The 72,089-nt window shown below is 36.0% G+C and overlaps 1 protein-coding gene and 1 long non-coding RNA gene across 2 annotated transcripts; both read left to right on the top strand.

Moving 5' to 3' along the window:
• The first annotated feature begins 14,517 nt into the window (after positions 1-14,517).
• Positions 14,518-23,916, top strand: BET1 (Bet1 golgi vesicular membrane trafficking protein). Its single transcript, XM_037837492.1, has 4 exons — positions 14,518-14,688; positions 18,803-18,927; positions 21,334-21,390; positions 22,756-23,916. Exons 1-4 carry the CDS (start codon positions 14,670-14,672, stop codon positions 22,909-22,911), a joined length of 357 nt encoding a protein of 118 aa, XP_037693420.1. The 5' UTR covers positions 14,518-14,669; the 3' UTR covers positions 22,912-23,916.
• An 18,753-nt stretch (positions 23,917-42,669) lies between these two features.
• Positions 42,670-69,564, top strand: LOC119535100. The gene is made up of 3 exons (XR_005217166.1): positions 42,670-42,722; positions 66,136-66,472; positions 69,198-69,564. It is a non-coding gene; the product is annotated as an uncharacterized LOC119535100 (long non-coding RNA).
• Positions 69,565-72,089: the final 2,525 nt, after the last annotated feature.

Below are 72,089 nucleotides of genomic sequence, written 5' to 3'. Positions count from 1 at the left end.
GATCCTATTTCCAAGTAAGTTTACATACTGAGGCACTGGAGATTAAGACTTCAATTGAGATACAGTTCAACCCATAACACTTAATTACTTCTCTTTATAGAGAAATAATGGAGCAGGGGAAGTCTTCTCTGACCCTGTGATTAAACCCCAGTTTGTTAGTGGGTCTGTGTCTCTAGACTGTGATATCCACAAGAATTTCTCCAATGGCATAGAATTTTCCCCCCCTTAAATGATAGAAAAAAGGCCGGGGTGGGGGCGGGAGGCACTGGAGTGGGAGAAATGCCTTCCCCCCAGTTGGGATAAGGCTCTGATAGGGGCTTTTCTTCCCGTTAGAGATAAGCCTTTCTTATGGAGAATGCTCTGGGTATATTTCACAATGATTACTGGGGCTCTTTCTCAGATCTTCAACATGAGAACCTGATGGATTTCATGGGGGTAAAACCCATGAAAGTGGAAGGACCCCCTAATACTCCAGCCATCAGCAGTTTCTCAGTTTCAAGGTAGCCCATGCTCAGCCTCAAGCAATTCATGAAAATAACCATTTAAGTTTTCCCACCAGTTATGGCTCTAGCAGCTTCTGTTCCAGGTAAACAGAGCTCCCCTGTGATTCTTTGGAATATGTGGCATTTTGTGCCTGGACTCTTTCATTAGCATAGTGTTTTCAAGGTTCATCTATGTTGTAAAGTATAACCTTTTATGCTAAATAATATTCCCTGTATGGATAATACCACATTTTATTTATCTACTTATCAGTTGATGGATGTTTGTGTTGTTAACTTAATGTTTTGATGTTACCAAATAAAGTAGAAGGATGACTTGCAAATTGGTAGAAGAGTAAAAGCTTTTGGATAATAATTGCAGAACAATAGCATCTTAGAGCAGGACCCTTCCAGGACCTTTTAGAATGGAGCAGTTTGCATCAATATGCGTTGGTAGGAATGACTGACGGGAATGGTACAGTCAGGTTGATCAGATAAGGCTTGAGGACAAGAGGAGATGCTGGGTAGGCAAGACCAGAGGGAACCAACTCAAGGTCTACAGTATCTCTGCTTCCTCAGTCTTGCTTCTCCCACAGTCTTGGCCTCAAGGAAACTTCTCAAGTGCTGTCCAAAACGAACACTAAGCTCCCATCTCTGCCCCACACGCCAGTGCAATAGCCAAATTCAGGGTTCTGTGACTGCAGATGAAACCTTTCAGTCTGTTTCACACCACTAAGCATTATTTACTTCTGTGCTTCCATTTGCCTTTTCCTTTTGAAAGTATTCAATCTTCTGTTCTCTCTCTTTTTATTTCTTTTAATCTTACCCTTGCATTCAGTCTCTTTTCTTAATCCTCAGGCTACTTCTTCAGCCTCTTTTTATTCCCCTAATCACCTTTTTCTTACAAACTTCTATCTCACTGGTCCTGGGCTGTCCTCCATGAGTAAATTATAGGAATCCACCTAACTAAAAGTATTTTAAATGACAACCATGTGTTTAGAGTGTCCTTTATTTAAGGAAGAGTAACAATGCCCACAGTTCACAATGAGAAGACATGGTTTATGAAGAGTCTGTCTGTCTACCTATCATCTATCTATCTATCTTGCATTATATATATATATAATATACATTATATATGTATATATAATGAAAGGGTAAAAAAAGGGTAGGGGGGAGAAGCCAAAGATTCTTCCTTAGAAGAGTATAATTGGAAGAACAAAACAGATTTCTTATTTAACAGAAAGTTAATAAAGATACATGGATTAAGTAATATTTAAGGGAAAGAAAGGATATATCATTCAGAGATTTTTAATAGCATTCAGGTTATTGCTATGGACAATATCTATAGTGAAATTTAAGGAAGTTAAGATCCCTGTGGGCTGGTTTGGTCCCTTTGAGTTGGAATGATTTCATGGTAAAGATTTAGGCTTTGGGTAGCTAATGGCAGATGGAGAGAAAGGAGAAGGAGAGAGAAAGAAAACAGGATGAGATGAGGTGAGTAATTATGAGAGGGGAAGTAGTGGTGAGATTTTAGATTGAATGAATGGAAGAAAGAAACGTTTGTGCCCTTGAAACTGCTGATCTACAATTCTCTCTGAAATGTTTGAGAAATGATAAGTAGATTAATTTGGGTAGAGTAAATAATCCAGGGTACAAATAAGACAGAAGCTGGGGAAAGCTTGTGAAAGAAGAGAGTGCTTTGAATGCACCCTGTGGAAGAGTGGTCTGGCCAAGAGGATCCTGATCTAATGAAAAGTATAGATTTGGGCTTCCAAGCCAACAGCTGCTGCCTTGAGTGCCTCCTTTAGCCTCTCATGGATTCCTAACAAGGAAAAGAGAGGGTCCGGCTCTTCATGCACTTCCGGGCCAACTTCCGGTCAATGATCTGTACTCTGACATAGGCACCATCTTGGGATATCTCCAGATGACTTCACGTGAACTCAAAACTATTTATTTACCCCTGCCTACTAACAGGTCATTGAATATTGATGAAATACCTTTAAACAATGATGAGACATGATTAGAATTCAGAAAATTTTAATCTGGTGTGTTTGGAAGAGTGTATCTGAAAAGCAAAGAAGAAGTCCCAGTAAAGATATGAAATGTTTGGAACTTGTATTAATATTGTTAATTTAGGTGTAGAAATAAAGGGGCAAATGGGAAAGACATTTCAGAGGGATACTCAAGAAAGCTTCACAGTTGTGTTGATATGGTGGGCAAAGATGGAAAAAGTCAAAATGACCCAGACACCTTGAGCCTTAAGGAAATCATTAATAGATAGTAAATTGGGAGGGCCAGCTGGTTTGGGGAGAAGATTACAGAGTTTGAGATGATAGTGGCCTACTCAAACAGAAATGTGCAAAAGAATAGTAGTAATAAGTTCTTAAAACTAGAGAAAGAGGCCAGGCCTAGAGTAGTGGAATAGAAGGTCAGAAGTGTCTGTGGATAAATGACATATGGCTACTCACTTTCTCTTCCATTTCTCTCACATTCCATTACTTGTGTGATTTTTATGGTATTATCTGCAAGAGCAGATTACTAGACTGGTTTTGGAATGGAAGGGAAAGGGCAAGGGCTGACACAAATAAAAATAGACAAATTCTTCTAAAAACTATCTGTGAATAACCCTTAAGTCACACAGAATATTGAGCAAAATTGAAATAACTTTGTCTTAAGGCCTTCTAGATAAAGATGTTTCCATATACCCTGGCAAAAAAAACCTCTATTATTTCACTAGCATTGCTATCTGTTAGGCACTTTCTCTCATAAAGTTAACCCCTATCCAGTAGAATTTGGAGTAGGATGCTCTCTAGTTGACTTCTTCGGTTGGGCTGAGGGAGGACAGTCATCATCTGATATGGAAGAAAATTCTCTTCACAAGTTTTTTTGTTTTTGTTTTTGTTTTTTTGTTTTTTTGTTGTTTTTTCCTGTTCTCTCTAGTTCAGGGATATCAGGCACTGGATAAATATTCATGGCCATACATGGTGGGTGTCATTAGCTGGCACTCCCATTCTAATGGATGGCACCTGGAAGAAAAAAAAAGTCATTCTTTAATAGAATAAAGCTCTAAAATGACCCAAATTTCAGAGGAGTGTATATGCGTGAATATTTATGTAATACATTATCATTTAAACCCCCTTTTTTTTTTCACTTTGCAAAGCTTTCTAAATAAGCTATAATACTTTGTGTTAGCCTGGAATTAGACATCCAAGCTAACTGCCCAGAAGTGCCATATGAACACTTTAATAAAATCTGGAGATGGAGGGGGGATAAGGTGGCAAATTCTCTTCCTCAGTCCTATCAGTTTTCTGATTCTCTTTGTAAGAATTCTTATTTCACATAATTCCCTGTGTACCAGTTTGTATACATTATGTCCTCCAGAAAAAGCCATATTAATCTTGTGAGGGCAGATTGTTTACTGTTTTTGATTAGGGTGTGGCCTCTTGATTGAGTGTTTCCATGGAGATTTGGCCCCACCCATTCAGTGTGGGTCTTAATTTAATCACTGGAGTCCTAAAAGAGCTCACAGACAGAAGGAGTTCAGGGAAGCTGAGCGAGACCTTTGGCGAGATGCTTGGGAGCTGACACTTAGAGATGCTTAGAGAGGCTTGGAGTTGCAGATGGAAGGATGTTTGGAGATGCTAAGCTAAGTACACACAGGAGATAAAAGAGGACAAAAATGCCCCAAAACAGCTGAGAGAGACATTTTGGAGATGGCCAATGAAACTAGTTGATTGGAGACATTTGGAGATGCTAGTCCAGAGTTTGCTCTGGATAAGCAAAGAGACAAGCCCAGAGACATTTGGGAGAATGCTATTTTGAAATGCAACCTGGGAGCAAAAGGAGCAGCAGATGCCAGCCATGTGACTTCCCAGCTGACAGAGTTGTTCTGGATGCCATTGGCCATTCTTCAGTGAATGAATCCTCTTGTTGATGGCTTAGTTTGGACACTTTTACGGCCTGTGGACTGTAAATTTGTGATCAAATAGGTCCCCTTTATAAAAGCCAACCCCTTTCTGGTATTTTGCATAGTGGCAGCATTAGCAAACCTGAAACACCCTGCTAATAGTTAATCATGTAAATTACCCTTTTTTTTTTCACATTGGGGAGCCTATTAACGGAGACTTTTAGAAAAAAAAGTACTTTGGCAAGAGGAGAAATCAAATTCATAGTGTCTACAATCCAGCAATAAACAGCTTTTACAGCAGATTAGAAAATGAAACAAAGATGACATTTATTTTACAGCTGCAAAGGTTATAAATTATGGCTCCATTTTTGTGCCAGGAATGGTCTTCCTATGGAAAAGAAAAAAAAAGTGCTACAGGAGAATTTAAAATAAATGAAATGTTCTTTTTCATTAAAATGTAGAGATTTGATGTGATTTCAGTATCCTTGTTGTTAATGAATGGCTATTGAAAAGATAACAGGGGAATGCAAACTTCCTGTATACAGTTTCTGTAGATTTGTGTGGTAGCCACAACTCGAGACTATTATCTCGCCCCAGGCTGTGTCAGAGCTCAGTGTGCTGCACGCAAGATCGGGTTCTAATCCTTGTCTCCAGAGAGAGCATGGTCTTCTAACCCCAATAAAGCAAATTCAATAAATAAAATAAAGAGGACTGAAGAAGTTACATGTGCCGAAATCATCTGGGTTAGGAATACAAATTGTTGCTCTTACTAATAAACCATAACTTTCTTTAACACATTTTTTATTGTGAAATTTGTCATATATACATAACAGTGATAACTTTCAAAGTACAATTTAACAAGTAGTTAGACAGCAAATTTCAAAGAATGTTATGGGTTACAGTTCCACCATTTCAGTTATTTCCTTCTAGCTATTCTAATACCCTAGCATTCATAATCTTTTGTTAAATCCCATCTTGTCTGTTGTTACCCCTTCCTCACGTTTAATCACTTTCTCAAATTTGGGTGTGTCTAGGCAGTGAGCACCCTAACTTATTTATATTGAAAAGGGTTTTGACATTATGGGGAAGGGGGCTGCATCTGGATGAGGTTCTTAAAGAGGCTGTTGTCTCTGGGTTTAGGACATGTCTGGCATAGGAGCACTTTGGTGGATATAAGTTTCTGAAAAATAAACTTAGTGAAAATTTTATAGCATCTCAGACAGGGCCCTAGGTATTTCAGGACTACTGTCAGTGAGGGCTTGGCGTACTGTGGCCATTTGAGCTATCTAGTTGAGCTTGCATACTCCAGGATAGCCTCTCAACTCTATTTGAAATCTCTTAGCCACTGTAACCTTATTTTGTTACCTTTCTTTTCCTCCTTTTGGTCAAGAAGGCATTTTCAATCCCTTGATGCCAGGGCCAGGCTCATTGCCTCCCTGCGTGGGTTCTCAATTTTCTGTTCCTCTTTGCATCTCTTGAAACTGTATTTGAATTCTGTGCTCATAACCTCAGGAGGAAAAGCACTGTAGACCTCCAAATGTATTTCCAGTTATGGAATTCTCAGTCTTCCTTCTTCATAAGGCAAGTGATTTCTTTCAATGCAGCTTGGGGAAGATATCCTTTCATCTAATTAATTTTAGAGTTATCCTGAGGGATAATTGTTCCATTTTGGTTTGTAAAGTTGAACTGTAGTATTTCCAATACTGTAGTATTTCTCTATGAGAAATGGCCCAGATGCTTTTCTCTTGGGGGGCTGGCATAGCTGAAAGGAAAAAGACTGTGGTGGATGCTCTGCTGCTTCAGGCTGGAAGGTCTCCCTCTCCCAGCTGCTGGGAGTGCTGCCTGCTCACAGCCTCTACTGTCAGCTTTCTCCAGGAATTGCCTTCAGCAGCACACAGCTGCCTAGCCTAAGGTCACACCCCCTTTCCAAGGTGGCCCACATGCAGTCACTGATCCATGAGAGGTATAAATGCCCAGTGCCTTGCCTCAATTTGAGCCAAATTTAAAGGGTCATCTCAGCTTTGCATCTATCTTACTGTATCACCAGAGGTGACTGTTTCACAACTTTCTCTCTGCTTAATTCTGCTTCTTTCCCTCCTCTCATCGTTGCTGATCCCTAGAACATTCCCCAGTGAATATCCTGCATGACAATCTCCATCTCAGAATCTGCTTTCCAGGGAACCAAACAAGGAGTGGGGTACATCATTTGAAATCTGGTTTGGAGCAGGTTGGGGAAAGCTAAAAAAATCAATGTGCCTTTAATTAGAGGAGTGACCATGGGCAGGACGCAAATTTTGAATTTGTAACATTAAGGCTGCTGTTTAGAGAATAGGCACTATACATCATTATCAACCAACATTTCTTCTAGTATAGCCCTGCTAAGACTTTTTCAAGAGAATAGTGGTAATGTTATGTCCCTAGCCTGATTTATTTGGTCTGGAGTGAGACTTAACTCCTGCTAATTTTACTTATTTTTTTCTTAAATTTTTACATCGCTTTTTATGTACTTGATATTGAGGCAAGAAGATTAATTCTGGATTATTTTTTAGTAAACTTTTTATTGTAATATGACAAATAAAGAGAAGTACATAAATATAAATGCACTGCTTAATGATTTTCAAAAGGTATATATTGTTTAACTTGCCCCAGAATAAATATATCATATTTTACCAGTACCTCAGAAGTCCCCTCTGCTCCATTAGTCACATAAAAGTAATCTATTCCCTGACTTCTAGGACCATATATTAGTTTTGCCTATTTTTGAATTCTTATTTTTATTCTAATGTACTTTATTGACATTTCCCTTTGTGGTTAATGCCTTTTGTGTCCTGTCTAACAAATCTTTTTTATTCCAAAGACATCAAAGTTTTCTTCTAAAAGTTTTACTGTTTTAACTTTCACATTTAAATGTATGACCCATCACAAATTAATTTTGTATAATAAAGAGGTAGGGGTCTGTCTGACAAATAGCACACAGTGGGTTGGCTTAAACAAGAATGTATGGCTCATGGTTTTAGAAGGTTGAAGTCCAAAATTAAGGTGTTGGTCAGGCCATGCGTTCTCCTGGAACATTCTGGTGATGGCAGTGCTCTGTCACTTACTCTTTGTCCTTGGCCTCTTCCTGCCTTTTTCTCAGACTTCTGGCTTCTTTTTGTAAGGTCTCCAGTAGTACAGATTAAGAACCACCCTGAATCCATTGGCCACACCTAAATAAGATCTTTGAAAATCCTATTCGCAAATGAGTCCACACCCTGACTCACCTTAATATATTCAGAGATACAGTTTACAAATAGTTCACACCCACAGGATCCATGATTAGGACATAAACATGTCTTTTGTGGAGGACATGATTCACTCACCAACAGAGTCATTTCTCTTTTTTTTTTTATGTGAATATAAAATGGAACCAGTACCATTTACTGAAAGATCATCCTTTCTCTCATGTACTCCCATGCCACATTTGCGGTATTCGAGTGACCAAATATAATGTACAAAGTTGGGAACTGCTTATGTATTTACTGCATATGTAAATCAGGAAGAGGAAGTCAATACAAATCAGTTATAAATAAGTTTTAAAGGAAATACCAGAGTTGATTCTCTTAGAAGGTGGGTGGTTGTTCTAGTTTGCTAATGCTGCCGGGATGCAAAACACCAGAAATGGAGTGGCTTTTATAAAAGGGGGTTTATTTGGTTACACAGTTACAGTCTTAAGGCCATAAAGTGTCCAAGGTAACACATCAGCAATCAGGTAGCTTCACTGGAGGATGGCCAATGGTTCCGGAAAACCTCTGTTAGCTGGGAAGGCACATGGCTGGCGTTTGCTCCAGGATATGGGTTTCAAAATGGCTTTCTCCCAGGATGTTCCTCTCTAGGCTTCAGCTTCTCTCCAAAATGTTCACTCTCAGTTGCTCTTGAGGTGTTTGTACTCTCTTAGCTTCTCCGGAGCAAAAGTCTACTTTCAAAGGCTGTCTCCAAAATGTCTCTGTGAACTGCAGTTCTTCTCATTCTTCATAGTGTCCCTCTTGGCTGTAGCAAGCTTGCTCCTTCTGTCTGAGCTTATATAGTGCTCCAGTAATTTAATGAGGGCCCACGCTGAATGGGCGGGGCCACACCTCCATGGAAACTATCCAATCAGAGTCATCACCCACAGTTGGGTGGGTCGTATCTGCATGGAAACACTCAAAGAATTACAATCTAATTAACACTGATACGTCTGTCCACACAGTTTACATCAAAGATAATACATTCAAACCAGCACAGTGGTCAAATAACAATGGTTCTTGATACAGCAATTGTATCATTTTAATACTATCTAGTGTTCTGAAACATATTTAATCTATAAGAATAAAGAGAACTGAATAACAAAGATATAAAATTTTGACCAGCCCAGCTTACTATGGGATTATGCTTAATGGCAGGCAAGGTGACAAAAGAGAATTTGTTGGGCTCTAACTATAGAGCTATTCCATGTCAATAAACTAAGAAAAACTCAGTATATTCATGAGCCCACTTGAGTACTTCTGCAACACAGTCTTGACCCAATTCTAGTAATCAAGAATTGTGAGACCTGTATCTTCAGTAAAACAGAAAATGTAGGTGAATTTCTGCTACATAAAAACTGACAGCACATAGCAACCCCTGAACAATGCATGGAAGATTTGTCTCTCATATAGCCATAACTACTCTCCACCACTGGGAAAAAAACAAGTAATTAAGTAGAGTAATAAAACAACATGTCTGTCAAAATGTCTAACAAGTGCTGTGTAAATAAAACTAAGTTGTACACTTAATTTTTCCTCTTGTACTTCGAATGTATCAATAAAGCAATTTGATAGCATCTTTAATAATAAATGCTATTAAAATACAATGCCTATCTACATGACTAAATTAGTCTTGAATGACATTAATGCAGAGCCTTTTAAAATACACACCAATATTTTCTCAGCAATGAAAATTAACCTATCTTCTTTAATCTAAAATGTTTTATAAATGTCAATGATGTCTCAAATTGGAACATTAAAAGGGCAGTCTATGCTAAGTGCTCATTTTGAAATTTAACTTTGCAATATTACTCTGCTGTGGGTCCAGATATTCAGCAAGAATCACAACTACTAATAAGCTCTGACTTCAAGAAGGGATCATTTCCCAGAATGAGGTCCTCATTACACATCAAATTGCTGGGAGGGTGAGATATCTTGGAGTGAAATGGAACAAAAAATCTCATCCCTGACCCTCACTGCAATCACACACTGTCACTCAGGTTCGCTGGGTGCCCATCTTGGGGATATATATTCTACTGCCTGTGCATCCCAAGTCCCCAAAACGTCACTCATCTATAGCCCATTAACAATTACTCTTGGTTTTATGCTCTGTGGTCACTGTCTTGAAATTCTTCATAATTTTGTCTTTCAGCTTGTCCTTTGTAAGTGAAGACTGATGGGACGATGGAACATGCACATGAGTGGAGAGGATAAGTGCAAAATACATTTGTTGTTCCTTGCTGCAGGCTCACGGTTTCTTGCTATTCCACTCACATATAGTGTTCATGATGCCCCATGAGCACAAAATTCCAGTGGGCCTATGATACATGGGAGTTGAGTGAGATTCGATGAGACTCAAAACGAGTAAAAAGTAAGTGTGTTCAATCTGCGACTGAGTAAGTGAGGGCACTGAAAGCCCTGAGATGCCATGCCTTCTGCTTAAACTATAAATTGCTTCCACAGAAAGAAAATAACCAAGGAACCCTATCATATTCTTTACTCATCTTCCTTTCATGTGTTAGCCAGTGTTTTAGTTTCCCAGCTGCCATAAAAAAACAAACCATACAATGGGTTGGCTTAAACAATGGGCATTTATTGGCTTATGGTTTTGAGGCTAGGAGAAGTCCAAATCGAGTGCCAGCAAAGCAAGACTTTCTTCCAGAAGACTGTGGTGTTTTGGGGCTGGCTGCCAGTGTTCCTTGGTCCTTGGATTTTCTGTTCCATGGCAATGCACATGGCGGTATCTTCTTTCTCTTCTGGGTTCCATTGTCTTTCAGCTTCTGGCTGCACCCTGTGGCTTCTCTCTCTTTATCTAAATTTCGTTCTGTTTATAAAGGATACCAGTAATCCAGATTGAAGACCTATCTGATAGGCCATGCATTAAGTAAAGTAACATTTTCAAGAGATCCTATTTACAATGGGTCTACACCACAGGACCAGGGCTTGGCACCCACACTTGCCTTTTGTGGGGGACATGATTCAATCCTTAACAGCCAGTTATGCTGAAAATGATGTCATAGAAGGAAAGGGAAAGTTAGGGTAACTCAGAACTCCTTATCATATCAGTCCCTTCTAATTCTTCAGTAAGCAAAAGGTAGAGAGAGGTGGTAGAATATATATGTATCAAGAAGTGAAATTAAAAAAAAGTTGAGTTAGTTTTGCATGGCATTTCCACTGTTACAGTAAAAAAAAATACCTATGTATATATAAACTATGAAATAAGAATGATCTACTTTCATTGATTCCACATACAAATTAAATGCTCTCATCTTTGCATTTAAATTGACATTGTACAATATAAAAATGAAGGGTAAAATTCATGCTATTTATTAAACTTTTTTTTATTTAGAAGGACATTAAGAAACACCATGGCAATTTGAGAAAGGTATACCACAGAAGAATGAAAAAAGCTTTATATTCAGTCTCTTAGTACCTCTTAAATTAAGCACATTTTTTCCTGCTTTTTGAACAAAAGGCATTTTCATTTTGTACTGGGTCCTGCAAATTGTGTAGCTGGTTCTACTAAAGACTTTTGGGCTGGAATTGTGTGCTTAAATTTTCTAATCAAGGTTGAGAAGCATTACATCAGTGCTAGAAATACCCTTGCATTATGGAAAAGATGGAGTTGGTGGCTCTTTGAAATCTCCTTGAAAGTTTTCCTTGCATTCTCAAGAAACTTTAAATAAAACTGTAAGACTGTTTATTTCTGAAACAATAACAACAAAAAAATTAATTCTATTTACTTTGTAATGGTATTGCTTTATTTCATGATGAGAATTACAGAATTACTTTTTTTCTCTGATAATATATTGTATTTTAGCTCTAATATGTTTATATAGACTTTCATTGGCCAACACAGGAACCACAATAGCCATGTTTTTTCTGGGCTGGCTGGGAAACTGACCATCATTTTAGTGTGCAAGAGAAAATGTGTTTTGAGTGCCAGACAACCAACAAATTAAATTTTGTTCCATAGTCTGTTTGTAAGTCATGAGCTATCTGATTTTAGTTTGTATTTTCTTACAGTTCAAATATGATGCTTGAGGTACTGAATTTGTCTCATGGTTGGAAAATTTGTTAATGTTTATGTAGCCAGTCATTAGAGATTGGTGTGTTGTTTTCCTTTGGATTGGTTCTGAAACCACGAACAGGAGAAAGAAAGTTTCAAATCTTGCATTAAGATTCAGACATTTCCCGGTCATGTTCTTGCTTCTTTGATTACTATAAGGAGTACTTAATATTATTCTTTAATCATTCTTAGTTATTTTTTTCCTAGAGACCCCAAAAGATGAGATGTTTTCTACATGATTTTCTTATGAGAATAGAGTAAAAGTTCTAATGCTATTCATCACCGAATTCTTTATTGGCCTTCATTGCAAGAAGAGTTAGGGATTGTAATTAAAAAAAAAAAAAATGGTACAGCCAGTTTGAAAGACAGCGTGGCAGTTTCTTACAAAGCTAAATGTGGTCTTACCATGAAATCCAGCAATTGCGCTCCTAGGTGTTTACCTAAAGGAGTTGAAAATATATGTCCATATAAAAACCTATACACCTATGGCAGCTTTATTCATAATTGCCCAAACTTGGAAGCAACAAAGATGTCCTACAATAGATGAATGGATAAACAAACTGTGGTTCCTCTATACAATGGAATATTATTCAGCAATAAAAAGAAATGAGCTATCAAGCCATAAAAGACATGGAGGAAACTTAAATGCATATTGCTAAGTGAAAGAAGCCAGTCTGAAAAGGATACATATTCCATAATTCAAGCTGTATGATATTCTAGAAAAGGCAAAACACCAGAGAGAGTAAAATGTTCAGTGGTTGCCTGCAGTTTAGGGGGAGTTGCTGACGGATGAACAGGTAGAGGGAGCAGAGGGCATTTTTAGGGCAGTGAAACTATTCTGTATGATTCTGTATACATGGCATTATGCATTTGTCAAAACTCATAGAACTGTGCAACACAGAAGGAGCCATAATCTGTGAGCCTTAGTTACCAAAAATGTATTAATATTTGTTAATCAATTGTAACAAATGCATGACACTAATGCAAGATGTTAATAAAAGGGCAAATGGGGGGGGGTGGAGTATATGGGAACTCTGTATTTTTGCTTCATATTGCATAAACCTAAAACTATTCTAAAAATAAAGTCTATTAATTTTTAGAAGGAAGGAAGAAGTTAAAAAACCAACAAAATGAATTCCTTCTGATTATTATGTCAACTATAGTCAAATGTCATGATTCATCTCTGTATTAAATCCACTTTCTGCCCTATCTTTTGAACATGAAACCTTCTCAGATGAGATCATCCTAATTTGAAACGAGTAATGGTAGCAGTAAACAATTATTTGGAATTTTAGATCACAAATTACAATATGAACTGGCTTGGACTGTCTGGAGTTATATTCTTGATACAATTTACCATTTTCCTTTTTACTATATTTTATTCTTATGTGTGCATATCATGCATTTTCAGAAAGAAAAGTAGTTCAAAAGGTAAGTAAATTTTATACAACTTAACTGGTCTATTTTGGTGAATATGACATAAAATTTTTCAAAATGACAGAAATTTCTACATTTTCTGAGTAAAACTTCCTTAAGTAAGATGATTTTTCTGACATGTTTTGAGTATAGAGTGTGTATAAATTTTTAGCGAATGAAAATACTGCCACAGATTGTAAATCAAAAAAGAAAGCCTTGCCATCATTCCTCTTACTGAACCTCTGGCATTTATTTGCAATAATAATTTTCCCCAATGTAATCTTAATTTAATTCCACTGCTTTTAGAGAATGGTGGTTTATTTCCTTTTTATGAAGACTGTTTTTCTCTCAGAATGCTATTGGATTAAATTTATTTCCCAGGTTGATAACCCTTATTAAAATTGTTCTGGTGGATATTTACAAAAACAGCCTTAAGGCATAGACTTATCTGCTACTATTAAGTCAATGTTCATATTGGTAAATCGACTAGGAGGAAATACTAAATGAACAGAGATTATTTTCAAAAATATTTAGTAAGGAGAATTCCACTGTCATACAGCAGAAACAACAAAACGGCAAACAGTGGGTTTTGAGCATCTACTGTGTATCAGAGTCTTAAAAACGCATAACTTCATAATTCTCACAACAATCATGGGAGAGGAAATGAATTCGCAGACTAACTCCTTGATTTCAGCTATCCCCTTCCCTCTTCACGTTTAACCTCCTAAATTGGCACATTGCCAGGTATATGCAAAATTTCATCAGCCTTCGTTAAGTTAAAAGGTTTAAGTGGGAGGGAGTTTAGGGGTTCTTCGATCTCTTTTCCAGCTAAAAGCTATGGTGCTTTCTACAAATGCAACAAATCCACTGACGAGAACTAACTTTTCGGTGCCGCCGAAGAGACCCCATTCTTTTCCTTGGTTGCTGTAATTCGATCAGGGGTCCTACTCCAAGGGATTTCTTTGTCTCTACTGGGTGACTCGGCGCAAATCAGTTACTCTCTGTCTTCCCTTCTGTGAGTCTCAGATTGCTTATTTGTAAGATGAGAAAGTTGGACAAAGTTTGCTCTGACTCCCTGAACTGAATCTAGAGAGAGGGAATAAGAAGCAGGAACAGAAGAGATAAACCATCCTCTTGAGGTATGGGGGGAGCAGACCTACAGAGTTAAACTTGGAGGACGACAAGCTGAAAACAAAGTCCGGGGGGCCACGAGTGCAGCAGCAGAAACCTGGACTCCAGCCTTCAAATCCCAGTCCGGAAGCCCGCCGGGCTTCTGGAGCCAGGTTCACACCGTGCTCCCGTCAAGCGTCGGCGGCAAACTACATTTCCCAGAATGGCATTCGAGCCGCCGCGGAACACCAATAAACATATGAGTGACGCCATCATTCGGCGCGGTGTTTGGACTCCACGGATGTCGTGGCACTTTAGGGGAAGAAGTTGATGTTCCGCAGGGCCCGGGGTCTGAAGACGCGGCCCGGGTGATTCCTGGCCCCTTCCCACCCAACGCCCGCCTGCCTTTTCCCTCTTCCTCTGGCAGGATGAGGCGTGCAGGCCTGGGTAAGAAGAGGGCTGAGGTTCGAAGTCCTGGGGCCCTAGCTAGGCGCGGGGAGCGGGGAGCGGGGCGGGGGCGGGAGGAGATGGGACTGGTCTCATGTCACTGGCATCTGGGCCAGAAAGCAGGAGGTATTGGGGGGACCTTTGGAGGAGGTGCCAAGTGGAAACACACCATTTGTCCCAGATCGTAAGGGTTTTTCCTTAAGTTTGATTCAGACCCGGTTTAGATGACAGGGAGATTAGTGGAGTACTGGGAGTAGGGTATGTACAGGCATCAACTCAGTAGTCGAACGTGATTATAGAACTGTTGAGTTTCTCAAAGTCCAGTTCGTTTACCCCTTCTCTACTAGCCCTGGGTCTTTCTTAATAAACGAAGTTAGAAAAGTGTTTTGCATGCGAAGCACACTGGTAATGATCGTGGTAGCCTGTTGACAATGAGTTACAAAGGTAAATGTATGTGTCACTCCTGTTAAAGGTCCTAATATGTAACATCAGAGTCAAAGGTGATTTCATCCAGAACATTTCTTATCTGAACCTTGTTTCACTGTTAAGGTAGTAGAATGTGGTAATGCTTGGTATCCTAAAATTTATTCTCATCCTAAGGGAAGGAGTTTCACTAAACAACTGAAATAAGTCGGGCACGTGGACTTTTTGTGGGCCCTATAATGCTCTGCTATTAGAACAGCATTTTCTGGGTTTGAAGCTCTATATTAAACTAACAAAATAAAAAATTAAAATTGCAAAAACACCCTGCAGAATTAATGTACCTGAGAAAATGTATAAGTATTTGAAAATATGTTACTTTTCTCAGCCAGTATAAGAAGATGTAAAAAGAAAAGTTTTCTGAAAGTGTGCCAAATATTCAAAGTTTCCAGTAACTATAGACTCATAAATTGATTACGAAATTGTAGTATGAGAACACTTTTTAAAAAATGTAAGTTTTAAGAATACTTGGATATAGAGAGAAAGCTGGCCAGGTAAATTGAACAGAAAAGAAGAACTAATTATGAACAAGTTTAGTTCCATATGCCTCAGTGTTTTTCCTCTTCATTATCATTACTAACAACAAATATTTATTGTCTATTTGAGTAGGCCCTAGGTATACAGTTGTTTGTGACCTTGCTTGTGCTTTCCCAAAGCTTCCTATCTAGCTCCTGAGAAGAAATATGTACAAAGAGACAGGAATATTTACAAAGATACACTGTAGCACAGGGTGGTAACTATTTGGCCAAACACTAAGTAAGTTCCACACTAGTAAGACTCAGGGACTTCAGAGCAAACCATGGTGTACTTTGGAGATTTAAGAACTTGAACTAGTCCTTGAATAATGAGAGTGGGAGAGGTAAGTTCCAAATGGGACATGACCTGAATGAATGAATAAATGAATGACTAGACTTGTGAATGATGTGTTTAAGGGATTACAATTAAGCCACTTTGGTTGAAATAGGGATGTGGAACTACATTGTGGAGATCTTTGAGTGCCAGGCCAAGAAGGATTTCAATAGGTTCCTTGACCCCTTTAAATGTTTTTGTTCAGCAGTATGCCATGTTGAATTGTGGCAAAGGGACTACAGAAGTGGTTCTCCACCTTGACTGTAAATTACAATCACGTGATAGCCTTTTGAAAGTATTGATACCTGGGCCTAGTCCAGACCAATTAAATTAGAATGTTAGCAATAGAGCATGTTAATTTGCTTCTGATGCTCCACTGCTTGTTTGCTATCAGTCAGTGTTAATATTATCACCCGAGTATAGGGAAAAGTTGATTACTTAGGTAACTATATCTATAATTTACTTTTCCGTGAAGTGAGGAGGGATTTTTTTTTTAATATATCTTTTTAAAGTATCAGTGTGTATCAGTCTGAATTTTTAATTGGGATTATTAGTGAGATAGTGAGTCTGATAGATATTTGTGTGCAGAAGCTGCCACACCTCACGTGAATCTAAATGATTTGAATAAGTTATTGATAGAAACTATCTAAAATAGGTAGTATTTGTGTAAATTGACAAAGACTGAGGATGATCTTTGGCACACACTTACTTTCTTGCAATTTTTCTTAGCAGTAATTCACACAAAAAGAAGGGGCTAAGTTTGCTATAGCAACTCCTAGGGTTCTATTTGATTTTTTCTTTGTATCAGAAGTGGTTGATTATGTGAGGGAAGATCAGCTCTTTAATAAGAGAAATGTGCATTGAAAGATTTTTGAGCTCTAAATAAAAGGAAAATTTCTGCTTCGAATGGAGCAGTGTGGAAGAAATCTAAAATTAGAATTAAGATAGGCAAAGAGCAAAACAAAAGGAATAAAGCAAATAGCTGTTAATTTAGAGTGAATTCCTTGGTGAAGTTGCTTAATGCTTTAATTCATCCAGTCAGTATTTATTGGGCAAATGCAATATACTTAGAACTTTAGTCATATAAAACAAGTAGAAAACGTCCTTTTCTTGAAGGATCTTGATCCTTATTAATGTAGTTTTACAGAGTATCATCGATTAATAGAGTGAAAATACATTATAATTTTAATTGTTGAGTGGGGAAAAATATGCCCAGTCACTTGAGTTCTAAACTTCAACAATAGCATGTCTGGAGGCTTTCATGGCTAATGTGTGAGCAGTAGATAGAAAATGTGGGTAATACAACTCTCTCCTCTGTTTGGAATATACTTGTTTAACATTTTGTTGTAGATTTGAAGTGGGAGTGCAGGGGTTGTGTAGGAGCCAGCTGCATATAAAATGCTCATTAGGCACTGGGTGGGCGTGGGGGGGAAGGTGGTAAACAGGAAGCATGAGACACTATTTCTGCTCTCAGAAGCATATGATTCCATTCTTGAGAAAGGCATGCACATCAAAAGTTGAATAACAGTGACTTCATATTCTGTTCATTAATTAATTCATTCAGCAAGTATTTATTGAGTATGCCTTGCAAAGTGTGTGTATGTGTGTGGAAGGAGGGGGGTATACGGGGATGATTGAAACACATCTAGTTTCTGCCCTCCTAATGCATTCTAGGATGTGACAAGTGGTTATATATAGTCAGTGCTGTAATAATTCAGAAGATGAGTTCAGGGAATAGTCAGTTTGCTTCCTAGAGAAAGTTACATTTGTGCCATGCCTTCAAAGAGCTTCCTATTCACATCTAGACCGTCCTTCAACTATCATAGCTTTACTGCTACTTCCTATCTTTGCAGCTCTTGCTCTCACTGCCACTCCACCTGCTGTTTGAGCTCACGGAGACCTCTAGATTCCATGTCACTCCCTTTCCCCCACATTTTCAGGCAACTATCAGATTTACTTCAATCCCTGTCCAAACTAGTCCCCATAGTCCGTATCTTCAACCACTCTTTTTGTAAGCATTCTCAGCATCTGTTCTTCTGCAGTCCCCACATTGTAAAACTCCAACTCTAGGTCAGTCCAACCATCCAACTTCTCAGCTGGTAACCCAGGCCAGTGAGCACTTCTGTAGTAATATCTGAATGCCATTCCCCAGAAGATATGCTCCATAAGAGCAGCACTCAGGACAATGCATCTGACACGCAGTAGTAAATATTTGTTGAAGAATGAACGAATCCCCCCATAATTTCTCAGCTAGTGGTCTCCATACATTATTCAATCTCTCTCCTACAGCTTCAACTTGTTTTCTGGTCCCTTTGGCTTTTCCCCACTCAGCTGTCTTCTTTTTCTAAGAGAGAGTGCTGATAAGAGACCCTCCCTCTGTCGTGAGTTCCCCTTTTACCCATTATCTTCTTTCTCCCTTTCTCTTCAAAGCCAAACTTCTTCAACGAGTAGTTGATGCTACTACTTTTAGATCTCTTTTAGAATGTATGTTTACTGAAGAGGGAATATTTCCTGCATATCCTTATATGTCATTGCCTATTTTAGTGTCTTGTCATCAATCAATAGGCAATCAATAAATATATATTCCTCACTTAAAAGAGGTTAATGGGGAAATTGTTCCTGTATCTATTTGGCGATATCTAAAATTCACCTGAAATACGAATATTATAGATATCCGTGGTCTGCAACGCCCTCCAGGGGTCTTTTGCGGTTCTTTCCTAACTCTCTGGGTTTCAAAAGTGACTTCTGTTTTTGCTAAGATTACACTTGTGACTGCTCCTTGCAGGTGAAGGAGTACCTCCTGGCAACTATGGCAACTACGGCTATGCTAATAGTGGGTATAGTGCCTGCGACGAAGAAAATGAGAGGCTCACTGAAAGTCTGAGAAACAAAGTAACTGCTATAAAATCTGTGAGTATATAATTCTATTGCCACCTTATTAAGGAATTTGGCTACCCATGTACTATGGTTTAGGGAGGTCTAAATACACTCAAAGTTTAGAACATGAATAAAAAGTTTAAAAATGTGGCCAATCACAATATATGAGACATTCCGTTTTACTTCTTTTTAAATGATATTTAAATTATTGTTAAACTCCAAACTGTTTCTGATGGATAAATAAAAATACTGTATGTTGTCTGTAGTCATGTCTAAAACATCTGTCTTTTACCCCCAAGCAGGTCTTCAGAGGTTTTCTTCTTCCAGTTTCCTGAAGCTCCAGACATCAGTCTTTCATGTTTCTACCTTTGTATCTCATATCAATCACCAGATCGTATGATTCTTTCTTTCCAATGTTGATCTCTATTCCTGCTTTTCTATTTCTACTATTATCCCTTGGTTTTCTTAGGTGAACTACTGGGAAAGCCTCTTACCTGTTAATAGTTTTTAGTATGTTCTGATATGAACTACATACTGTCACCATAGTAATCTTTTTAGAGTATCATTTAAATTGTATCACTGTACTTCCAGAAAGCTTCAGTATCTTCCCATGATCTAGCTTGACCTGATAAGTCTTCACAGGTTAGCCATAGCTTTTCAGACCTTATCTCCTATAGTTCTGGAATATGCTTTTATGGTGTGGGAATACTCCCTGTGTCCTATACATGGCTGTCACTTTTCTACCCCTCTATCTTTGATCATGCTATCCCTTTGCCTTAGGTGTTGTCTCTTTCCTTATGTTGGCTGAAATCTTGCCCCTCCTGAAAGGCACCTGCACCCCCCTCCAAGCTTCTCCTTATTCCACCTCTTTCCTCCTCCAAGCTTTACCTCACTACCACATCCAAAGTAACCTTTTTTCTTGTGAACATGAGACCATTTGTACCATTTCTATAGTACTTATTGCATAGTGACTTGCATTGGAATTACTTGTAAAAGAAATTTACCAGATTGTAGGGTTTTCTCTTGTATTTACTTTTATATTCCACACCGCCCCATCGTAATTTCTTATCAGTGGTCTTAATTTAGTAAATATATGTTGATTAAAAGAATTACAAAAGATGATCTTAACAGTGTATGCGATTGTGCATTACATTAAACATGCTATATAGACTTACAGGGCATTCAGTAGAAGCTCATGTTATCAAAACTCAACTGGCAATTCCTTATAGTCTTTGGAAAATTGAGTCATATTCAGGCTAGAGACTATTACATTCTGAAACAGAGTATTGTTTCCATAGTCCTAATAGATCATAAGGAGAGTGATCTACGAACTAAGCAATATTGTATAATGTAAGTACTTTAGAAAATGTAACATTTGGAAAGACTTAAGAATTAAATGTTTTATTTTATTTTATTTTTTAACTCTAACATTGATAACTTAGGCTCCTCATCTGAAGAAATCTGTGACTTCCTGGAATTTTCTTTCATGAATGAGAGAAATGTAGAAAGTAGTTGGGTGATTTTGCTATTTAGCTTTATAGTTGCTTTATTGTCTATGTATGGTTAAATCTGGGAAAAAAGTTCAAGTTCTGGTCTATAGAATTCTAACATGGTTTGTGTCAATATTATTTCATATACTTTCCACACAAAGTAAAGTTAAAATAGCCTTTCAGTGGTCCCACAGAGTACTTCAAAAACCTGAACCATTTAGGCTAGCAGTGGTTTGCCGAAATTTTCAGTAGTTGATTGTATTTATTGACCTATCTTAGAAGTAAAGCCTTTAATGAATATCAAGTATTAGATAGGTTTTGTTTTGAATAGCACCCATAATTTCTTACAGTTGTTTCATTTAGACTCAGCCTTTTTTCTGCATAGCTTTAGCATATGGATAACACTAATTTGTAATCTTTTTTTCAATTTATTATCATATTTTAAAGAAAAAATACCACCCTTGAAATCTAAAGAAACAGTCTTTAGGCGTATATTTAAAGTATTTTCACATTCATTAGGAAAATATTAAATACTTCTGTCTGGATTTGAATTGCTCATAAAGGCACTTGTATATCTTTCAAAATATAAAGAAGGAAAAATACAGATAAATAGTTTTACATGAATAAAATAATTAAAGAGAGAAAAGAGCATGCAAGGATAAGAAAACCAGAGGGAAGTATATACCAACATTGAAAGAATAGGTTGTATATTAAGATGAAATCAGAATAAAGAGCAGAGAGAAAATGTCAACAGCTGGGAAGGAGTAGATACTTTGCATTTATTTGCCTTTAAATTCAGTGGGAAAAGTATCAGAAGCATGTATTTTATATTTCTAGAATACGTATTCATTTGAGAAGATATATATGCTAGAATGGCATTATTGTTTTTACTTTATATCATTAAAATACCCTTCTATGACTAATAATGTATTTGATTTTTTCTTTATAGCTTTCCATTGAAATAGGCCATGAAGTTAAAAGTCAAAATAAATTACTAGCTGAAATGGTAAGTGTGTTGTTATGATAACTTTAAGAAATTTTGCTTAATAGTCTCAAATGTCGTTCATTAATCAGAATAACTTTTATCCATTTTGAAATAGATTTGAATTACATAGCTGATCATTATAAGCTTTATTAGTATCACTTAAAACTGTTTTCTAGCCAAATTATTCTGAAATGTTTCTCAGAATAAATCACTAAATCAAGAATTTTGAGCTCTGTCTTATTGGGTTCAAATATTTTTGGCCACCCTAAGTAGAATTAGAGAAAAATGATGTTAAAAGCATACCTAGAGAGGATATAGTCCTGGATTCCCATTTATATCTATCTAATTGGTTTGGGATAATGGTAAGTTTATTTTTGCTATATTTTTGAATTTTTTTTGTTTTGCCCAAAACTTGAGTGGAAGGAGGACGGGGAATCTTTAATCCTGTATTTCGAAACACTATTAAAGAGCAGGGCAAATGACTATTTTGCGTGTTCTAAGGGCTCTCAATGGATAAAAGACTGTTAATAACTTATTACCCAAGTTATCAAAAGCACTTTATAACCAATCAACCAAATGACTTTCACTTAATGTAAACCCATTTCTTTTACTCGATCTCTTAAGGATTACTTTGTAACAAAGCCATCATAGATTTGAACATCATAACATCCCTGAGCCTTTTATCGCTAATCTAAACAAACTCAGCAACCTATACCTTTCCTAGTTAGAACCTCCTTCCATTCTTTAATGTTTATTTTGAGGGTCAGACTTCTCTGGACCTCCCCTTGTTTCTTCACATGCTTTTAAAATTGCACCTTTCAAAAAATGAATGTAGCATTGAAGGCAAAGGGTGTGTTAAGGTTGTGCATTAGAATCACTCAAGGAACTTGTTGAAAATACTCACAACCTGGACTTACTCTAGAAATTCTGATATGGAATTTCAGAAGCAGGGATCTATGCCATAAGTATTCCAAGTGATTCTGATTCATAACCCTGGTGAACGTGCTTGAGCAATATACAGTCTGAGCTTTAGAAAGGCTGTCATTTTGGGACCTTTATGTCTCAGGATATTGAAATTTCTATGAAAGTGTGACATTACTAATCCAGGTATGTTTTAATCATGAAGTACTCTGTGGGGTTGAAAGAAATATTTTATTGAATAATGAAAGAGCTTTTTATTCATTGAGAGAATTGCTGTGTTTTGCATGGAGTAATCAGGCTGATTACCCAAGGCTGTAAACAGGCTCCTGAATTGATTAAACACAAAAATCGTCATTTACAAGGTACTTTAATAACAGAGTGTATCAATTACTTGATGTGTATGTGTAGAATATTCGAATCTGTTTTTTGTTTGTTTGTTTGTTTGTTTCCCTTTTCCCCTTACAGGATTCACAGTTTGATTCTACAACTGGATTTCTAGGTAGAACCATGGAGAAACTAAAGGTTTTATCCAAAGGGAGCCAAACAAAGCTACTGTGCTATATGATGCTGTTTTCATTCTTTGTCTTCTTTGTCATTTATTGGATTATTAAACTGAGGTGATGCGAGTAAGTGTGAGTTTGGAATTTATTCCAACTTGACTTGGAGTACCACTTGGATAAAAATCAGCATCAAAACATTATTTTTCAAATACTATGGCATTTTCCATTGAAGATTATCAAAGTTTACTTGTTTTGTAAATCACATTAGATAATAGCGTGCTCTTTGGATACTGTTTCTTAAAGACTCATTTTTAGCCCCTGTTTTCAGGGGTATTGAGATTTCTGGAAGTCAGTCTGGCCCTAAGAATTTTTTTCTATTGCTTGTTTAACCATCAAATTAAATAGTAATATAATATTCTGTTGTTAACATAAATGTAGCTTTGTGTTCCATGTAAAGAAATGTAGAGGGACAAGCAAAATGCCTGGAGAGCCTGATGCGAAGCTCTTGAAGGGGTGAATGAATTTGTGGTAGAGTGGTAAATGTATTATCCTGAACTATCATCAGCTGTGAATCTGTACTCCCCTTCCTCCTATATTCAGTTAAAATTGTGAGCTAATTTATTTTTATTTACAGTCTTCATAATTTTTGATGATACAGATCCTCTTCCTGTTCTGCCCAAAGACTTCATCCTTTTAAAGTTTGTCATTTTGGCATATTTCTAGTAGGGCCCAATACAAATATGTACCAGTATAGTTATTTGTTATTAACTTTATAAATTCCATTAACTTGGCTTATAGTAATTTTATGGTTTTGGCTACTTAGGTAGGTCATTTAGTTATCATTTGTGACAGAATAATGTGAAGTAAATTGCTAAGCTCTGAATGGAAATAAAGTGTTCAAGAAAATTAGCTGCCACTGCTTTATCATGTGCTCAAGGTAGATATTGAAAATATTCAGGCATTGAACTTGTAGCTGACTATTGTTATGTTAATCCAGTATATTTGTTAATACAATATAGGTGGACAATTGAATAGAAAGAAATATTGAAATGTTAAATACTCTGTGTTGCTCTATTTGGAAATTTACCTATATATAGTCTCCAAAAATAAATTGTTTAACGAAATATATTAATCGACTGTTACTTCTTTTGTTCTTTTGTTCAAGTCTATTTAATTTTCTTGACATAGAATCTGAGAAATGGCCCTGAAAACTCAGTTTCTGAATAATATCAGAAAATGATATCAATCTATTTGTATTATTTCAGGACCTGCTTCAAACAAATGAGACAAAACTTGACCACAGTTTCAAAACTCTTTAATTCTTCGCATTTTTAGTTATAAATCTATCATCTTTGATTTTACTCAGTTTTCATTCCATTTTGCTCATCCCTAATTACCTGTAGATTCAGGTCCTATCTTTTCTCATCATTTGGGCCTCCACTCAACAGGTAAATATACCATAACCAAGAGGGGTAAGTGACATAAGCCAGTAGCACATAAGAGACAGGCCTGTGGTGTAATGGGAGGGGCACTGTTTTGAGTTAGATTGCTTGGGTTCAAGTCTTAATTCCTTCACTTGTTCAGTGCCTTTGGGCCTCGGTTTCTTCATTAATTCACCTATTTCATATGATTGTTGTGAGAAGTAGATGAGAAACTATTTTGGAAAGTGTTGACATAATAATTACTCAACAAATGTTAGTTCTCTCTATCATTAACAGAAATTAATGTCAGAAAGGAGAGTTATTTTAAGGGCAGACAATAAATTGGTTTCAGACATTTACATGGTGATGTGACATCCAAGTGGAAATTTCTGTCAGGCAATTTAAGATTGACTCATTCATTCAAAAAATCATTTATCTGCTTACTCTGTTCCAATTATATGACACCAGAGCTCAGGGGACACTCAAATCATTCAGAGTTAATAATTAAAGTTGCAAAGAAGGGAAGAGCATACAGCCAAAGAAAGTAACTTGAAGAAAGACACAAGAGAATCAGAGGTAATAGATGAGGTCAAAGCCATAGAAACCAGTGCCAGGGCAAGAGAGGGATTGGTATTTCAGGATTAAGATCTGGCTTTGTAAAGTATAAACACTGTTTACATGAATATTTTTATCATCAAGAAGGTGGGGATTCCAGCAAAAGTGTATTGGTTGATATAAAACTGATTCTAATCACTACATTGTCCAGCATTTCTTACTTTACAGATCTTTTTAAGAACTACTTAAAGTGGGGGTCCCTAACCAGCATTTCAAATCACTGCTGTTCATTGCAGCCTTTGCTGAGATTTCTGGTAGGCAGTAAACCCCTATGGAAGCACTGTCCTGTCCCTGCCCCACCAGGGGTCCTTCTGTCAGCACCACCTTCTTGCTGTTTGGGGAACCCGTAGGCAAAAGCACTCCCAGAAATAAAATTTTGGGGAAAACATCAAATATGGAAAAATTCTAATCCTTCATAGTCTTTACAAGCCCCTTGCTAACTCTGAAAAGGACTTTATTGGTATAAGGTTTCTGGGAGCTGATTATAATAATTGAACAGATAAAAGATTTACATTGCAATCTTAAACAATCTTGCATTTGTTTGGTGGGGGGGAGCAGCACCACATATCCTGTATTTTAGATGACAAAAGCAGATTCAGGAAACAATTTATAAAAATCTGAGACATCCGGACTTTTCTCTGAAACATCTAGTCACTTAATTTCACTACGCATTGGTCATTGAAAGTGTGCCCCTACAGTTTCAAGTAATAGAAGCTGCAACTTATCTGCACTAACCACTGTGGACACCAAGCATAGGTCATTTCATTGAGGAAAGGGAGAATTATACATGTTTTTGATAGAATTTAAATTAGCATGCAAATTAATTCTTGGACACTATGTGAGCAGAAAATGGATGCTAAGTCTAAAACAAATGTGCAACATTTTAAGCATCAGAGTCTTGGAGCAGAGAAGAGCCCTAGCATTTGTACCCAAGAAAAGCTTCTGAGTCTATTACAAAAAGAAAACTAGTTTTCCAAATTTTTCTATCCACTTAAATTTCAAATTATATATACTGAATTTGCTTCTTATCTTAGTTTCCTGGCTGCTAAAATAAATACCATACAATTTGATATGCTGGTTTAAACAACAGGAATTTATTGGCTCACAATTTTGAGGGTAGAAGTCCAAAATAGAGGCGTCAGCAAGGAGATGTTCTCCCCAAAGACTGCAGCCTTCTGGGTTGGCTGCCGGCTGTCCTTGGGGATCCTTGTCCTTTCTGTTACCTGGCAATGCACGTGGTGGTGTCCTCTCCTTTCTCCTCTGGGTTCTGTTGACCTCCAGCTCCTGGCAGTTCCCTGTGGCTTCTCCTGTGACCTATTTCCTTTGCTTGTAAGGACTTCAGGCATATTGGATTAAGGCCCACCCTCGTTTGGTTTGAGCACACCTTAACTAGTATCTGACAAGGTCCTATTTACAAATGGATTCACATGCACAGGACCAGCAGTTAGGACTTGAACATGTCTTTTGTGGGGACATGATTCAATCCCCAATATTTCATATGATTCAGTCCCCAACACTTCTTTGCAGAGAAGGCTGAAAAACTGCTTGATCATTTGAGTTCATTCAGTCAGGCCAGACTGATGAATAAACTTAAATATTTTTTACTGGGAAGCCAAATAGCATTGTGGTTAAGACTGAAACCTCTTAACCACTGTCTGACAGTCAGACTGCCAGAGCATAAATCCTGGCTCTACTGTTCACATTAGGAGACCTCTCCATCTCAATTACTGTCTTTCTAAAACAGGAATAAAAACTGTATACAGATAATAACATACTCAGAGTTATTATAATTAAATGTGATATTACTTTTAAAGAACTTAGAATGGTGGTTGTTATCTTTGTTGTCACCATCATCATCATCACATTATTTTTAAATGTGGCCACTGCAACCATCTTTTCCCTTTTTCTTAAATATTAGTAGTTGATGGTGTGGAAAGGGAAGGGGAGACTTTTTAAGCAATTTAATAGCCTTTGGACTATAAGCAGCTAGTTTTCTCACACCAGTTCATCTGATAAAACTGTTCAGAGTTAAACTCCTAAATAAACACTGCAGATTTTCTTATTGTCCTAAGCCATCCATTTTTTTTTAATTCAGTTCTATTAAAATATATTCACATACCATACAGTCATCCACGGTATACAATCAACTGTTCACAGTACGATCATATAGTTATGCATTCATCACCACAATCTATTTCTGAACATTTTCCTTACATCAGAAAGAATCAGAATAAGAATAAAAAATAAAAGTAAAAAAAGAACACCCAAACCATCCCTCCCATCCCACCCTATTTGTCATTTAGTTTTTATCCCCATTTTTCTACCCATCCATCCATACACTAGATAAAGGGAGTGTGATCCACAAGGTTTTCACAATCACACTGTCACCCCTTGTAATCTACATTATTATATAATTGTCTTCAGGAGTCCAGACTACTGGGTTGGAGTTTGGTAGTTTCAGGTATTTACTTCTAGCTATTCCAATACATTAAAACCTAAGAGGTGTTATCTGTATAGTGCATAAGAATGTCCACCAGAGTGACCTCTCAACTCCATTTGAAATCTCCCAGCCACTGAAACTATTACGTCTCATTTAGCATCCCCCTTTTGGTCAATAAGATATTCTCAATCCCATGATGCTGGGTCCAGATTCATCCCCGAGAGTCATATCTTGCATTGCCAGGGAGATTTACACCCCTGGGAGTCGGGTCCCACGTAGGGGGGAGGGCAGTGAGTTCACCTGCTGAGGTGGCTCAGTTAGAGAGAGAGAGGGCCACATCTGAGCAACAAAGAGGTACTCAGGGGGAGACTCTTAGGCACAATTATATGCAAGTTTAGCCTCTCCTTTGCAGTAACGAGCCTAAGCCATACATTTTGAGGTGTGTTAGAACATGGCCTTTATGCTCTTGTTGGAGAGCAACAGGCTGCAACCCAGGAATGTGTAAAGGAAATTTTTAAATTTAATTTTACTTTCTTTTATTTCAAGAATAAAATTAAAAAAAAATTGCTTTGGAGATGTGGTAGGCGGAATAAGAGCCCACCAACGTTATTCATGTCCTAATCACCGGAACTAGTGAATATGTTACCATACATGACAAAAAGGACTTTGAAGATGTGATTAAGTTAAGGATCTTAGAACAGGGAGATTATCCTAGATTATTCAGGTGGGCCCAATATAATCATTTGCCCTTAAAAGATATCTGTTAGAAGGCATCAGAAGAATCAGAGAAAGAAATGTGATGATGTAAGCAGAGGTCAGAAAGATGCAATTCCTGGCTTTGAAGACTGAAGGGGCGCATAAGACATGGAATGCTCTCAACTTCTAGAAATTGGCAAGGAAAATAGATTCTCCCCTATGGCATACAGAAAGAATGCAGCTCTCCTGACACTTTGATTTTAGCCCAGTGAGACCCGTTTTGGACTTCTAACCTTCAGAATTGTAAGATAATCAATTTGTGTTGTCTTCAGCCACTAAATTTGTGGTAATTTATTAACAGCGGCAATAGGAAACTAATGTAGGTGGTAATACCCAATCAAATATTCTATTAACAAAGTGTGAATTCTAATAGACAGTAGGGCAAGATCAAGTATATGCCTCTTTTGATTAAAATAAGCATGTAACTGAATGTACTAGAAAATCAACTCTCCTGAACAATCTATTGACTAAGACTGGGTGTGCCCTGTTGCCTCAGAACTCCCTTGAGAGGCAGTCTGCCTTTAGTTTAGCCGTGGAGACTAGTTTGGTGTCATCATGATTTCTCATTTCTTCTGTAAACATCTTTAAGTTGGGAATGCAGAAGTGAACTGGTTATCTTTTTATCCTTATATTTGAGAATAAAACAGCTCTCATGTGTCTATTTAATTGGGAAAGGTACTATAGATAACTTTTTATCTACTACCTGGTAAAACAGGGAGTGAAGATGTTCTATTTCATAGGCTAATCTTCAAGCTGAAAATGTACAACTTGGCTGTGCTGTTAGCTTTTCAATGTGTTTTCTTTCATATTTTACATGCTAATTTCTTAACTAATTATAATCCTATTGTATAAATTATTTGTAACTCTGCTTTAATATCTCAAATATTTGTTTTATGTTGCCTCATGTTTCAATATCATACTTTTAATGACTGTATTCATTTTTCGTAGAGATGATAGATCATGAGCATTCCCTTGCAATTGGGCATTTATTATTTTTCTACTTTCAATTATTTAGTCAATACAATTTCTGGTACCCAATTTACAGATATATGTATATAGGACTCTTAAAGTATATTGCTATTTCTTTTCCCAAGGATTGAACATATTTATGAAACAATAGATTTGTGTAAAAGTACCAATTTTCTGCATTCTCACAGTGCTTGGAGTTTTTCTTGTTGGTTTATGTAAGTTCTTTCTATAATAAAAATACTGTTTGTCATATTTACTGCAGATGTCTTCCTCAGTCTTTTGTTTTACCTCAGTCTTTTGTTTTACTTTATTTTTTAATTATGCATAAGAATCTTTAGCTTTTTATTATGTACATATTCAAAGATAACTAGAGAAAACTGTATGATGAGCCCCCATGTATCCATCTTCCATAAACCAACTAACTGGCCTCAATTACTATTAACATTTTATCAATCATATTTTTACACACAGGCATTTTTATTGTTTCTAAGTCAAATTTGTTTGTCTTTTGTGGTTTTTTTTTTTAACTTGCTTTTATCCTCCATTGTGTACCATCTACTGTTAAGCCCATCCAACCAATTCTTTATTTCTTATATTAAATGCTCTTCTTTCATTTCTGTCATTTCCATTTGATTTTTTTATATTGTTTCCATGACTCCAGTGAGGGTCCCCATTTCTTCACACATGTCCAACTTTTTCAATAGATTTTTAACATTTTTATCATAGTCCCTGTCTGATAACCCAAAGTCTGGACCATTGTTGGGTCTGCTTTTATTGACTGATTCTTCTCTTGACCACAAATCACATTTTCTTACTTCATCATGTGTCTCATTAATTTTTAATTGTATACTGGGCAGTATATAAAAACAAACAGTAGATATAGAAGTAAGTAATATTTATCTCCAAAAGGGCACACCCCTTTTGTCTGGCTGCTAAAATGGGAGCTAGGTCAATCTGGGGTGTAGTTGAGTTGTGTTTTAGTTCTGTTTCAGCTTTATTTTAGTTCCATTCAGCACTGGCTTTAAATGTTTTGAACATAGAGTCAGGACTTCTCCCTCAATAGGCTTGACCTCTGAACACTGATAAGATGATGGAGCCCTCTGTGCTTTATTGCTAAACTCAGTTTTTTCAACTAAGTTTTCACTCTGCTTCACAGCCTAGATGCCAGCCTTTTGGATTGCTGTGAAGTTCTGTTTGCATTCCAGTCCCAAACCCAGCTTTCTGGCTTCAGATCTCTCTCCAACCTATGTTTCCCTATCCACAGCCTTCAGATGGTGGCTGAATTACAGTTTGTAAAGGCACCAGATGCCTCTTGGGGGTTTCTCTCAACTATTCTGTCCCTCCTCCCATTTTTGGTAGCTGAGAATCCTGGAGTGTATTAGGATGGATGTTCTCAGTTCTTCTGCCATACATGCAGCCTTCAAATTGTATCAGCTTTGTACTTGGGGAAGGCTCCATGTGCCAGAGGAATTTCCCTTGTTTTCCTTCCTGCACGCAGCATTTGGTATACTATGTGTGAGCACTTGGCGTATACCTATGGGTAAGAGTTGATGTGTGGGTGCAGGCTCACTCCATGGTTGGGACACTTCAGAATTCTAATCCATTACACCAGCCCATATGTGGCTGATAAAAGTTTGACTGCTTTCTCCTCCTCCCACTACTCTGCCAGGGATAAAAGCATCAATTGGTCACTTCCAGAAAGGGTTCATTCTTTCTGGAATTCAGTTCATTTAGGTTTCCTTGCATCTTCAGCAATGTGATGTTTTTTGTTTTTTGTTTTTAAAAAAAGGAAAAACTGATTTTTGTTTTTAAACTTATCTGGCTTGTTTGGGTTATTAGAGTAAGAGTGGTATTTCTTGCAACTTTCTAGATCCTAATTGGAAGCAGAAGTTTTAAGGGAGGTTACAGAGTTGTTTGCATTTAGAGTTTTGGTAAACATTTGAAAAGTATTCTTTTGCTTTTTCTATAGTTAGATTATTTTACTTTATTCTATTTTGGAACTCATTGATGTATGGTGTGAGGAATGGGACTCAAATTCTTTTTAATTTTCACACTAAATATTGAATAATACTCTCCTTTTTTTCTAATGGTCTCCTTACATATTAAGTTATAGTATATTATAAATTATTTTTCTTGTGTATGTATTTTGTTCCAACCATTTGTTTCTCCTTGCACCAGTGCCACACTATTTTAATTATTGGAGTTTCATAGTATTTTAATAGCCAATAGATACTCTTTGTTCATTCTTTCTGAGGAACTTCCGCATGCATAATACATCACAGTGGCTTTTGATAAAAATCACATTAATCCTTTATAGTCTGCTCAGCAAAAAACAAAACAAACAAACAAAAACCTCTAATAAGTTTCCATAATTGGAATTCTGGATTTTGACTCCAAGCAAATTTCTCATTTCCTAAACCAGTTCTCTGGGGGCAGTATGGGGAGGGAAGGAGACCTGATTTATAGTGTTTTCTGATTGCTTTAATGAAAATTCTCCCACCAAGCTTGATTTCAGGCTACCAATGTGACACCATTGAACACAAACTTGGCAAGATACATGCACAGTTGCTTCTCATGAACTGGTATGAGCTAGTTTATTATATTGATGATAAATATTATTTTAAAAGATGTAGAAGTTATTTGTTTCCCAAGTGAGAATCTTTCTTTAAAATTTTAGTAGGAAAAAAGCCTCAGGCAACGTGAAGTTAAATTGATACATTAACTTGAAAATAATATTTTTTGATATTAATGGACTCAGAAGATTATTTGTACATTTTGCATATGCCAACTTTTTCTCAATCTGTATGGTAAATTCTTGCTACATTTATTGACCTTCTTCTATGGTAGATCAAATACTGTATATGGGTCACATACAGTACTTATTGTTATTTCTGGTTTATTTCATGCTTTTCTCTCTAGTTATATGTCCAAGCCAGGTGAGGAGATCATTCCATACATTTTATACAGTTGCCACATTTTATACAGTTCTTTTACTTATATCAGCTTCTGTAGTTTATCTTGGCCCAGGAGTTCAACTGACAGGGCAAAGCCTGTTGACACTTTTAGAAGAGCCTTGAAGGACTACCATATAACTGAAGAGATTTGCAAAGTGTGAAGTCCAGGTCGTAAAATGACTTTTTCTTAATCGTCAAAATGAACAGAAAGATAGAAATACACATAAAATATTTTTGACAAAAAAAAGCCATCCATACATATACTAGGTATGAGGCTTTAAATTTCGTATACTTTAATCATTTTTATACCTTTAATAGCTAAAGGATAATACAAAATACAACTACATTAGCCCGTGTTAAATCTAACTATTCTACAAAGCTGATTAATGCTTATATAGAAAAATCAATGTTTAGTGTTTTCTTTTTACTAATTAAGTCAACTTTGTCAACTTCAACCAGGGTCAGTATCGTACAATTGAGTGGAAAATTGTTCCTACTGTGCTTTTTCAAAGAGCCACAATTATAGTGCAACTCATAAGAAAGCAGATAGTTATGTCTTCTCTGATTCATACAGTGAATTTGGAAATGAGAAAAAAACAAAACACATACCACAAATGAAAACCAATCCCAGCTGTAACAATTATTTACACATAATGAAATGTTTTGTCAGAACATTGATTTATACTTGAAAAGAATACTTCTATCTATTACTTTCTCTTCAACTTTTTCTTATTAATGAATAAGTATAAATAAAAGTTGGTAATTTATTAAGCTTTCTCCATAATTTAATAATCCATTGGCTTGAAAGTGTATAAGATAAACTCTCTTCCATTCAAGGAATTTGGAGCATAAGTGTATGGAAGTTAATCACTATTTCGTAAGTTATTATAATGAAATGCTTTAGTCTGCCTATAGACAGATTGAATGCTTATTTTCTTTTAAAAGTTACATTTTAAAAATGATTTCAGTTTTGCATTAATATATTTTTATTTTAAAATTATTTTAAAATTATTTAAATTGGTTTTAAAAAGCAAGTTGTTTGTTTTGTTTCCACACACACACACACACACACACACACACACACACACACACAAACACAATTCCAAGCAGAAAAAATATGTTAAGATAACTTCTAATAAAGAGATCTATACTATTAGAATAAAATTCCTTCAATAGTTAATGAATTATCTCCTGTGTTGTTGCTCAAAAGACAAGCAAATTTCTGGATGGTGTAGGTTAGTCAGCTCTCTTAAATTCTCTCTTTACTTTGTTTGCATTTAGTTTTCATGACTAAATATTTCATTTTTAATTTTAAGATATTTCTAAAATTCACATAAACAGCTTTTTAAGTGAGAAAATGATACAGTAAACATTCTTTTTATTGATTACACACTGCTTTATCTTCAGAATTGACACAAAATGACCCTGTTGCAGCAGGCTCAGTGGAAGCTGGGCACTGAGGACAGGCTGTATTTATGACTCTAGTAGAAAACTAGAAAAGTACAAAAAATTCTTTTACACTAACAGCCAGAGTCACACAGGGAAAATGGCAATGCCAGGCCCCAACTGTGACTTTCTCCACAGGTGAGTTAAAGCAGATTACATTGTTTTATTGCCAGGTGTCATTCACCTGTGTATCTGAACCTAGCTCTTAGACCTGACTAACAAACTGTATTCCCTTCAGGGTAGTTGCCTAGGGTTCAATTTCCAAACTTTTCAAATTGTAATTTATTTTTAAAATTCCAAACTACAGACTTATAAAACAACAGCATTCCAATTTTCAAATTTAAAAAGATACTAAAATTTTAATATAATTGCTTACATTCTTTGTACTTTCATATGTCCTAGAATAAAGCACCAGGAAGTTCTCATGTAATAAGGTTTTGCATAAGTTAAACATGTGTGTGTGAGAAAATAGGAAGGATGGAAGGGAGGGAGGGATGAAGAGAGGGAAGAGGGAAGGAAAGGGAGAGAGAGAGAGGAAGTAAATTAGCCTTCAACTACTTTTGTATTTTGTAAATTAGCCTTCAGTTACTTCTATCTAAATTGTATTTAACCTTTCTGGAAGATATTAGCATTCTAAGGGCAGTAAGGCAAGATATAAATATTGTAGTTAAATAGTTTGCTTTTTAATTAAATATGTGTGTTGCTTTATTCAACATACTGTTTTGCTTTTGTTCCTAGTAGTGTAATGCTGTTTGTTTTCAGGAAATTTAACCAATTTCCAATTAGCACCAGTCTGCTGGTACTGATCTATGCCAGGTAAATTCAAAATGGGTTACTTTTTCATATAATCATATTTACTCATCACTGCTAACTTTTGTAGCAGTACTTACCTAGAGCTGTTAAAAACTTACTTTACCATTCTTAGAACTATAATATCCAGTATTTAAAGCCTATATCCTTCTCACCCATGAGGAACTTTTGAGAAACTCATATCTTCAAAAAATATTTGAGTGGGGTCTGATGACCACATACCCCTCATACCTGGGTTTTCCATATTTTTAGAGATATGAATTTCTAATAATAAAAGAACATGGAAATTATTCATAGAAAGGAAAATTTTAACTATCAATAGTAGGAAATATTTTTGATTAATTCATTCAGGAAAGAAATATTTGACTGTCTACTAGCCTATTATGGTAAAGACATACTGATGTGCTCATAGGTACATACACCTGTAAACACATGCTCAGTCCTTTCTTTTAAGAAGGAGGAGACAGACGATAATCAAATAATACAATAAGATATTATAATTGTTGCACACTAGTTTACTCCTTACTACTTACTGTTTAAATAGTTTACCTTCAAATACATTGGGTTATTTTAAATTTTCATTTATTTCCATTTATATTTCTCTGTGGTACATAAGAAAACTTTCTTTTTGTTTGTCTTATATTGCATTATTTTTTAAACTCTTACTTCTGGCAATGTTTCTAGTTTGTTTTATTTAGATATCTAACTCATAATTAATCATGTTGACTGAAAAAATGAAACTTCGATTTTCACTCTTCTAATTCTCCTTCATTGTATTTCCATTTCTTATATTATTGAGTTGGCCAGAAGTATAGGGACAGTATTAAATAATTATAATGATGGAAAATAATTTCCTGATTATAATGGCTTTTCTCATTAAGTTTATGTTGGCTATTATTTAGAATTAACTATCACTTCCGTAATACTAAATTTATCAATTGCTAGTTTAATAAGAGTTTTGTCATGAAAGGTGTTGATTTTTATTTCAAGCTTTTGGCATTTATTGAGATGATTATATGATCTTCCACTTTGGGTTAGTTAACTGATGCCATTCATTAAAGAAAATCAAAGTAGTAAAAATTTTGGAATAAATCCTACTTGGTTGTAGTTGTTATTTTCTTTTTCAGAATTATTGAATTCAATTTAACTGCATATGTTATTCAGGAGTTTGGATTTTATTGTAAATGTTTAGATGATAATTTTCATTTTTGTTTGGTTTCACTTATTTCTTTGCACTGGAGCATTTAACACACCATGTGAGAAATTAAAGGAACTCACCTATAAAGCCATCTGGATTTCGAAACTTTAATAAAAAAGAAGCAATTTTGTGGTAACCTTTACATTTTTTCCTATGGTTTCTTAATGTTTTCCTCTTTATATTTGTTTGTACCGTCCCTTTATTGTGTATAACATTGTCATTGATATTTGATCTTTTACTTCTTGATTAGATTTTACTAAAATTTATCTCTTTATTCTTCCTGACTTACCATCTCTCCTCCCCGTTCCCCAAATCAACATTTGCTGCTTTTCTGTTTCCTGATTCATTAACAGCTCCTTTTATCTTTATATTCTTCTTACTGTTTCCTTTAAACTTTTTTTTGTTGTTGGTCTGGTTGTTGAATGAGAGTTTGAGACTCTCAATTTCCCACTGAGTTTAGTTTTGACTAAAGGCATTTTTTTTCCATAGTATTTTGCTGTTTCCAAAAATATAACTGTTTATGATAAAAGATATATTACCATGTAAAAAGTTTTGATTTCTTCTTTTACACAAAAGTAACATCACGTTTTATATTTCTAAATGCTTGGTATCTCTCATTTAATTTATATTTAATTCTAATTTTATTTCATTGTACTCATATTTCATTGTACTCAGAGAATGTGGCTCCTTCATGACTAAGTATAGAATCAATTTTTATAACTGTTTTGTGGTTGCTCGAAATGAAGGTTTGGGCCTTGTCATTGTCTATATATCTATATCTTTTATGTCCCTATTTATGTTTTCAATCTTTTAAAGACTGTTAAAAAACACTATGAAGATTATAATCACCAGAATGCAGTGTTTCCTTGGTTCCTTCTGTCTAGACCCAAACGATGACATTATATTCCAAGAATTACAGAATGTTACGCCTCATACTTGACCTTTGACTCAGATGCACTACTTGTAGCTGAAATCCTTTATAATGGCATTAGAAGGGAAATTACTGATGCATGTGAAACGTAGAAATGACTCTATTTCTCAGAGAGTAGTTGATTACAGGAGGATTGACTGATGTCAGAGTTGGTAAAAGCTTTTACCTACTTCTTTTCTGTTTGCTGTTTCTGAGATGCAGGTGTAAGTTGGCTCCTAATTCCTTCTCATGACCCTCTAACTTGTAACTGAGGATAATTATTCTCAAATATCTACAAATCCAGGATCAATGCACTTAATATTTAGTGCTGTTGGAATGTTGCGCATCTTTTCATGTGTATGTAATTCAATTGATGTACCTCAACAAAGACATGTTCTTAACCTTAATTCGTATTCCTGTGGCTGTGACTAGGACCCTTTGAAGATATATTATCAATTAAGATGTTGACTCTTTTGTGAATAAGATCTTCAAAGATCCTTTTTAGGTGTGGCCCCACTGAATCAGGGTGGGCCTTAAACCATATTACTGGAGGCCTTATAAAGAGGAGTCAGAGAAAACCACACAGGAGAAAAACTTTGGACACAGCTATGTGATCACCAGAACACCATCAACCCCAGGAGAAAGCACATCCTTGCAGACATCTTGATTTGGACTTCCAGCCTCTAAAATTATGAGCCAATAAATTCTTTTTTTAAGCCAACCTATTGTGTGGTATTTGTCATAGCAGTCTGGCAGACTAAGACAATGTGTTTTAATGGGTATTTCAAAGAGAAATTATGGCAAATCAGGTTTAGCCAGCTATCAGCTTTCACTAAGCTGATAGATAAGTATATCTTGCTCCATTTTATAGTGGAGAAAACATTAGCTCAAAGAAGTTAAATATCCTGAGGGTCAAATAGGTACAGAGTGATCAGATCTAGAGCTGATTCCAACCCCATGCTTTTTCTACTATACGTGCTACTTAGGGGATCTAACTTTATTTAACAGATAAGAAAAGCCACAGAAACATTTTCAAGAAAAGATAGTCCGTAATGAATGCAAAAAGCTGATTCTAGAAGCCTAGTTTGTCAGCATTGTACAAAATAGGTTGACAGCCTGAGGACCTCAACAGGAGGCTAAAAATGAGTTTCTGAGCACAGGATGGAAAGAAGGAGAGACTCAGAATGAGACTTGCTTTTATCGGAAATACACATTCGGTTTCCATCATTTTGGGCTTCCTGTTTCAGATATATGACTGTTGTTGAAGCGTGGTTTAAAACAGAATTGGCCAATTGTTTCTTAGGTGTGGATATTTTTAGTGCTAGCTATTGTATAGAGGTTTTATTTCTTCTAGTATATCATATACTCTCTAAGATCAGAGACCTTATATTAAAAACCTGTGTTTTCCTTAGAGCACTTGGCACAATAGCAGGTGCCCAAGAAGTACTTGGTGAATAAATTTTTGTTGGTTTTATTTTCCCTACTAGAGACCATATCTTTTTTTAAATCATATCCACTAAATTCCAGTGTTGAGAACGTAAAAGACCCTTAACTAATAAGATACTAAGTTCAGCTTCTGTCTTAGCTTTGAGTATTGGACTTGCAATACTGTAGCCATTAGGCTAATTGGGGGCAAAAATTGTTGTTAATTTAAAATTCTTCTTATGGTTCTCTCTTTTACAAAGCTGAGGGAAGAGAGTTAAAACTGAATATCCTGCCTATAGCATCAAGAATTGATGCCTCTCAATCAGGCACAAGTGGTGGAACAATTGGGCAAAGCCATTTTCTATTCTTTCCCTTCCATCATCATTCATATTTCAAAAATAAGAAGATTAACTTGGAATATTCTAATCAGCATTTCTGACCCAAGTTGATCAGCCAAGTGGGCATTCCATTCTAGAAGGCCTAGAATTTTTTTTTAATAAATTTTTTTCTGTGTTTCTGTTTCTAAGTAATCAGACTTGACTCATATTCTTGGCCAACAAGTCTGCATTTCATTCAGGGCCTTACTGCTAGATGTGAACTGACAGTGTACATGGCTGCTTCTCCTTTATTAGGGAATTTCATTGACATATAGACAAGGACTTATTCAGGTGGGGTGGGAGCACATTACGGTGCTGGCTAGGGCCCATTGGTGGCCACATATTGCTGCCACTCTTATGTCATCACTTGTCTTTTTAGCATCTGTTGTCTTGATATCTATTGAAAAAGGGATTCAGAGGAAATGAAAGTTTTATTTTTTATCTTTTAGGACAGGCAGTCATTTGCATTCATGAAAGACAAGGGATAATTATTAGCAACTTAGAAACCCAGCTCTTTAAGTTTACCTTGGATTCTCAGAGTTGAAATTTCTGATCTATTCACTGATTATATAATTTTGAATTGGAAATGAGACACTATTTAACTCAAATTATATAATTGTATATATGCAAGGTCCTGGCCTGCACATCTTCATGGGTAAAATCAAGAGATAACTGAGGACTGATTAAGTCAAGAGGGTACACATAGGTGGAGTAATGAAATCAAACATATTTGATTTTCTGGTCTGGCTACCATAATTTCTCATTTGCAACTCTGTAACTAATAACATTAACTGGGGAAACAACAACAGAATTGGGACAGCAAGAAGAATGGGGATGTGAGAGCAGAGAAAAAGAGAGATAAAAGCATTTAAATACCCATATCATGGGAGGGCCACTGTGGTCCACTGTGAAAACATTCATAATCACCTACCCTCAGATATCCAAGGCCCTGGAATGAGCACAAGTCTCTGACATGCTCTGGTAAATGCTGATCAACTTGGAGGAAGGTGTTTGAATGACTGAGTCTTATTGTGGGACCATCCTGGGCTTGAAATACTTGAAGAGTGTCTATATTCAGTGAACCTCTTCTATTAAGCTAGATCTGCCTTTCGTAAGGGCTGAATCATCCCTCTATTCAAATCTCATCTATTGAGTATATGAGCTGATGTTTGGCACTCAAGTTTCTCCATTATTTTGTTTGAATACAGGATTAGTTATTTTGTTATATACCAGCATCACACAAGTTAATAATAATAAACAACATTCACTTTGTGAGAGACTGTTCTTAGTATTTTATGTATGCTAGCTTGTTTAATTCTTACAGTGTTCTTGAGATGAGTGCTAATATTTTTCCTGATTTTACATAATGAAGTTCTGGCCCAGAACCATTAGGCAACCCAAGGCCACACAAGCAGTTTGGCATCAGGCAGTCTGGCCCCAAAGCCTGCGTTCATAATCACACATGATACTGCCTTTGTAACTCAGTATGAAACTGTATGGGACGTCATCACAGACTGAAGACAGATTATATAAAGCGAGAAGAGGGTCCACAGCAGTAGCCATGTTTCTACCTTTCTAGAGTTGGGCAGGGGGCAGGGCTGGGGTTGGGGGAAAGCTGTGGGGGAAGTGTGGGTAAGACAGGGCTATGGATGTAGGGCAATGAGATAGTAAGAATATATTCCCATGAAGTGAGCCTGATTTCAAAATTTCTGAATTATCAGGATACAGAAGAGAGATGATCGTACCTTTTGAAAACTCAAGCTCTTTTAATCTTCTGACCTCTAAGCTTGATTTTTAAAAGTCAGTGACTAAATTTGGCTAGAAAATGTACTAGACGTAAAGAACCCTGAGTTACTCTGTGAAATCTGACATTTCCTTTTGTCCTCTGAAGCAATAGTGTTCAAATACATGACTCAGTTTTCCAGGAGGCAACATTTATTTATCAATTTAGACAAACTCATCCCAGAATTTTCTTGTAAGATGTTTTTGTGTGCATTTGTGTGTCATACCTTACAGTATCCTGAGTTGAGTTTCCATCAGATAGTTACAAACAGTCTGGAGACTGTTCTGTAGGCCATCATGCTATTAGGGCTGTAGCCGGCGTGTTTACAAAGGGAAAGAATGACCTGCTGATCAGTACTGCAATTTGGCACTCTAAAAGCTGCACCCTTTTAAAAAGATCCACTGGATTTATCTTTGCTTCTGATGCAGCCACTTTGCAGGAAAGAAAGTAGTCTTCTCCAAAAGAAGGGATGTCTATCTCAGATAAGAAATTCCAATTAGTGCTCACCTGTCCCAGTGCAATGCTAGTTAACAATACTGACAGTTTGGTATAATTCCAGGTTGTGCTTCTGAGCCATTATAACATAGTAGGTTAGCTCAGACTGCCAGGGATGACATTACCAGGTACCCAGCGGTGAGACTCTGGAGAGTAACATTGGGGGCTTTGGCCATCCCATTCCCATTGATGCCAACTGAAGCCCATGCAGCCAACTCTATGGAGATTCCAGGGAATATTTCCTCAAAAGACTTCGTTTCTTTTTCCTTTTTGCAACACATGAGAAACAGGATGAAGAGTCAAATTAGGTCAATGATGTAGCCAATTTAGTATGGACAAGTATCTGAAATCAGTTTGAAATCAATGAACAAGCCACTAATTAAGAGGATACTAACCCTTCCCAGGGAATATAGTATTATTCTATAAGCATTTTTCAACCAAAATGTTGTACCAAGCATGGCTTGTTTTGATTTAAATTTAGAGAAGTTTTAGCTCCAGGAATGTATGTCATAATTTACCACTAAGAGAGGAAAGAAACATATTACACACACACACACACACACACACACACACAAACCATTATAAACTGTACCTCCTAAAAATATTACAAGTTTCAGAGTTTTTCTCTTGAGTTAGATATTAGTTCATAACTCTTCAGAAGTTCAATACATGCAGGTGAGCCACCAATACAATAATCTTTGAACAATTTGAGATAGTTTGGGCATAACATGAAGGAATAATTAATAGAGAAATCCCCCAGGAAGTCAAAAGGAGGTTCTGTCACAATTAATTGGGAAGAGTAATATGGGACAAGAGAAAAAGTAATAACTTCCTCTACCACTGATGGGAAGATAGGTAATGGATTAAAAATAATCAGCAAGCAATTGACCATGCCCTAATCTTGGAGTGAATGCTAAATGGTGAATCCTCCATGGTTCTCTCCCTTGAATCCTGGGCCCAGGCCTCCTCTGGTCCTTTGATACTGATTTTTTGGCACCAGGACTAACTTTGATTCCAGAAGAGGGGACTGGCTGAGAAAAGTGAGGGGACTGGCTGAAAGAAGTAGCACATGCTTTATCTCATCTGTCCTACTCTTTACCTGATGTAAGCTGAATAAATACCAGTGCTGAGATACCCACAGAATCTTCATATTTTTGGAAATGTATATACTCTCTTCTCAAGTGGAAATAATAAAAGTAACATTTTATTGAAACATGTAGAGTTGTTGGCAGTTTCAGATAAAATTTAAACAAGCAAGGTTGTCCCCTCTCCTGGAGATAAGGGAAAAGATCTTATATTATCTATTCATTTCTTATGTTCTTTCCCTACTATACTTTGAGTTTCTTGAGAGCAGGGAGAGGATATGTGTGTGTGTGTTAAAAATATATATATATAATCCTTATTACCATGCCCAGGACGATATCTGGCACATGGTAAGAACTCAATAACGTGTTGAATCAATCAATGAATGAATAAAGTAAGGAACAGATGAACCAGAATTATAAAATTATTGTGATGTAGACATCAACATGAGTGAACCTGTCAAAAGCTGAGAAATGAAAAATATAATGGGAGGCCTGGGTGAGAGAATATCTACCCCTCCCCCGTCCAGCCCATGTTTCTATTCCCTAGAAAGTCACATATTGTGATGATGTTTATATAGTAATTACAGACTGATCTATATAGGGTCTTTTAATCAACCAATCAGCCGTGATCCAATAAAATAGTTATTCAACTTCTGCCAATAGTCTACTGGATACCATAGAGAAATAAATAAAAAATCCTGCCTTCAGTAGTTTCCAATATGGTTGGAGATAATATGGTATATACATTTGACACTGCAATTACACAACAAAGCAAGGGTATATATGTAGACATTAGTTAAAGTAGGGGTAGTTCTTATTTAATATTTATACCGGACCCAGGTTATGTATCACACCAGAGCCACTCAGCTTTGCCTCTCTAACCTCCCCCCAATTTTATGCCACTTTCCTTGCTTCCCAGCCAGAAGCAGCCTGACATTCCCCACGGTTCTGTAGTCTCAGCGTAGTGGGGGCTGTGGTTCCACCAGGGCACATGAACTAGCTTATGTGCCCATTGCTGACAGCCGTGCCTGTTCAACGGCCAGCCAGAATCAATGGAGGCTTTCACTTCCCCTGGGGCCTCTTGGAGCAGCTGGGAACACCATCTGGAAATGATCTAACAGCCCATGGGTGGGTTTCATCCAATAAAAGAAAAGAAGACAGGAAGAAGCCAGCTGACAAATTTCTTGTCTTCCTCCCCCATGAATCCAAGGAATTATCTTTCTGGAGACCTGCTGTATTTCTTGTGAGGTATGGACAGCTTAGTAATGTACTCCCTTGCATTTGTTCTCCCTCCTTCTCTGCCTTCTCATTTGCCCTGTTTTGCTTCCCTGGGGAAAAAAAATCAGGCTCTGTTTTCCAGGGAAACTGGCCTGACTTGGAAAAGATTTTATTTGGGAAACATGGTAACTTTTGCTATTCAAAAGACTTAATAGAAGGCTCATGACTGAGACCATGCAATAACTAATGACTTTAAACTTCTCCCATAATATGAAATGGCAAAGAGCAGTGGGGTTAACTACTGTTTTGGTTTGTCCAGGACAGAGGGATTTCCCCAGGGAATGGCACTTTCAGTGCTAAGATGTGAGAGCCCTAGGCAAATGAAGAAGAGCTAATTACCCTGAAGGGCAATTAGGAGAAACAGCAACAAGATAGGCTGAACTTAAACAGAACCTCTCCCAACACCAAATGCATCGGAGGGTGTTCCAGTTTGCTAATACTGCTGGAATGTAAAACACCAGAAATGGATTGGCTTTTATAAAGGGGGTTTATTTGGTTACAAAGTTACAGTCTTAAGGCCACACATCAACAATCAGGTACCTTCACTGGAGGATGGCCAACGGCATCCGAAATCCTCTGTTAGCTGGGAAGGCACATGGCTGGCATCTGCTTGCTCCCAGGTTGCATTTTAAAATGGCTTCTCCAAAATGTCAGCGTCAACTTCCAACAGCCATCTTCAAGATGTGTCTCTCAGCTGCAGCTTCTCTGGTCCTTCTATTTGTGAGCATTTATAAGACTCCAGTGAACTAATCAAGGCCCAGGCTGAATGGGTGGGGCCACACCTCCATGGAAACTATCCAATCAGAGTCATCACCCACAGTTGGGTGGGTCACATCTCCATGGAAACATTTTAATCCAATATTCCAACCTAATCAACACTTAATACATCTGCTCCCACAAGATTGCATCAAAGATAATTGCATTCTGGGGGACATAATACATCCAAACCGGCACAGAAGGATACATAAATTATTATAAATATTAAACAAAATTCTATATAGGGAGGAATGAAAGAAAGGGAAATCCCCAGGGAGCGGAAGTAGATCTGAAGTAACTATCTGGAATGCAGCACAAAGAAAAGAAGAGTAGAAAACTGAAAGTGATAATAAGACACATAAATGAGAACTCCAACATATTTCTAATGTTCCCAAAGCAAAACTAGAAAAAATAGGAGTAGGGCAAGTTTTGAAGCAATAATAGATGAGAATTTTCCAAAATGAAGAAATACCTGAGTTTTCTGGTTGACATGGCATACTGGGATCCAAGCAGAATTAAAAAGAAACACTGATGATGAAGTAAAAAAAGTCATTAAAGTATTTTTTCACTGTGAAGGAAATTGAACACAGAAGGAAAAAGATGAACACCAGAAGCAAAGATTTGAAGAGAAGGAAGTATCTAAGTTATCTGGGCATATCTAGGCACATGTGAATTGTTCCTTGTCTTTTATCAGGGCTTAGAGATCAGGAAAGATGGGGAAAAAACTTGTGTAATAAAAACACTCCACTCTATGAGTCTCCATAAAGGAACTGAAAGTAGCACCTCTCCGGACACATAGGTGAGAACTAATGGAAGTGGTTCAGAAAGGACCTGAGCTAAAATTTACGCCCCAAATTGCTTGTAACTCTGTCACACGTGCTATAGCACAAGGAGCTAATGTGCACCTCTCTTTCTTAAAACCTTGTCAACTAGCACAAGGAAAAACATTATTAGAAATATTAGACACAGAAAGCTAAATCTGGGAAAATGCATAGGATTATGGTAGGTGTTAAGAAGACTTGTTTCACTCATTGCCACATCAAATCCTGCATCAGTTTCAATAATATCCAGATGAACAGTGAAATCTCAGAGGTATGGAAAAAGAACCTGAAGTTTAAGTTTCTCATTCCCAAGCCTGAAGTTGAGGGGTCAAAGGACCACAGCATTAAAAGTGGACCCGATTATTGGCAAAGTTAATTGGCTATTCCATGAGAATAGGGGCTGTCTGTGGTGTGTGCTGGCATATACCCAGTGCCAAGGTGCTCAATAAATATTTACTGAGCAAATGAATGGAAGTGATCTGAAGCACAAAGGAAGATATAACTTTAACAGGCAATTTAAATAACTCTGTAATACATTATGCATTCTCAAGGTAAATTGAAAAATAAGGACTATATTTAGACACAATGGCAATGAATTTAGCTATTGATTTTCTGTGCAATGATATTTACAAGAGGACATGGTTATGACAATTACAAGATAATGTTAAACTGAAGTTCACTAATTTATTATTGGACGCTTAAGGGAAAATTCAACTACTCTCAGGCCATAAAAGCATATTGTTTTTATAAAGCATCTTTCAGTTGGTTGTATGTCCCAGTCATTGCATTGAAAAGTAGTACAACTAGACTTGTCTGGTGGACATTGGTTGTTTTCAGCCACGCAGCAGCCAGGCACCCATCCTACTGTGGGGCATTCCCTAGTTGTTCCTTTTGCTTCCCTCCCCAGAAGCCAAAGGGGTTGGGTTTGCTCTCTTCCTCTTCTCCCGGCAGCCCTCAGGAAGGCTCAGCAGCCAGGCTTGACCAATTGGGTACTTCCAACCAGGGCTTAAAAAGATACAGGAAGCCAAGAAATTAGTAATGACAGCAGCAGCAACCTCAACTGTTCAACACAGATAGATGTGGAGTCTGATGGCAGCGTCCGCAAGAGTCCAGTCCCGGTAATGTGTCAGGGTCGGTAAGACAGCAGCCTCCATGCCCATGAGTGGCAGTGCCAGTGGCAACCAGCCAGCATTCTCAGGACTGGCTGTGCTTCCTACTCTCTGACCTCTCTTCCTTCTTCCCTGTGCATTTTCTGTTCTTGATTCCCCAGCTTCCAGAATGATTATGTGAACTACCTTCAAAGGGATTCCTTTTCTGTTTGTTTGCTGAAGCTGTTCCCTTTTCTGTTTTGTAATTCTTTTTAATTTGAGCTACATTCACAGAACATAAAATGAACCATTTTAAAGTATATCGGGTGGTTATTAGTATATTCATAACCCCATCACCACTATCTAATTCCAGAACTTTCCCATCACCACCCAAAAACCCATACCTGTTAGCAGTCACTCCCAATTCTCCCCTCCCCTCAACCCCAGGCAACCGTTAATCTACCTTCTGTCTCCATGGATTTGTCTGTGGTCTTTTGTGACTGGCTTCTTTCACTTAGCATAGTGTTTTAAAATTTCATCCAAGTTGTAGCATGTATTAGTACTTCATTCCTTTTTATGGCCAAATAGTATTCTATTGTATATATATACAGATTTTGTTCATCAAATCTGTTTTCTTTGTCATAAAAATCTGACTGATATACCTTGACATTCATAATACAAGTTCATGTACTACAGTAATTTTTAAATTGTGAAAAAAACACACATAAGGGGCATATGGTCTCTTTGCTTAAATGGTTTTAGACAATTTAGACAATGAAAAAGGGAAGCATGTTTAAAGGGTCAGAAAGGCCAACTGACTTGTATAGAGTTCTAGAGAAGTGCAGAGGAGTTCAACATTGTATGATGATGTAGTATGAAAAGGCATCACAAGGGATATGAAACATGAATAGAGTCTTATAGCAAGTGTAGGAAATAAAGAAATGTAGAAAAGGGAGGAGATCTTTCCCAGTGGAAGCACTGTTGTGATCAAGTATTAGAAATGGAATTGCAGTTGTCATATTTTAGGACAATAACAGCCAGTCTAGGACAGTTTGAGTAAGAGAAAACTTGAACCTCAGATTATGGACTTAGATAGTATTAAGGAGTTTGGATTTGGCCTCAGATTTTGGATTTAGATACTAGTAAGGAGTTTGGAGTTGAGCCTGTAAATATAGGGATGGTGGAAGGTCCCCAAGTCAGCAAGTGGCATGATTTCAGGAAACTAAGTTTACAGATTTTAGAGTTAGAAGGATAGGGGTAGAAATATGGTTTTGCATAAGTCACTGAACCTTTCTGTGTATCAATCTCCTCATTTTATAAAAATTGGGATAATAATATTTCTATTTTTGTGAGGATTGCATGAATTAATTCATGTAAGTTATTAATGCATTTAATGTGTTTAAAGCACAATATTTATGGCACTTAAGAGCATTCTAAATATGGTATTTGTCATTGTCATCATCATTCATCATCATCATCATCATCATTGATGTTGTTTTAACAAAGCCTAGGCTCTTGGGCCAGTCTGCTTGTGTTCAAATCCTGACCACTGCATACATGCATTTCTGCATATAATGGCTGTAACCACAGTACAATCACATTGATATTTGCATTGTAATATCTGAAACCATATTGTAATTGAATCTAGGAAAATGGACATGTTGGATAAGAAAGGAGAAACAGAGAACAAACATATACAATTTTTTTTTAAATGAATAAAAGTTGGAATAAATTGGCCTTGGGTGCCAATTTCTTTGCTTTTTTCTTTTTCTTGCCTTTCTTTTCCCCTTTTTTCTTTTTCTTCTCTTCCATTCTTTTCCTCCTCTCCCTGTCTCTCCCACCCTTTCCTTCCTTCCTTCCTTCCTTCCTGTTTTCCTAAAGTGTGAAATAGTAGGATGATGTAATGAATAACATAAAGCCACATAAAGTGGTGAGAATAAGGATTAATGATTAACTTGGGGCAGGAGGCTTTAGGCTATCCCTAATCTTGTCAATACCCTCCATCACCAATTTTTAAACTTGGCAAATGGTATACTCTCAGTCCTATATAAGGTACTACGCAAACACACCTTCAAGTCCCCACCCAACTCCCTTTCCAATGATACAGTGGCCTGTTAGCAACTTCCAAACAGAAATTTCTGGGCCATTATGTGACACAAAATAGGCACAAAAATTGTAAAATCCTATTGCTTCCTACACCCCTCAAACAGAAATAAACAGAAAATAAAGCACAGTTCCTTAGCAAATACTAGTTTAAATAAATAATTATTAAAAAAACAGCTTTTTCTAAACACTGAAAAATCAGAAGTAATACATAGTCTTATAATATGAAAAAATATGAATATTCAATATACTGATTGAGTAGCTGTTGGATGAATTTATGTCAGTATACAATAATAAAATATTGCCTATTTGTTATCAAAAATACATAATTTACTTTAACTAAAATACTGCATTACCAATGAGATGAAGCAAAAAATTAAAAAATCACAGCAGGGCTCAGGATCACATAAAAAATGTTAGGTATTTTTTCCATATTCAGCTTATAAACATTCTAATTTACAGAGCGAAACCCCATTAGATTATCTTAGGGGTTCTTGTTTAACTACCCTCAATAAAAACAGGCTTCTTAAGATAAAAATAGTGCTCTGATGTAGTGGTGCTGCTCATGCTTACAGTAAATTGATTAAATAGAATCTGTATTACTCATACATATTTGCAAATTCACTTGAAGAAAGAGAAAAAGTGAATTGTGGGATGAATTAATTAATTTAAGAAGAAATACTTCTAACTTGTCTTGATGCTATATAAACAATTATCTAAGAAAACAGCAATGCCAAACATAACAGCTCTAAATGATTCTTTATATTCTATTCAAAATCTGACTGCAGTGCATCATACATTGTCATTCAGATAATCCAGCCCCTATTTAGAAAGATATGTTTCATTTCTAATTAGGAAACTTAACTCTTGGGAGTATATTTACAATGTTCTTAGTCCATCCACTAGTATTACTTTCCTTGTGAGTCGTAACTAGAAACCGATTATGGACATACTTATGCTAACTCATCATTTCAAATTACTTATGGGCCGTACATACACAAAAAACAGACTAATTGTAATAAGCGAAACTAATTTAAAGCCTTCATCACATCACTGTGTTCTGGCAGAAGAAAATTTGATGCTATTCCAAATGGTCTCTCTTTGATGGAGAGAGAAAAAAAAAAGAAAAAGAACTATACACACAAATATTCCACTATGTACAATCTTCTGACTCTTTATGTACACACTGCATGTAAAAATTCCTTTCATTCATTAATTCAGGAACATGTTTGTATTAAGATAAATTTTAAACTTTAATAATGAAAAAAGAATGAAAACTTACCCAACCTTAAATGGAGGAAAACACACTAAAACAAATGTTTATTTACCAAAGTGTCTAAATGTAAAAATATTGATCAGGAATCACATTGGAAACACAATGGGATTTTTGTCATACAGAAGACTTTCTGTTTACAAACTATTAGGTCCAATAGTTGTTTTTTGGAGGTAGAGGATAGGAAAGGGTGTTATCCCTCAACAGTCTGCTGTAAGCCTGGATAATGTAACCTAACTTTTACTTCTGCTGTTTATTAAAAAAAAAGAAGCAGCAGCAGCTTTGTTACTAATGACCTCAGTCTTTTGAAGGTGGCATTAATTGTTCAATGGCTCTGATACTGTATCCAAAGAACAAATGGGCTCTCTCCTTTGATTTATCCTGTTTTCCATTCAGCAGTTACTAAACCTATCCATTTCCTATCTATGCAACTGCCTTATTTATTTATTTGGAAATATTTCAAGTTACTTATGTGTAACCATTTTATAATCACAATTTAAATAAACAGTAATTGCCACAAGGATGTAACTAGTGAAGATCTGATATGGAGGGGGGAAATACAGAGCTTTTCAAAATGTTTTAAATGGCTAGGTAAATGTAAAAGTTCAGTAATATCAAGTGCAGCTCATTATCTGGATAAATTACTTCTTAAAAGTTGAGAGCTATACAATATATATGAGATTGAAATGACTTCTTAACTCATAAGAGAAATATTTTCAATAAATTGAATATCAACATTTTTAACTTCTTAAATCTGTAACTATATAAACTGTACAAAAAGATTGTCTGTAAGAAAAACTACAGCCACAATAAATTTCTATTCCACAAAACTCAATACATTTATTTTATAATTACTGACACTTACCTATTATCTGTTTCTATTATCACAAGAAACAGTAAAACAATAATAGATTTAAAAAGCTAATGGTGTGGAAGGTATTTTAGGGACAATGTGATCCACCCATCATTTAAAAAAATGGTAAAACGAAGATATTTTATAAACTAAATTGCCTAAGATCACACAGGTAAGAGGTGGTAACCAAAGCTGAAACAAGGCCTGGTTACCACCTCCTATCAAGACGTCACCCTAAACATGTTTTCTTCTCAATCACTTTTGCCATGCGATTGTTACTTGAAGAAAATATAGTTAGCAGCAAGGTATTTTTTCTTTTTTCTTTTTAAAGTGCCGAGAATATATGCATCAAACAAGAAAGTCACTTAGTTTCACTACTCCAACAAATGATACGAAATTCTCAATGACTTAAAACATCAAAGTTTATTTCTTTCTCATGCTATATGTCCATTTTAGGGTGGCTGGGGACCTCTGTTCAATGTTATCTTCAAGGACTATGTTGAGGGAAGCCTTATTTCTGGGCTTGCATAATTGCTAAGGGAAGAAAAATGGAATGCTGCAAAGAGTCTTTAAGTTTGAGTCCAGAAGTGGTGAAATGTGGCTTTCCTCTATCACTTTATTGCCAAAGCAAGTCTCACAAAGGGCAGGGAAGTGAAATCTTATCACCATGTGCCTAGAAGGAAATCAAAATATTTGATGAGCAGCATTAATGACTATGATATATATATAGCAGTTATTCCTTTGAGCTTTGCTGGGAAACTATTCACTTCATTATACATTCACTGAATAATGAATATTCATCTCTGTGAGAATGCTATCAGAAGACAGAGGCTAGTGAAATTTGATTTCTGATTATACCTAACTGCTTCGTGAAATATTCCGTATCACTAAATAGATGTTTTTATGGATAACATACAAAACACAAAAAAACAGAATTTAAAATCAGATTTTAAAAATCCATCATGGTTTTAATATTTAATTTCTTCAAAAATGTACTTTTTTATTAGATAATGCTATTTTCCCCTTATTTAAATTTACTCAATTTAGTAATGAAGTCAGTGAAGAAAATTATGCTATAGGTGTTTTTTCTGTTTTATTTCAAAACCAACACAGTTTGGGGGAAGTAACTAGAGTAAGAATGAAATACCCCAGGTATATAGAAGGTCTAAACATCTGAGTCTGGAATATCAAAACCTGTCACTACTGGACTAAATGTTTTTAGAGGAAAGAAAATTAGAAGCCAAAAAAATTGTATCTTCATTGCTTAGGAGGTTTGTGCTATGTTAGCTCATTTATACATTTATTCTGTTTTCAAGTTCTGGGTAGCCTATATAAGGTTAATATATGAAAACAATTGCATTTACAAAAACTGATGATATCGTGACAATTTTAAGAACAGAATATACCTAAAGAGCTTAAAATGCCAACTAACTGTAGCTTTGGTGGGGCAGGAGACAGTTTGGTTTAGAAAAGCTTAAGTTTGAATTTTAGCTTTTGCATTTTTTGCTGTGTGGCAGGTCATTTACTCTCTTTGGCCCTGTTTCATTCTATCTAAATCACATCACAGGACAGTTGAGGGGTAATTCACTCATTAAACCAAAAATTTAATAAGCTGCTTCATGTGCCATGTGCTTTCCGAGGCACGAGGGATACAGTGAAGAACAAAGCAGGCACGAGATAAGCTAAATCCATAGATAAACAAGATAATCATATTTTTATTAAAAAAAATAATAGGGTAATGGGAATGAGAGTTACCGGGGAGCCCATTTTAGACTGGATGGTCGGGGAAGACCTCTCTGTAGAGGTAAGATCTGGAGGTTGGAAATGAAACAGGGAGGCAAAGGGCTTGGGGGAGGGGCAGGGGGAGTTAGCTGGGTGGAAGAAATAGCAAGTGTGATGCTATGGAGGCAACTAATAAGAGCCTTCAGGGAAATTCATTCTTAGTGTTAATGCCTGAGACATTTTCAAGGAGAAAAAAAATATCTTGAATATAATTACCTTGGAATGTTTAACATTGGACTATCAAATTCTAAATTTGCATTTCTACAATTTAATTTATAGGTTAATTGTCTCTATTAACTTCTCATCCAAATAAATAAACAATCTACCTTATTACTCAAAATAACCTCCAACTTTAGTTCCTTGATCTCAAAGAGTAATGGTCAAAGTTGCTAAATTATCCCAGCTGAACTGAATACCTTGCTTACAAAGGTTTTCAGCTTGATGCCCTGTGCCAGTCTGAATATATTGTGTCCCCCAAACGCCATTAACTTTGATGTAATCCTGTGTGGTCAGACGTTATCAGTGCTGATTAGATTGGAATTCTTTGAGTGTTTGCATGGAAATGCGCCCCACCCAGCTGAGGTGTTTGTATATTTGACATTTCTTGCTAACATTACTGAAAAATTGGTCTGAGAACAGGCAATCACAGACCATCCAAATAAAATCTTTAAAGGAATCAACAGCAGAGCTCCACCACTCCGCTCAATGCAACATTTTGATCAGGTACTCCTGTCAAGTACAAGACAATATTTTCCTTACTCAACATAAATAAAATTTGAACTATGAAAGCAAATATTAACAACAAAAAGTATCATAAGTACTATTTTATTTTATAGGTTAAAGCAGTGGACTAAGTCACTGTCAAAGAGAATTGCTCCATCATTATATAGACAACAAGTAGATTCTATTCAATTTTATCCTGTTTAGTAAATCTCTTAAATTAATCTTACCTTCTTTACTCCATCTTTGAAAGCAAATTGAAAGTAAAAATATAACATCTTTCCTTCGCAAATGTGAAAAGTGGTTCTGGATGTGAAGGGAATGGAGAAGAATAAGGGCAAAAGAATGGTTTAGGAGATATTTTATCACATAATCCTTCCATTAATCCATTGATTATATGCTAAGTTTTTCTGCGCTTTCCACAACTGTCTAGACATTATATTTACTTCAACTTTAAGCAAACTTTTTCAAATTATTTAGATAGTAAGATAGAGTTGTTTTTCATAGTGAATCCTTCAATTTCCAAGTAATGATGCCAATGGAAGCCTGTTTTTGCTAATTTCAGCTATTCCTTGGCATTTGTCCAGAAACTTAAAAGGAAACAGGCTTCCTTTCAGTCCAATCTATCACAGCTACAGAATTATATAACAACATGTCAAAATAATAACTCTGAGACACTGTGAAATCCTACAGTGTCTTCCAAATCATCTAATAAAGATATAAGTTCTTAACAAGTATAGTTTGTAGAGCCATAATACTTTGAAAACTGAAAACCAATATATGGCATGTATGGTTGAGCAGAATATTAAGACAGTATCATGACATTTTCCAAGTAATCAAGAGAAAGCAGCATTATCCACATATGCTCATTATATCTGGGATCATGTCAGCTTCAAAAATGGTGAGCAGTCTGCTTGCAATTAGAACATAAAGGAAGATTCAATGACAATTTAAGAATCTACACAAAAACAGCAATAACTGGTAGGAATTTCTCCTATCTAAAGCAGATTCTCCTTTATTGTAAAGGATTTTGGGTGCTTTCTAACATTTAATATGAAATTTTTTGCATTATGTTTTTTAGTAAATTAACAATTTGTTATTTTTTTCACAACCCAAGACACACAGAAGGAATTTTCTGGCCAAAATAAAAATAATATTTTTTTTTTTTTCTGAATATACATGGCTCACTGTAGAGATTTTAGAAAACACAGAAAAATGTGAAGGAGAAAATATAAATCATCCATATTTCCACCTTCCAAAGATAACTGCTATTAATATTCTAGTACATTTTGTTCCAGGTTTTAAAAACTTTTTGTTTGGAAAGAATTTTAAACTTAGAAAAAAGTTGCAAGACTAGTACAGAGGGACACATTTTATCTTCCACCCAGCTTGCCTAATATTAACATCTTATGCTTATAATACCATGCGTAACCATAATACAATCATCAAAATTAACAAATCAGCATTGATACAATACTATTAACTTATCTACAGACTTATTCAGATCTCATCAATTTTCTACTAATGTCCTTTTTTATTGTTCTGGAATCCTATTCAGAATATCTCTTTGCATTTAGTTGTCATATGTTCTTAGTCTCCTCTGATCTGTGACATTTGATGACCTTGACAGTTTTGGACAGCACTGGTCAGTTATTTTGTAGGATGTCCATCAGTCTAGTTTTGTTTTCTCAGTATTAGAGTGAGATTATACATTTTCAGCAAGAACAACTGAGGGGTCGTGCCTTTCTCAGGTATCCTATCAGGGATACATGATGTCGTTATTGGTGAAGTTAACCTTGATGACTTGCTAAAAGTTGTTTCTGCCATATTTCTCAACTGTAAAGTTACTATTTTCTCCTTTGCAATTAGTAAATATTTGGAGGAGATACGTTCAAATGCAAATAATCTTTTTTCTCCTCAAACTTTCACCCTTAAATTCTAGTATTAATTAGTGGATCTTGCCTGCAATAATTTTTACTGGGTGTTCTAATTGTAATTTTCTATTTCCTTCATTACTTCTTCATTTATTAATTGGGATTATTTTGTAAAGATTCTTCTGCAAGTATATATTTGAGCAAATATTTACTTATATCTGTATGGTCTTATAAGTATTGATTTTATTTTGTGGTTTATAATCCAATTCTATTTTTTTTCTTAAATTTTTTCAGCTTCAGTCATCGGGAACTTTTCAGAGCTCCTATGCTCTTTTCATGTGCCCCATCCTTTTTTTTAGAGCATTACCTTACTTTCTGCAATGGCAAGAGGCTGGAATTTCACCTTATATATTTCCTGCCCAGCCCTGGAATTAACCATTTATACAAATACACTTGGTTCCTTATAATGGAGAATGGTATTAGAAGTCAAGATTTGGGTGGCCATGTGCTTGTTGCTACCAGGGTGTTTTTGCCTCTGGTTCAGAGCTTGAGAGTACATGTATGTATACTGATGCATGTATATGCATAGATAAAAATTTATTTTTGTATCTATCTATCTATCTGAAACCAAGGGTTCACACTTACAACTGTGATTACAGTTCAACACTACACTGTTCATTCTAGCCTTCCCCTTTCCTTATTTGTAACTTCTTTCTACTCTAGACAGTGACAAATCCGGCTCTCATTTGCAACAACATTTTCATATATATATTTATGTGTATATATACATAAATGTATATTTATAGTATATACATAAAATAGTCTCTGAATTGTGAATCCATACCCATACAAGAAACAAATTTACTAAATGAAGTATATTATTTGTGTATACAGTTCTTTATGTCTTTGCCTTATACTATCCATTTAACATGCTTTTTTCAAAGTAACTTAGGTTAGTTATTTTCTCCCCCACCTCCTTCCGTGTTGTGTTATTCATTTTTAATACAGTTAGATCCTTGTTTATGCATTCCACTTGGAGTTCTTCCCACATCCTGGTTGATTTTTTTTTAAATTTGCATACTGCAAAATTCATTCCTTGTTGGGTAGTTATATGGGTTTTGACAAATGCATGGAGGCTTGATCTAATACCACAGCTGTCATACAGGACAGGCATGCACTCCCATCTCTCAGCCTCCGGGAAGGGTTGGAAGCTTGTAGCACTTCCCTGAGTGGTCTTGCTATATATGAATGTATATATAGCAATATATATATATATATATATTGTACATATATATATATATGTATCCCTGTTCACCTTTTCTTGCTTTACAGTCTCTCCCTCACTGGGCCCAAGGCCAGACATTGAGGTACATGTGGGAAGCCCATGATAGTCACCAGCTCTTTACAATGTGAAGTTTGTATGTATATGAAATCATTTTCCTGCTGAGTTCCTTTTTATGCCAGTTCCAGTAATCAACACTGAGAATATGTTTTGTTAAAACCCGTTTTTCAGAGTTTGTTTTTCCAGAGCTAAGTTCTGGTGTGATGGGAATGACATGCTTCTTTGTAGTTCAAAGAACTACCGGGAACCCAGGCTCCCCACACCGGTGGACAGGATCTGAGAAGGACTATTTGATCCTGCTGACCAGCCATGGCATATCTGAAATGTCAAGCTTTTGGACAATAGTAAAACTGGGGAGTCTTTAAACAGCTCTGGATTCTCTTGTTATGTAGTATGCACAATCTTTCATCTCCTATGTGAAGTTTTGGTGTCTGTGAGTGCCATGGCTGCCAGTAGCCCAGGATTTTTTTGACATCTCTTAACTATACTTCAAATATTTATATAACCAAGTGCTTCATTGATCCTTAAAATCTAAATGAAAAGACTCTCAGGTTTTCCTATTCTTTAGATTCCTGGATCCCTTTACTTTTGGAGCCAACTTTTCAGTTTTATAGTTGAAAAGACTGACGAACCTAGCCAGTTAACAGCTCCAAAAAGTAAATGAAATGGAGACGATAGGACTGTTCGGGGGCAGTAAAATAATAGAGGATCTTCCCATGGAAATATGCAATTTCCTCAATAAAATTATTAAGAGCAGATAGAGATAGAATCCAAAAAACAAAACAAAACAAACAAACAAACAAACAAAAAAAAACAGATGAATACCTATCTATCTATCTGTCCACTTTTCTTCTAAGGCAAGTGTTGAAGATTTTTCAAGTAAAATAAGGACATTCAATTTTACCTCCATGCAGGGAGGCTTATATTGAGCTAGGGAGAAAATGACTCTCTACTGCTCTGAAAACTCTCCTCTCAGCCAGACATGAAAAGTTGGAGTTAGAGATGTAAATTGCACACATGTAGAATCAGCCAGCCTGCATCTGAATTAACCCTCCATTAATTACCAGCTGAATGACTCTAAGAAAGTCACTTAACATCTCTAGCTTCTCTTTCCCCATCTGTCACATAACACATATCTCACAGGGTTGTTATTAGGATCAAATAAAAATGTGTGTCAAAGTGTCTAGCACATAAGAGGTTTTGTATAAATGTTAGTTGAATCAGAAAATAATTGTGGTTCTAAAGATTTTGCCTTAAGCCAGCACCAGTGCTGGCATTTCCTGGTATTGCTGCCTGGCTGCTTAGGTACTGTCGTGGACATTATAACACAAGAGAAACAAACTTCATGTCTGTGGATGGTGGGTCAAACACTTAACACCTCACATGCACTCACATAGGAAGAGAATGGCACACTCATGCTATCCCCAGCAGAATTCCAGACAAATATTTGATGTGGAACTTCATTCTCTGGGTAGAAAGGAATACAACCATACCCTGATGCTTCAAATAAAGCCCATTTTAAGAAAAACAAAGTCTCACTAGGAAATTTTCTCAAGAATTCTTCTCTTTTTTTCCCATCTCAATTGGCCTTCTTATTTTTTTAAATGCAACTGCTGGAAAGAACTACAAAATATCAAAAAGAATTTCATTTAATGAAGCATTTTATTCTGCCCCTTTAAAAGTCTCCATGGAAGCTTACTGAATTATTAAAACTTTCTTATTTGAATCCCATTAGCAACAAACCATACCATTAATAAAATTTCCTATTTGCTGTCTTACCTGAAATAGGGTAACTATATAATCTGTTACCCAGACTGAGACTTTTGGGAATGAAAGTGGACTTTATTGATAATTATGCTAGGACAACAATGCATATTTAGAAAAAGTCTTGGGAAAACCAGGACAGAAGGTCACTCTGCCTTTCCAGAAAGATTGGCTAGAATGTTCACTGGTATTTAAAAGAGAACTGATGCACGAGGGTACTGGGGGAGGAAGTGAAGCTGCTTAGATTCAGCAAAAAACCTATTGTAATTCTTTTTCTCCTTGGATTGAAAGACTTATATGTAATTTCCATTTTAACATTAACTGTTATTCTAAGAAAATCTGTATACCTAAATTGTCTCCAAATTTTAAAGCAGGAGCAGACTTCCTGTGGACTAGGCCTTTAGTTTTTGCTTGTTAAGGCATTAGAGACAATATGTCAATTTTGTGATTAATAAATTTGAACCTCATTATATGGACCCCTGGAAAATATTGTCTTCAACAGGTCCAAGGGTATGTGGTTAAATGACATATCTGGGCTTTAAAATTACATAAAAAGAGAAACAGGAGTGCTAGTGTATATATTATGTTCTATAGGTATTTCTGTTTAAACATTACTTATAGTATATATGGTATATAATTAGGTCTACTAAATTTATCAATTAGGTGCAGTGGGATTTAAAACCATCAATAATTAATAGTAACATTAATAATATTTTTTTTGGTCAAGCAATTTTCTTAATCACATAACAAATATCCTGGGTAATTGTTACTATAACTAACTCACAATACTTGAAGTTATTTAATACACTTTTATCATGGCAGCTCCCTTTTCCCAGGGGTTAGACAAGGCATATTGATTCTACATATATCCTGTCTATTTCAAACTTTCTATGTTCAGTCTGAAAATACACAATTTGGCTATATTTTTCAGCCAGTGTATGACTGGAGACACTAAAAGATCTAAAGGAAACAGCACAAATGGTTGAATTTTAAAAACTTGGATTTTTTTTTTTTTTTTGGCCAAAAGCCAGACACTATATAATACTTAACACGTTTATCTCCAGTTGTATTTATAAACACATTTTTCTCTTCTTCCTTTAATGATTCACTCATTTCCCAATCCAAGTAGCATTTTTGGACTATTTTGTACCTGAATAAGTGGTCCAAGTCACCGATGAATGGGTTGGCAAGAGTGTGAGAAGAAGAGATGGTCAACTTTATAGAGGTTGAAAAAAATGGCAGATCCATCAGACTATATGCAATAGCCATAAGAAACAAAAACCTCTTCAACTGCTTTTGTCTAGGTCATATTTACCTCCACCTTCTCTGACCTTGTATATATACTTTCTGGACTACTTGTTCTGGTACAAAATCATATTTGGCTTTTCACTGTTACTTAGCTGTTTCACATGTGTATCTTTCTTCCCAAATTTTAGATGATATATTCCTAAAGGAAGACAGTACATTGCAGCAAAAAGCAGATGGGCTTTAGATTCCCGGTTCTCAAATTCCAGTTTTGCAACTTACTACCTGTGTAACTTGGATAAGTTATTTAACCCTTCTGGGGCTCAGTATCCTCATCTATGAAACAGTCCTAGTTTGTACCTCTAAGGATTATTATGAAGCATGCAACTAATAATGCATATAAAACTTTTGCTGAATAATACTTTAGACACATTGATACTCATTGTTTTCCCTTTGGAATTCTGCATAGAGCGTGATACCGGCACAAAGTTGAAATGTCAAATGACTTATGGAATATTAAGCTCTCACTGCTTTGCTTTAGTAAACTACAACTCAAGAGGTACACATGGTTGTAGAATATTTGTATATTTTAGAGTTTGGCTATTCTTGCGGCAAAATTTGGATAGACTGGTTTTAAAATTATATGCATTTCTGTAGAACTATGCCAGCTCATTTCCAGCTAATTACTTCTGAAAATAATTAAAAGCTTGTTAAGAAATTATATTTTGTTGGTAATGTATACTAATTTTGTAGATGAATCACCAAGAGAGTTTGTGCTGAATTAGAAGCGGAGGTGGGGGAGGTAGTATGGAGGAAATGAGCTGATAACTGAACCCAAGTGTATGTGAATGAATGTGTTCATTATAGTGTAAGAAAATATAAAATTTAAAGGAATGCCATTTTTACTGTATCACATAAGACAAGCAATTTGCTATTAATTTGTTCTTGTCAATATGTGCCAAATGAGTATCTGCCAGAATTAAATTTGGTTATGTGCTTTATGGACAAAACAAAACAAAAACAACTTTCAACAACTTTCAATGGGAATGTCCATTATTACTTTGGTTTTTCAAAATACTTATGGAATACTGTGATAATTTTGTAGAGGTGTTACAAATTGAACTGTATTCTATTCTTTCTGGTGGTTTATAGGATAATTACTATGGAATGTAGCATACAGCCAAAAAATGCAGCACTTAATCATCTGTGAATGACAGCCATTCTTGTCCTCTAATACAAATGAGTGTACTAGAAATTGTTAATGATATGCACTTACACAGACTCCAAGTTAATAATAGACTTCATAATATACAATCCAATTCTGCAAAAACTGTCATTCACAGTATTCTGATAATTTCCTTCTAGGCTTATTATTTCTTAGATCTGTTTCTAAGAGAATTGAGCCCAGTAACATCATGCCATTTAGGACTTTTTAGGAATTTTGGATTAAAGTAAAGCATATGGACATATGCTAAGTGTTAACAATAGGTTGTTAAATACAATATGGTAGACCCTTATTATAGGATGGCATTTAGCTATTAACATGATGGAATAGTTATATAACATATATATAATTATATATCAAGAATTTTTAAAATTCAAGTTTAAATATTTAAATTCAGTGAAATATTTCATGTATGAACTAAAGTTTGTATTTATAAAACTAAAACATGACATCTCTGTTTTAAATTTTAAACACAATAACTCTAAGCAGTCACATAGCGAGAGAATTTAGGTAATTCAGGTTCTATTTCTTCATCTTTATACTTACTATGCTATCCTTGTTTATTTCTAATCAAATGTTTTAACACAGGAATATGTAATGCCACAGAGGTTGGAGATATAATCTGTACCCAAAGCAAGCTTGAATAATTCTGAATCGTTATCAACATAGCCTCAAATAGCATGTGTATCCCTGAATCTGTGGATATCTGGGACTGATTGTGTAACTGGGAGTTCTCTGAATTTACTTCCTTGTAAAATAGAATCTTTATTAAAAGATAAGTAACAAATATGTGAAGCTTACAAATATATTGTTGAAACTCAACAGTAATCAAGGCAATTGCTTAGAAATTAGATCAATAAAATATTTTTGGAGAAGGAATACTTTATCATCAACGTTTTAACAATGGCTGATGGATGGACGGTGACAATAAAAACAAGATAGAACTTTATTCTACCTTGTTTTTAAGTTCTTTACAGACAAGGCACTCCCTTATTGCCTGCAGCAGGGGTGGTCTGCTCTCAGTGCCCTGGGTTGATAAACCACTACTGAACAAGTACTAATAAGATTTATAAAATATAGCTATTTTTAAAAAGTAAACATGGTCAAAATAGTGGAAAGGGGAATGTTAATATTGGTCCCTGGGCTTGAGAAGAAGTCAGTAAAAACAGCTCTTGGCCATTAAACCAGAAAATAGCTGCAAAAGAGTTAGTATGGTGCCTGTCCCCAAACAGATCCCCAATACAATGTTATTATTACCATGAAGGTTGCATTCTGTGCCAGTTTAAATGTATTGTGTCCCCCAAACACCATTATCTTTGATGTAGCCTTGTGGGGCAGACGTTTTGGTGCTGATTAGATTTGCTTGGAATGTGCCCCGCCCAGCTGTGAGTGATGACTCTGATGAGATATTCCCATGGAGGCATGGCCCCACCCATTCAGGGTGGGCCTTGCTTGATCAGTGGAGCCATATAAATGAGCTGACTCAAAAAGAAGGAATGCAGTGCAGCTGTGAGTGATGTTTTGAAGAGGAGCTACAGACAAGAGGGACACTTTGAAGAAAGCACAGGAGCTGCAGATGAGAGACAGTTTGAAGATGGCTATTGAAAGCAGACTCTTGATCCATAGAAGCTGAGAGAGGACAAATACCCCAAGTGCAACTGAGAGTGACAATTTGAGGAACTGCAGCCTAGAGAGGGAGTTCCTGGGAGAAAGCCATTTTGAAACCAGAACTTTGGAGCAGACGCCAGCCACGTGCCTTCCCAGCTAACAGAGGTCTTCCAGACACCATTGGCCATCCTCCAGTGAAGGTACTTGATTGCTGATGTGTTACCTTGGATGCTTTATAGCCTTAAGACTGTAACAGTGTAAACAAATAAATCCCCTTTATAAAAGCTGATCCATTTCTGGTGTTTTGCATCCTGGCAGCATTAGCAAACTAGAACACATCCCATATACAACCTTGTGGCAGACTGTGGGATGCCCACTGAAAGCCATTCCTCCTCCCTTCCTCCTGGCTCTCAGGACCTTGCTTTTGTTCAGATATCAAGTAGCCATGTGCTTCAGAGTGGTCTGAACCTCTCCCCACCTCCAGGAGCAAATCCTGATTCATTTTAGCAAATTGATGTCCCACCATTTCCCTATCTAGTGTCTGTATTAGGAATAAGCCTGTGATACAATTCTAGTCAGTGTGACATGAGGGAAAGCCTGATGGAGGCGCCTGGGAAAATCTTCCATGCCTCAATTTGGGAGGAGAATGGGCTACCATCTAGTTCTTTACCATTCTATGGGGATTCCATGATTTGTTTGTGCAGACATCTTTTCATTCCCCTCAAATAGTGTTCTATCTTAACCTTGGTTTGTGTGGCTATCTGGAGGGTGTAGTAGCCTGCAGGGGTTCAGGGTGATAGCAACCCAATGGAGGGGGCAGTTTGATAATATAGAAAGAATCTGGGTCCTTTGTGGCATCTCAGAACACTGAATCAACCATTTCTGGAAATTCTCTACCTCTGGGTGATATTTGGGCCATCTGGAGTTGGTTATTCTATGTTAGATGAAAGTGTCCTGACTGACACGTCTCTCACTGTCATAAATATTCTATTTTGAAATGTTCCACTTTGGTGGACTTATTATATGAAGATGCACACTGTGAGAGTAGTATTTATAGGCTTATAGAGAATGTGTCTATGAACTGAAGAGCTGAAAAGTAATTTTTCATTTGCCACCATTCCACTATGGTGGTAGTTCTTCCCATAGTAACCCATTTTGTTATTCCTTATTAATAAGAAGAGTCATTATATATTTGTGTTAAGCTGCCTTTAATGATTATTATATCTACATCCTCAAACCAAAAAGCAACTTCTGGAATGCTATCCATTCTCATCCCAGCATCATAATTTCTTAAAGAGTGTCCTGTGCTTACTTATTCCATGTTATAGTGTTTATTCACAGATTGGGAACACTTTTCTTCTAATTGATCCAAAGTGACTGTGTGGTCACACTGATATATGATAATGGTTGTTCTCATATTATATATCATCACCATTAAAATCAATTGAATCCTTGTCTTTGGGAACTGGCATTCACAAAATGGTGAATATTGATCAACCTGATTTATGTAGGGGACTAGTCTAACATAAAGAATATCCTTATCAGCACCAGAGTCTTTTATTCTTCCCAAGCTATGGAATTTTTCAGGATCTTCCTCTCCAAATGTGCAATTCCTCAAAGCACATGGATCAGCACATGGGATCCTTGAGACAGGAAGGAAATTAGTGGTGAAGGCAGCCCAGAAATGACCATAAAAAAGAGTCCACCAGCCAAAACATGTGGCTCCTGGGATATGCTATTATATTGGCTATCTGTTAACAGAATTGTCAATTAGGTTGAGAGATGCGAAATACTTGAGAAAGCTAACCCTCAACAGAGCAGCAGAAACAAGCAAAGGAAAATTTATCAACACCCAAGCCAGCCAGGCTCATGCTGCTTTTTCCTGCCTGTAGAGAAGGGAACTTACAATGTTTAAAAAACATCTTCTAGCAAATGGAGGACAACTGAAAGATCAGTTTATTTATTCATTCATCACGTTTCAGTAGCAACCATGTGTCCATCACTGTTCTAAATTCTGCAGATACAGAAGTCAATAAAACAGACAAAGCTCTTGCCCTCATTGACGATTGCTTGACGTTTAGAAGAGGGAACATGAAATAGACAAATTGATAAGTAAAATACATAGTATGACAGATGGTGATAAGGGCTATGGGGGGAAAGTCTAATAGATTCACATACACTTATTCCTGCTTGCTCTCAAAGCTTTTAGAGATCTAGGAAATGTCTACTCATTTGCGTACTTTCAGTATATTATCATTTTAGTCTTAAATGGAAAAGGAAAAAGATGCTACATATCTATCTACCTCCTGGCCCTTCCCTTGACTGTAATATCCTGTTTAGGGAATGAGCATCTTTGACAATGGATTGATAAAGTCATGGCAGATAGTGACTTTAAAATAAGTCTGACTCGATTGTTTTTTGAAAATAGACAAGATCAACCACAGAGGAATTTGTTTAATCTAAATATCAAGGAGAATGTACAGAAATATCTATTTTCTTTTTTTCTTTAGAAGTGAAGGTAAGTTTCTCAGGGATATATTTAAATCTCTTAATCATTTAATATTTAAATCAGTTTTAATCTTAGTTTAGATGTTTACAATCTTATTAGGTAGGCTGTGATATGAACTGTGGGAAATCCATTAGCTAAATATTTTAAATTTTTGATAATTTATCTTGAAGTTTATTTTTGAGGTGAATGTTTATTTTACCATTAAAGTATGAAATCATTGAACACTATGTGTAAGGAGATAAACTTAATTCTTAAGAATTTATCTTGAACCCAGAGATCCTCAATTTACATTCTTAAACATTACTTGACAAGTCCTATTAGCTTTCAAAAGTGGTCAATTTAGTTTTATCTTTGTTTTTTTTTTTATTATTATTATTAGAGAAGTTGTAGGTTTACAGAAAAATCATGCAGAAAATAGAGTTCCCATATATCACCTATTATTAACACCTTGCATTAGTGTCGTACATTAGTTACAATTCATGAAAGAATATTTTTATAAATGTACTAATAACTAGAGCCCACTACTTCCACGCTGGTCAGAGCTGGTTTGTGTTGTTCAGCTGTAGTTTCAAACTCTGAGTGAATATGGAACACCAGAACAAAGACTAAGCTTTTTAAAAATTCCTGGTTAAATTGTCATTAATTCCCCATGTCATTTTTTTCTTTATTCTCATTGCTTTTCAATGACAATCTTTCAGCAAGACTAGAAATTTACTACTGTGGGAAATATGAATCAGTAGGTAGACCATGAATCATATTTCTATAAATAAGATCAATCTCATCTATAAAAATCTTGTGTATAATCTGAGTATCATATAATTAGTCTATTAAAACACCAGGAGACTGATGATTAAGAATTATACTTGTGTGGAATGATCTCTGAATAGAATTAGAAATATTAGGGTAGGGGTGGGGATGGTTCTTGGCTTCTGCATTAGAACTAGAATCATTCCCATAGAGCAACATATTAACTTTAAAGCATGATATTTGGTACCAAAAACAAATGTCAACCATGGCCAATGAACTAATTAGTTAAACTAATTTCTGAAAATACATACATGCCAGTGAAAAACACACAGCCTTTTAGAAATCTTTGAAAACTTAGTGCACTTTAAATAGCTACTTCTTTAGCATCAGTTCATAGTTTGGTATCAATTGAGGAAGCTTGGATTGGTCCAAATTTTATAAATACATACACACATATAACAAACATGTATGTATGTAGATATAAGTTCAGTATAATATTACAAATAGTCTTTTTTGGGGGAAGAGCTACGCTCTTGTATTAGTTAGTGTGGTAGTCAGTCTCCAATACATCTGCCAATGATCCCTATCTCTTGATATTCAGGCCCTTTTGTAATCTCCTCTCCAGGACACTCTGTTGATTTACAGGGTCTAACGCAAAATGAAAACGCAGTGTCCCTTGTTCAAAAAGAAGAAAAAGTGTCATTAAAATATAAAGGTTTTTTTTTTCCCCCTTTTTTCCCTGGTCTCTCTCACACAACTGGCCATGGCATTTTTTTTTTTTTTTAATTTGCTATTTAGTGTACTTCTAAGTAAAGTTCAAATTTTAAATTATTTGCATACATTTTACCCTTTATCTATTGTGCAATGCCACTTCCCATGCAAATATAAGAGCATTTAACTCAAGTGTGGGCCCACTGAAATTAAAAAATTGTATTTTGTAGCCTGAACATGCATATGTATTTAATTTTTCTTGGAACAGTGGAAAAGCTGCACAAAACTCACTTTAATTTTACTTCTTAATGAAAATACATTCTACCAAAACTCTACCTTTGGCTTACTAATAAGGAAGGAAGGACTGAAATGAAAAGAAAATATGGATATCCTTATACTTTCCCTTCCTTCTGTGTCATTTTTAGCATTATTGACTGGCCAATACAGGGAAGTAACATGAGTAAGAAAGGATAAGGGGTTCTAGGTCATTCGAGTGTCTCTGAGCTTACTTCCGGTTCAAACGGAAAGTGGAGCATCTTAGAGCTGCCAGCAACCTACTTAATCAATCACAGAAGGAACACACTTAACCTTGTACTCACTTTGACACTCACTGAGCTCCCCTGGAATTCTGTACTAATGGGCATCTCAAACTGTGTGGAAAAGACAGTAAAATAAGGATTGTGGGCATGCGTATTGCAAGTGTCTCCTCTGCTCACACACATGCTCCATTGTTCCATCAGGCTTGACTCACAAAACACAAGTTCAAATATAAAATTAAGAATTTCAAGATGGAGTCAGACAGCATGAAACCAAACACGGGTCCTTCTGAGCATGGAGCCCTATGCAAATATAGAAGTTGTAAGCCCATGAAGCCAGCCCTTCCCCTTGTACCTTGTACTGACAATAATCTGTGCTACTAATAGGATATAGCACAAGTAATGCTATATCATTTCCCTTATTAGGTCATAAAAGACACTGTGGCTTCCATCTTGGTGTCTCTCACTCTCTCTGTCTCTCCTGGATCACTCAGAAGAGAGCCAGCTTCCATATATTAAAGACATTCAGGCAGCCTTGTGAAGAAGTCCACAGGGTGTGAAGTGAGTTTTCTAGCCGACAGCCAAGAAAGAATTGAAGACTCTTCCAATAGCCATGTAAATGAGCCTTCTTGGAAATGGCTCCTCCAACCAGTCAAGACTTCTAAGTATGCAGCCCCTGCCAAAATCATCACTGCAAACTCAAGAGAGCCCTGAGCCATAACCATCCAGCTAAGTGCTTCTGAATTTCAGATCCTCAGAAACCGTGAGCTTATAATTGTTTGTTATTTTAAGCTATTACATTTTGGGGTTAATCTGTTATGCACTGACAGGAAACTAATACAGTTAGAATTGGCTAACTGCTTTAAATAAATAGACCCCTATAAATTTAAAATGACTCACAAAACAATAAAAAGTTTATATCTTGCTTACAGAACAGTGCTGGGCAGGTGAACACATTGACAGGACAACCCTATTCCATGGGCCCTTCAGTCACCCAGGATCACAGAGGGTTTGCGGACTACCGGGGTCACTCTGTGGTTGTCTCCAGTCAGCCCATCAGAAGGGGAAAGAGAATAAGGAGCATGAAAGAAAGTTTTTATGAGTCAGGTCTGGAAATGACACACTTTACCATCACTTACATTTCATTTTCTAGGACTCTGTCTCTTGAACATACCTACCTACAATAGGAGCCTGGAAAATGTAATCTAGTTGTTAGCCCAGGAAAAAAAAAAAAAAAAAAAAACATGGATTTTTGTGAGCAGTAGTTTCTGCCACTCCCCTACCCCAGTGAGCCACATGTTTCCCAAGTTTCCAGTCTAGACTTAGAGTTGGCAAACAATGGCTCATGGGCTATATTCAGCCTGTAACCTATTTTTGTATTACCAATGAGGCAGGAATGGTTTTTTTAAAGCCTTAAACTGTTGTAAAAGCAAAAACAAAAGAGAATATTCAACAGTGGTCATATATGGCCCACAAGCCTTAAAATACTTAATATCTGGCCATTTAAGGAAAAAGTTTGCCAATTGCTGCTGTCCATTATATAATCCTCTCCTCAGGAAGGTTCAGCTTTCACAGAAGGTTCTATTAAGGAACAGAAACAAAACAGATACATTGTGAGAGTTGAGTGGCCGTGTCCATCTGCACTCCAATCACGATGGGAATGCCAAACCCATTGATGTTTCCCAACTTGTTTGATCCTTCAATAGGATAAGTGAAATCCAAGCCCAGATCACTATATCCTGAAAAGACACACACACATGCATCTCAACATTAGGAAGTTACCCAAGGATAAAATAACTCTAAATAATCCTTAGAATATTTAAATAGAATTAAAAGACATTTCCCCCACTTTGAATGCAATAAAGTCACTTTAATAAAGTAGGTAGATGCTTTTATTTGTGAAGTTTGTAATTTTTGACTCTGCTTAGAATATAAATAATTTGTTTTTTACTTATAAGAGAAAGAGGAATTATTTCCATTTTACAGATGGGATCAATCTGTCCCATCCACTTCCATATCTTATACAGAAGAATACAAAAACAAAAGTGGTTTGCTGATGTTCACATCACAAAGAGCTGAGATGAGAGCAGAAGATTTGAACTCAAATGATTAAATTTTAGAGAAAATCCAAATATATCAATAGGTTAAAACTTAAAACAAAAGCTCATTGGGTTAGATAAAATACAACAAGAATTTCAGCTGTATGCTAGTTATTAGAGGCACACCAAAAACATACAGACACAGAAAGATTAAAAGAAAGAAAAAATATACTAGGTAAAGACTAACCAAGAAAGAAAAAAGGAAGGAAGGAAGGGATAAAGAGATAAAGAAAGGAAGGGAGAAAAGGGAGGGGGGAGAGAAGGAGGGAATAAGGAAGTAAGAAAGAAAGAAGCTGGAGTAACATTAATAGCAGGGAAAATAGACTATAAGATAGGGATAGAAAAGTCACTTCATGATAAATCATTCAATTCACTAAAATGATATAATAATACTAAACATGCACACATGTAATAGCATGGCCTCAAAATACATGAATCACAAAATTGATAAAACAGGTAAACATGGAAATCCATCATTAAAGTGGGCGATTTCACCACAAGCTTTTCAATTCTTAAGAGCTCAAGCAGGCAGACAGATCAACATGATTTAGTTTTGAAAAAGCCAATTAACAAACTTGATCTAATCAACACAAGAATTTCACATCCAGTAAAAACAGCATTACAAACACCCATGTTCTTTGACAACAATGTTAAAAATAAAAAACAAGGATAAAGGCAATTTCCTATATATTTATAAATTGAAAAAACACATTTTAAAATTCTTAATGAGTCAGGGAAGAAATAATGGAAATCTAGAACAAAGCAATAATTAAATAATTAAATATCAAAACTTAAGAGATACCAAATTATGCTAAGTGAAGATAGCCAACACCAAAAGGTTATGTAGTTTGTGATTTCATCTATACAAGATTCTCAAAAAGACAAAATCACAAGATGGAGAACAGAGTAGTGGTTGCCAGGGGTTAGGGTGGTGTGAGTGGAGAGGAGTGTGTGACTTTAGGGCAACAAGAAGAATTCTTGCAGAGATGGAAATGTTGTGTATTTTTACTGTTTCAATGTCACTATCCTAATACATCAAAATATAATAAAGGAAAATGTTTTCTATTATTGATATTATCTTAATTTGTATATTAAATATTCTTATATTTATACATTATATATTATATATCCATGTATATAATACATATTATATTTAGGAAAAAAGTAGTTTGCCCATCATGATGGGGTCTGCTATTTGCCTACCAAAATACCAAAATCCACCCTGTCTTTTTTCCAGGACACTTGACTAGATTAGATTCTCAGCATTCCATGCAGAGGCTGTAGTTCCATCACTAGGTTCTCCCCAATTGCTTAAGAGCAGTGTCTCTTTTGAACGTATGCATTGAGAAGCACATCTCCTTCCTAGAATTATTCTTTCTCTTCCCATAGGTTATAACCTGCTGCAGTCCAGCCACTACCATGGGAATCTGACCTAAGCCGTAGAAGAGAAAAACCACGTGAAGGAAAGAATCTAGGTTTGCAAATGACCCGGTTTAACAACCCTTTGGGTGACTTGGAATGATCACTTTATCTTTTTCTTATTGATTTTGAGTTGTTTTAAAGTCTTGATTCTATTTACTTTTCAGTTGTATGTGTTACAAGCATTTTTCTAGATTATAGCCTGTTTTTCCATTCTCTTTATGATAGCTTATGAATACAAGTTCTTAATTTAAAAATGAAAGAAATAATCTTTTCTTTCATGGATAGAGTTCTTTCCATTTTAATTAAGAAATATCTTCTAATAATTTGTTGATTCTTTTGGATATTGTATTCATTTTTTAATCATCGGCAGAAAAATAGCAGCTTGGTTTCTTTCTAATCCTCTTAAATTATCTTTCTTTTTCTTACATGACTATGATGGCTAGGATCTCATGCAAAACATTGAATATAAATGGTGAGAGTAAACATTCTTATTTCTGTGTCTTTTCTCCTCCTTTTCCTCCTCCTTTCCCTCCCTCTCCTGTCTCCATATCCTTTCCCTCCTCTCTTCCTCTTTCTTTTCCTGCAGGATGTGTGGATATGACTATTTGTTTTTCAGAAAGGCTATCCCAATATATCTAATTCACCATACTCTCAGAGGCAGAAGTTGAGCCTTTATATCTCATGGCATTGAACTCTGATTTCAAAGGAAGCTTTACATTAGTTCACATAATTTTTATGTCCTTTGGGAATCTTTTAAAAACGTTCTTCACATAATTTTGTTACTTTTTAATGTTTATTTCAAGATATTTCTACTTTTTTGAAATAAAATGCAAATAAAGTATTTTATTCCATAATGGCATCTAATTGAATGTTGAGTACATAAAAGCTATTGAATAATATTTATTAATTTTGCTCCCATCACCTCACTAAAACTTTGAGTAATCATTCATTGATTCTACTGGGTTTTTCTGATGTATACTCTTATGACTACACCCTTCCCTTTGGACTTTTAATTTATTTCTCTTCCCTGATTATATTGCTGCACTTCCAGTAAAATGTAAAATAATTGTGTTGATAGCAGTTATTCTTGCCTCTGACTTTAGAGGGAATGTGGCCAATGTTTTGCATTAAATATAATGCTGACTTTTTGGCTGAGATATATTTTATCATATTGGAAGTATCCATCTATAACATTTCATTGAATGTTTTTTTTCAAGAATGGATATTGAATTTTTTCAAATTATTTTTAGTACCCAAGAAGACATGTTTTTTTCTCTTTATATCAGTTAATATCATGAATTGTAATAATAGATTTTCTGTTATTGAACATTCTTGGAATAAACCCACTTCACCATGCTGTATTGTTATTTTAATGTACTGTGTCTCTTGGCTAATCTTTTATTTTGGATGTTGGTATATATAAGTGATGTTGATCTGTGGTTTTCTGTTTTACATATTGTTCCAGTTTGCTAGAGCTGCTGTTAAGCAAAATGCCAGAAATGGATTGGCTTTTTAAAATGGATTTATTCAGTTTCAAATTTACAGTTCTAAGGCCATGAAAGTGTCCAAACTAAGGTATCAACAAGAGGATACCTTCACTGAAGAATGGCCAATGGCGTCCGGAACTCCTCTGTCAGCTGGGAAAGCATGTGCCTGGCATCTGCTGGTCCTTTGCTCCTGGGTTGTGTTTTGAAATGGCTTTCTCCAAAATGTCTCTGGGATCCTGTCTTTGCTCCTATCTCAGCTCCTGTGGATCCTTGCTTCTTTCTCCCCGGGCATTTCTAAGAGTCTGGGGAGCCTCTCCTAGCTTCTCTGGGGCAAACTCTGGGCTTCATCTCTTACCTTAGCATCTCCAGACATCTTTCTGTCCACATCTCCAAGCATCTCTAAGCATCTCTAAATGTCTCTGTCAACTCTGGCTCCAGAGCTTTCTTAAGTAATCCAATGAATTAATCAAGACCATGAATGAGTGGGGCCACATCTCCCTGGAAATAATTTAATCATTTATAACCCACTGTTGATTGAGTCACATCTCCATGGAAACACTCAATCAAAAGGTTCCACTCAATAAGATTGGGTTAAAAGATCATGGTTCCTCTGGGGAACATAATATATCCAAACCAGCACACATGTTATTTTAGGGTTTGATATCAAGATATTATTGCTCATTTCAAAAATAACATTTGCAGGTTTTCCTTTTTTTTATGCTTTGGGTCAGCGCTTCCCAAAAGAACTTTCTGTGATGATGGAAATGCTTTATATCTGCATTGTTCAATATGGTAGCCACTAGATACATATGATTGCTAAATATTCAACTGTGGCTAGTGTGGCTGAGAAACTGAATTTTAATTTTTTAAACATTTAAGTAATTTAAATTTAAAATTAAACAGCCACATGTTGCTAGTGGCTACCACATTGAATAACACAGCTTTGGACCATTAAATACAATTATTTAGAGGTTTGATAGATTTCTCTATGATGCCAACTGTGTTTGATGGTTTCAGGGGCAGTAGGGTGGCTCTCCAACAACTATTTTCTCATTAAAAGTGGGTGTTTAGATTTTGTATTTCTTCTGGAGTCAGTTTGGTAAATTTTATTTTTCTTAGAAAATTGTTCATTTCATCCAGATTTTCCAAAATATTTCAATAGAGATTTGTTATTTCAGGCATCTACTCTTTTTTTTTTCTTGAAGATAAGCTAGCTCTTTATCTATTTTATTGGTATTTTAAAAGAAACAATTTTTGGATCTATTTTTATTTTTTGCTAGCTATTTACTTTTCACATTTATTAATTCCTTCCTTCTGTTTATTTTATTCTCATTACAACTTCATTTGGATATGTAATTTATTATTGAAAATC

The sequence above is a fragment of the Choloepus didactylus genome, chromosome 5, assembly GCF_015220235.1.
Source record: "Choloepus didactylus isolate mChoDid1 chromosome 5, mChoDid1.pri, whole genome shotgun sequence".
NCBI lineage: Eukaryota > Metazoa > Chordata > Mammalia > Pilosa > Megalonychidae > Choloepus > Choloepus didactylus.
This window is presented reverse-complemented; position numbering and strand designations above follow the sequence as displayed.

Bases quoted from the DNA above. Each gene is read 5' to 3' on its own strand.
- BET1 (XM_037837492.1), top strand. The intron at 18,928-21,333 runs GTGAGTATATAA...TTTTCTTTATAG, and splicing joins AAGTAACTGCTATAAAATCT to CTTTCCATTGAAATAGGCCA. The intron at 21,391-22,755 runs GTAAGTGTGTTG...TTCCCCTTACAG, and splicing joins ATAAATTACTAGCTGAAATG to GATTCACAGTTTGATTCTAC.